The 72,089-nt window shown below is 42.7% G+C and overlaps 1 long non-coding RNA gene across 1 annotated transcript; it reads right to left on the reverse strand.

The window, feature by feature from the left end:
- Nucleotides 1–10,895: 10,895 nt before the first annotated feature.
- On the reverse strand, nt 10,896–19,014 carry LOC116536508. The gene is made up of 2 exons (XR_004262679.1): nt 18,626–19,014; nt 10,896–11,946 (listed from the first exon to the last, which is right to left on the reverse strand). It is a non-coding gene; the product is annotated as an uncharacterized LOC116536508 (long non-coding RNA).
- Nucleotides 19,015–72,089: the final 53,075 nt, after the last annotated feature.

Here is a 72,089-nt window from a genome sequence, read left to right on the forward strand (position 1 = left end):
GTCTCTACTAAAAATACAAAAAATTAGCTGGGTATGGTGGCACATGCCTGTAATCCCAGCTACTCGGGAGGCTGAGGCAGGAGAATCGCTTGAATCCAGGAGGTGGAGTTGCGGCGAGCTGAGATCGCGCCATTTGCACTCCAGCCTGGGCAACAAGAGCAAAACTGTCTCAAAAAAAAGAATCGGTTTTTATTTGCACTGGCCACATTTTAAGGTACAGGCACACTTTGTTTTATTGTGTTTCACTGTATTGTGCTTCACAGATGGTGTATTTTTTTAAGTTGAAGATTTGCGGCAACCCTGCCTCAAGCAAGTCTATCAGCAACATTTTTCCAACAGTATCTGCTCACTTTGTGTCTCTATGTCACATTTTGGTAATTCTAGCTACATTTCAAATGATTTCATTATGATGATCACTCTGTGATCAGTGATCTTTGATATTGCTATTGCTGTTTTCAGGCACCACGAGCTGTACCCATGTAAGATAGTGAATTTAATCAATAAATATTGTGTGTGTTCTGACTGCTCCACCAGCCAGCCATTCCCTATCACTCTCTTTTGCCTGGGCCTCCCTACTCCCTTAGACACAAAAATATTGAAACGAGGCCAGTTAATAAGCCTCCATTGGCCTCTAAGTGGTTCAGTGAAAAGAAAAGTCACAAGTCGCTTGCTGTAAATAAAAAGCTGGAAATGATTAAGCTCAGGGAGGAAGGCATGTCTAAAGCCGAGACAGGCAGAAAGCTAGGCCTCTTTGCCACATAGCCAAGTTGTGAATGCAAAGGAAGTTTCCTTGAAGGAAATGAAAAGTACTACTCCAGTGAACATGAGCGATATGAAGTGAAATAGCTTTATTGCTGATATGAAAGTTTTAGAGATCTGGACAGAAGATCAAACCAACCAGAATATTTCCTTAAACCAAAGCCTAATCCAAAGAAAGGCCCTAACTTGCTTCAACTCTATGAAGACTGAGAGAGGCAAGAAAGCTACAGAACAAAAGTTTGAAGCTAGCAGAGATTAGTTCGTGAGGTTTAAGGAAAGAAGCTGTCCTCACAATGTAAAAGGCTAAGATGCAGCAGCAAGTGCTAGCAGAGAAGCTGCAGCAAGTTCTCCAGAAGATCCAGCTAAGATCATTGATGACGGTAACTAACTAAACAACAGATTTTTGGTGTAGTGGAAATAGCCTTGAAATAGCCTTCTATTGGAAGAAGATGCTATCTAGGACTTTCATAGCTAGAGAGGAGAAGTCAATGCCCAGCTTCAAAGGGCAGGCTGACTCTCTTGTTAGGGGCTACTGTAGCCCGTGATTTCAAGTGAAAGCCAATGCTCATTTACAATTCCAAAAATCCAAGGACCCTTAAGATGATGGCAAATCTGCTCTGCCTGTGCTCTATAAATGGAGCAACAAGGCCCAGATGACAGCACATCTGTTAACAGCATAGTTCAATGAATATTTTAAGCCCATTGTTGAGAACTACTGCTCAGGGGAAAAAAAAAAAAAAAAAAAAAAATTCCTTTCAAAATATTATTGCTTTCACAATGCACCTGGTCACCAGAGGGCTCTGATGATGATGTACAAGATTTGGGTTGTTTTCATGCCTGCCTACACAACAAATATTCTGCAGCCTATGGATCAAGGAATAATTTTGTCTTTCAAGTCTTATTATTAAAGAAATACATTTCATAAAGCTATAGCTGCCATAAAGAGTGATTCCTCTAATGGATCTGGACAGAGTAAATTAGAAGCCTTCAAGAAAGGATTCTCCATTCTAAATGCCATTAAAAACATGCATGATTCATTGGGAGAGGTCAAAATATCAACATGAACAAAAATTTGGAAGAAGTTGATTTCAACCCTCATGAATCACTTTGAGGGGTTCAAGACTTCAGCGGAAAAAGTAACTGCAGATGTAGTAAACATAGCAAGACAACTTGAATTAGAAGTGAAGCCTGAAGATGTGACTCAATTGCTGCAATCTCATGATTAAATTTGAACAGATGAGACGTTCCTTCTTACAGATGAGCAAAGAAAGTAGTTTCTTGAGATGGAATCTACTCCTAGTGAAGATGCTATGAACATTGATGAAATGACACCAAAATATTTAGAATATTGCAGAAACTTGATAAAGCAACAGCAGGGTTTGAGATGATTAAAAGAGGTTCTACAGTGGGTAAAATGCTATCAAACAATATCACATGCTACAGAGAAAACTTTCATTAAAAAAGAGTCAATCCATGTGGTGAACTTTATTTTTGTCTTATTTTAAGAAACTACCAAAGCCATCCCAACCTTCAGCAACCACCAGACTGGTCAGTAGGTATCAACATGGAGGCAAGACCCTCTACCAGCAAAAAAAAAAAAAAAAATTAAGACTTGCTGAAGGCCCAGATGATTGTTTGCAATTTTTAGCAATAAAGTGTTTTTATTTAGGTATATACATTTTTAGGCAATATGCTATTTCACACAGCAGTCTACAGTATACTATAAACATAAATTTTATATGCACTGAGAAACCAAAAAAAATTCACGTGACTCGTTTTCTTGTGGTGGTCCAGAACTGAACCTTCAGTATCTCTGAGGTATGCCTGCACTCATTAGCTACAGAAAGCTAGTGGCTAGATATAAAACATTTCCACTGTCACAGAAAGTTCACCAAATGATACTGTACCACTAGACTACTGAGAAGAAACAACCAATTGCTTTCAAAATGGCTCTGCTGGAAAAAACACCTACGTTTCGAATACTCTACAAACACAGGGGTGTAACTCTCGCCCAGCTCTCTAACAATGCCTTATGCTTATGAAAGGAAACACATAATTTCCAGAATCATTCCTAATAGGTGGAAGCTAGTTGGAGGCTTTTCTCATCTCTTTAGGGTATCATAACACATATTAAAATGTCATGCCTTCCACTCTTCTCATCTCACCCATCCTCCACAGGGACCATCACACTCTAGAGTTAACACCAAGAGCTGGGTAGCCTGTACTGAGAGGTGTATTTCCCGTGCATGCGCATTCTAAAGAATTCCCTAATCGCCACAGAAGCTAAAGAATGGGTTGTGCTGTAGTCCCTGAGAAAAGTATGCCAGACACGCAGAGCTCAGCTGCTGACCAAGTCACTGGCTAGGTGTGCCTGAGAACAGGAAGAACAGCAGGAGGTGGAGGAGCAAGTGGTAACACGACCTACGGATCTGGTGACCTGAATTACTACGTGTCATAGCAATGGGCTCTCCAGATCACCCTGATTCACGGCCCTGGTCCTCAGAAGATTTGTCTGGCCCTAGATAAATGTTGACAGAGCAACTTGACATACAGCTCGAAGAGTTTTCCAGCCAGTCCTGCTGCCCCACAGAGCTTCATTCTGATTGTCACCGCCCCAGTGTGCAGTAAGAATCATAAAGGAAGAAGGAAGTAAACTTAGAAATCATCTATCCCATACCCTGAATCTTATGGATAAGGAAAGCTGAGGCGCAGAAAGGGGACACGAGAGACACAGATTACCCGGGCCAGAGTGTCAGTTTCCACGTCTGTGAACTGGAGATAATATTCGTCTCTACATATAGATGTCATGGTGGCTCTCTCACAGCACACCCATAGTCACCAGCCTTGCGCTCCTCTGCTCTCCTGGCTCCCGATTTCCTACTCCACCCTGCAGTGAGTGGGATCAGCCACCCGAGAGCGTATGAGTGAGAACAGCATTTAACCATTTTCCTATGGGCAGGCTTTTTCCTTCTATACTGCCTATGTCTTAATCAATAAGCACCCCCAACTAGTTGACTCCCAGTCATTCTTTACGGGAAACGGAAGCCTATACCAAGTATAAATCTCTACATGATCAATTCAATTTGAAAAATAAGGATCAAGACCCGCTGTTCCCAAATTATAACACTGATAAAATCACGGTTATCCTAAGCCTTGATTTGCTCCATTCATTCTGCCATTATTCTTTCATTATTTGGTGGCTTAAAACATTTTCCAAGTTTCAGTCATATATATTTTAGATGTGAATCGTTTCATGAGCTATCAATGTCTTAATAAGGATTATGATATAGCTATTCAGATTAAGAAAAAGACACTGGGGCCAGGTGCAGTGGCTCACATTTGTAATCCCAGCACTTTGGGAGGCCAAGGCGGGCGGATCACAAGGTCAGGAGTTCAAAACCAGTCTGTCCAATATGGTGAAACTCTGTTTCTACTGAAAAATACAAAAACTACAGGCGTACACCTGTAGTCCCAGCTACTCGGGAGGCTGAGGCAGGAGAATCGATTGAACCCGGGAGGCGGAGGTTGCAGTGAGCCGAGATTGTGCCACTGCACTGCAACCTCAGTGACACAGTGAGACTTTGTCTCAAAAAAAAAAAAAGAAAAGAAAAGGACACTGGATAAACTCCACAAATTTAGCTGGGAAGATTCTGTAGGGCTGGAAAGAGCCCTACAAGGGCCAATGTTAGGTCCACAGACAAAACTTAACCTACACTGAAATTGTGTAAGACAGGTCTTAGATCTAATGGTGAAAATATAAAGCTTTTTCGATAAGTCTCTGGCTCTTTAATTCACAGTTTTGAAAAATCAGCCACTGAATTAGGTTATGGATCTGTGGGTACAGCACAGTGAAACATTTAATGAGAGAACAGAAAACTTTCTGGAATAAATAAGTCAAATGAATGCCTAGAAGTGGACATGTTAACTAGCGACTAAGTTCATGGTACAGCTGTGTCCAGATGAGTCAGCTCTGGCCCAGCAAGCAAAGTCTGTGAAAGATACAGAAGAATTACACTGTTTTCCCTAAAGTCAAACAGTGGACTTTTGCCATGTCAATTCAGATCTTCTGGGATGAGAGATGAGAAATTAAGAAACCAAAATGGAATGGTTTTTAAATAAATATGTCCTAGGTTATTATGTTGAGATGGGGCTGTATTTTTTTTCTCTTGGCAGAGAAGTGAGTCGACTGTAACGTCTTTCAAGAGAAATGTTTCAGATTTATTTCAGTGACCTTATAGTCTGGGTATGATGGCACCAAAAACACACTGAGTGTATTAGTTAATATCGAATGAGTCACATTTTATTTGTGTTTCAGGTCAATTCACAAGCTCTTGTGCTTCATTTGAGCCAGAAGATACCACTGAACAGATCATGGTTGCAGTGCCTACACCGGTTGTTTTTCATTCAAAGTGTAAAAGTGGTTCCAAAAAACATGCAAAGGATTACTTTTTGCCAAACTAATTATCACAACTATTGAGAAATAGGACAAAGACCTAAAAGTATCAAACACTGTCTAGGTTTGATAGGCTTTGAATAGAAGATAATTTCAACAGAATGTGATTAAAACTGTCAGTAATAATAAAAAAACAAGTATCACATACTGAGACTAACAAATGTTACACAAAATGTTTCAAATGTATTTTATCTTCTATAGTCTATAAAACAGACACTATAATTTTCCCCATTTTATATTTGAGGTTTAGGCCATTTTTAAAGCTTTCCCAGAGTTACCTATCTGATATAGCAGGGCCTTCAGGAGAGACACCGGAATACCTTTGTTGAAAATACAGCTAGACTCCAGTAGTTCTCAGTTTAATTAATTGGGAACAATTTACCAGTAATACAAAACTGTATGTAATAAAATGCTGAATAGTGAAAAGGAGATTTCGAAGTCCTGGAGAGATTCAGCAAAAAAGCAAATCCAAAGCAGAAAGCTTGCAGTGGAAGGTACAATGTGAGCCGAACTTTGAAATGGCTCTGACGATAGACATAGAGGGACAAAGGCAGGGACAGCAGGATGGAAGGGACTGGAAGGTTCAGGGTCAAAGAAGAGGCCAGCAGGAGAAGACAATACAGGAGGGAAATCGTCATCTACTGTCTGGGTTATTCCTCCAATTTTTAAGTTCACAAGGAACTCAGGGAGCATTCAGATCAACTCATGTATCATGCAATGGCACACCTGATAGGCAGGGGGACGGCAGCTTCCCATGAACTACCATGCAGAAAGCCAGTGCTCCGTAATCCTAGTTCAGTATAACATTGACTGAGCAGCTACAATGTACAGATAGAGGGCCAAATATTGTGCATAGAAGGGTGAAGAAGATGCAATTCTGGTCTGTAGGAAGCACGTGTTGAAGTATGTAAGTTCACAGCTATTTGTAAAATGAGTGGGCCTGGGGATAAGTTATGACAATAAAGACACTAAGTGCAAAAGGGACAAAGGAAGTACTCCCTTTCTTGAGGCAGAGAAGACTTCTCAACGGTGACATTAGATATAAGCCTTCCAAGGGGAGCGTGCTATGATGGCTGGAGAAAGAGGAGAATGGAGTCCTAAGCGGGAGCCACTGTGTGTTAATATAAGCATGGAAGGCTTCTACATATGCTGTTCGTAAGGGAGAATCACCCAGCAGAGCTGGAGATGAGATCATCGTCAAAGGCGGTAGCGGAGCAGCACAGCCAGGTGGAGTAGTGTTAGAAGATCACCGAGGTGAGGAATAACATGATGAGAAATTTGAACACAGTGGGGAGCCATGGGAAAACTTGAACATAGCAATGAGATGATTTGATCTCTGATTTAAGATGAAAATATGGCGGTAAAGGGAAGAATGGTGGGGAATGAGCTAAAATGCCCCTTAGCTATTCAAAGAGGATGCCGCCGTAATCACAGCAGCCTGAATTTAGGTGATGGCAACACGCAAGAAGAAAAGAATTCACAAGGCACGATGGCCAAAGATCAGCCAGGGTTAGTAAATAAAATATAATAACAGTTTCTGACTGTAGTGGCTTGCAGATAGTCACGAAATAGGACAGGGTCAAGATCAAAAGCAATCAGGAATAAGTGCTACTTAAACCAGAAAAATACTCATAATGCGGAGCTCATGCTGGTGTAGTCTCGAACAAAACTGGGTGATGCCATTTTCTATAATGACTGTGCAGTCTGCCATGGCGGTGGCCCAGGAAGTGACAGCAAAGGCAGAGGATCTCCAGGTCACCTGTTCAAAGTCACAGTTCTCAGGTGTCTAAAACTTGTTCCCATATCTGACAGCTGCTCAATGACTTATGTGAAAAGAATTAGGGATCTTAGTTTAGGTTCTAGCAAAACAGGTGCTCCTCTTTATAACCAACACCTTTGCTACGATAGAGGAGACTTTTTTGAAAGAAATCAAATCAGCTCTAGTCCTTAGCTTGCCTGCTGAGATGCTTTTGGAATAATCAGAGCCTGTTTTGTTGTTTTTTTTTTTTTCCCCAAGAACGTTCAACTATGGCATAGATGATTTGTTTGAAATGTTTTAAATTTTTTTAAATCAAGGGTAAGAGTTAGCCAAGAGCAATAAGGCAATCATTTAATACAGCTCTTTCTGCTACTTCTATCTTTCATCTTTTGCAGTCCCTTCCAAAAGGTTATCTGCCACATTACAGGTCTGTGTTCATTTTTTTTTTTTTTTTTTTTGAGACAGAGCCTCATTCTGTTGCCAGGCTGGAGTGCAGTGGTGAGATCTCAGCTCACTGCAACCTCCACCTCCTGGATTCAAGCAATTCTCACAAGTAGCTGGGATTACAGGCAAGCGCCACCACACCCGGCTAATTTTTGTATTTTTAGTAGAGACGGGGTTTCACCATGCTGGCCAGGATGATCTTGATCTCTTCACCTCGTGATCTGCCCGCCTCGGCCTCCCAAAGTGCTGGGATTACAGGTGTGAGCCACCACGCCCGGCCCGTTTCTTTATCAATGTATGATCTAAAGAAAACGTTGAGCCTGGAGTGGTGGCTCTTTCTCCCTTTGGAAAATAGTGCAGTGGCACCATAGCTTTATTGTTGTTGTCGTTGTTGTTTGTTATTGTTTTTTGAGACAGAGTCTCACTCTGTTGCCCAGGCTGGAGTGCAGTGGCACCATTTCGGCTCACTGCAACCAACTTCCTTCCCCTGGGTTCAACCGATTCTCCTGCCTCAGCCTCCCAAGTAGCTAAGATTACAGGCGTCCACCACCATGCCCAGCTAATTTTTGTGTTTTTAGTCGTCGGGATTTCACCATGTTGGCCAAACTGGTGTCGAACTCCTGACCTCAGATGATCCACCCACTTCAGCCTCCCAAAGTGCTGGGATTACAGGCATGAGTCACTGTGCCCCGTCGGTTTTTGAATTATATATATTTTAAAATGTTTCCTCCCCTTTAAACCCAAAGTTCGAAGTGGGAGGATATGTGTCTTGCGCATTATGTGGGACACACAGATCGCTCCTAAGTACCGCCACAGCAGTAGACTTCTTGGGCTAGGGGGAAGCCCAGTTTCTCCAGGGACCACATTTGTTTAACTTGTCCTTGCATGTGGACTGGCCTGTGGCAAACCACTGTAAAAGAATGAAGTCTCCTAAGAACTGTGCTTGAGTTTGTACATTCCTTGGTGTCGGCTAAAGCCACAGGAACTTTGGCAGTATTTTGAAGTTACACCCATTCCCTATTGCAATGCAGGTCTGTGAGATAATACCTTAGCTCTGCCAAAAACCACAATGATTATCAACAGCGTAAGTAATCAAGTAAAAGCACTTTTCCACAGCCCAGTAACCAGATTGTCAAGAAAGCAAAAAGTAGTAGCAAAAATTGATTGCCGTTTGCAAAGATAATTTCTATCTGAATTATATTACTATATTGCAACAGTGATGTATGATGTGTGTCCAGCATCTTTGTAATAAACATTTTAGGTTTAATTTAGAAATCTCTGAGTCATTAGAAAAGTTCTTTCTCTTTATGATGAAGGGGCCATGGTGAACTCAGCACTACCACAGTCCTAACAAGGGAAAGAAACAGGCGGACAAGCTACACATGTGAAAAGCAGAATTGCTCCTAGCTGAAATAATAGGAAAACGTTCAAAATATAGATTGCTGCCTGCTATTGAATAATTAATACAAGCATGGCTGTTTTACATTATCAAGCAGCCTGAGTATTTTCAATGTTCCAATACAACGTGATGTGGTCATTGATTTGTTGCTGTTCATTCATTTCTGCGAGGAAAAGGGACTTCGAATTCCAGCAAACAAGGCCAAATAGAGCACCTGAACTAGACCTTCCCGCCCCTCTGCTTCAATTATGGCTGACATTGGTATTCAGTAATTCAGGTTGGCAAGATGGTTTTAGAGCTCCACCCCAGCCCTACACTGCTGGAAAATCTTATTTAAATTGAATTTTTCACTCTTCTGTTGCAGAACAGGAAGAGGCCTGCTGAAAAGCACCAGGCCTTACTGGAAATTAACGCAGCGGAAACACGATACTCTTGAGCCTTAGGCCTCCTCCCAAGATTAGTAGATGTGACTCAGTGGTTCAAAACCAGGTTGCTTATTGGAGTGACCTAAGAGGCTTTTTAAAACTACTGAGAGCTAAGCACAGCCTTCTCCAGGGACCGTTTAATTATAAATCTGACAAGGGTTGGGCCAGGCATCAGTCTGTTTATAAGCCCATCTCCCGACCCCACGACCCATTGAGTCTAATGTCCAACCTGGTTTGAGAATTAGTTTCATGTTCTGGCATGCCTGTGCGGAGACAGAATTTTGTGAATGTTTGCTTAGGAATGTTTGCAACTGTTTATCTAAGAGCCAGTGGGGCTCAAACTTATAGGTCCATTGGAGACACCCAGAAGATTTTAAGATCAATGACACTTGGGTCTTACCCTAGAGAGATTCTGATTTTCTGTGAGTGGGCATCACCCCCAGGTGATTGTACTGTGTAGCCAAGTTTGAGAAACACTGCTCTCAGGCTATGAAATCCATGGGGGCTTTGCCTGTTCATTTACCTCAAAGCCTGAGGAAGTGCATGATGAGTATTTACAAGATAGGACTCCATGAAACCAGTAAACAGCCCACTAAAAAAAACACACAGGAATCCCTCCTGTGTCAGAGCGATCAGATGCTGATGAGTAGACGTGCAGAACTGAGCACGTACATGAGTGCCTATTTTGAGTAATAAGATGAGTAGTATCCATAGAAACAACTGACGAATAATCATCGTGCTAATTAGATAAGTGATTTCCAAAACCTATTTGAATGATAACTAACGTAAAAAACTTCAAACTTCATATTCAGCGACATGTTTTTCCTTACTCCTCTTACTGCTCTGTCAAGGGTTGGCAACCGAGTCAATAAAAGTCATGTTTTTGAACCTCAACGATGTTGATTTACCCTCTCAGAAAGAATTACTGAGTGAAGATTAAAGTAGTGTTCAGCCATGAGCATGGGTTTTGGAGTCACACAGAACAGAATCTGAGCCCTTGCTCTGCTGTTTGCTAAGCAGCCAGCCTCAGGACCGTGGCTGAACCACCCTGCCCTTGTCTTCTCAGTACAAAGCAAGGGATACTGTCCATTTCACAGCATTGCTATAAAGATTAAAGACAATGTCCCTCTTAAAATGCTTTGCACATAGCGATTACTAGAAAAATCACAGTAACTATTGTTAAAATCATTTCCTAAATTTGGGGGCTGTTCAGAGTTAACGTGATATCAGAACTAAATCACTGTGGGCCAGGCACAGTGACTCACTCCTGTAATGCCAGCACTTTGGGAGGCAGAGGTGGGTGGATCACCTGAGGTCGGGAGTTCAAGACCAGCCTGGCCAACATGGAGAAACCCCAACTCTACTAAAAATACAAAATTAGCCGGGTGTGGTGGCACACTCCTGTAGTCCCAGCTACTTGGGAGGCTGAGACAGGAGAATCACTTGAACTTGGGAGGCGGAGGCTGCAGTAAGCCAAGATTGCACCATGGCACTCCAGCCTGGGTAATGGAAGGAGACTCCGTCTCAAAAAATCCGTCTCAAAAAAAAGAACTAAATCGCTGTGTAAAAGATGACCATGTATAGAGGTCACACAACTCCTTCTTATTGCCATCTCACCAGAAAACACAGTAGTGCAGCAACTGGGTTTAGCCACCCTATTTTTCAGCACATTTTGGGTTTTGTTTTGTTTTTGTTCTTGCCAATGAACAAGATATTTGGTGGCTATCTCTGGCGCTGTTATCCTTCCTGCGCCACACTGATTCCTTTCAACTGTTCCTCACGGTGAGGATGACTGGATGATTCTTGATGTTTTTTCATTCCTCTCTCTTCTGTTTCTGCCTCAGTGCAGCTCCCAAATCCACATCTCACAAATAAGTTTTGAAGTTTAATAGAAACAGAGGATGCTGCCATCCAGCTTGTTTGCACAGCTAACCAAACATGCCTGTGTGATGTGCTCAGACCCCTCTGTTCCTCTCCCTGCTCCCAGGAGTCAGTGTCCTGGAGCTTGGAAAAGTCCAAAGTTCACTGCCCTGACTCCCTCATTTTATATGTAGATGCATCATAGCAAGTACCTCAATAGAAAGGTTCTAATTGACAATGTGCTGTTGCACACTCGAGGTACCTCTCAGCAGTTCTGTAAGGGAGATATCATTATAGATAAGCAAACAGAAGCTCAGAAAAGATGTGACCTTCCGGCAGTCACACAGCTGACAGAGCTGGGATGAGAACCAAGGTCTGCTACTCCCTAGTCGAGCATTCTGTTCTTGAGGCAAGTTTGCTGCTTTCTAGTTTTTCTGAGACTCTGTCCATAGCGCCACCATCGTGAAAGCGTCATCTATTTACAGCACAGAAGTGAAGCGATGTTAACTTTTCCCCCTGAGACTTTCTATCAGATAAATGTTTTATGGCCAAATGCATGACTGACAGCACTTAGCCATCCAACGAGGTCTCACACTTTGAAGCAAAATAAAGTAGTCCTAAGAGGTTCCCAAAGCTCCCCACACACTGACACTGCAGATGACATGACACGGGAATTCTGCGAGCTGTGCTATTGCTCTGGTCTCTCTAAGCCTGATGCGCTTGACCTGTGAGCTGGGGAGCCCCGTGCAGCTGTGTGGGTGCCTGCAAGCAGCACACATCGGACACTGGGCTCGGAAAGGAAAATGCAAGAAAAAGACGGCAGGCCTTCTTACGAGCAACCATTTGCCTCGGGACAGATACATCAAAAAGAACAAATGACAACCAGTCAGAGTCCACCAAGGGCAGAAAGATACGACTACTAGTGATGAGAAACCGGTTAACTGCCTGTTACCCCTAGCACCAGAAGCGGTATGCTACAGAACAATAAAAACATATGAACTCTCTACAGATCTCATTGACATGCTAGTAAGAGCATCCAGCAATAATAAGCCCCAAAATCTCGGTTGTTCATGAAGACTATAAAATCATAGAAGAATCTCAGGACTGGCAAGAGTAGAATTATCCACATTATCACTACCCTTAAAGATCGTATAAATCTGTTCCTTCTCTAATGCAGGAATTTCCATCACAATATTCCCACCTAGGGATAACATAGTCAAAGAGACCCCTTTTGACCCAGGCTGAAGAAAGCAGCATAATGTAGTTTCCCAAAGTGCAATACACAGTATTGCAAGTATTTTAGAAAATAAAGGGATCAGGCCAGGCTCAGTGGCTCATGCCTATAATCCCAGCACTATGGGAGGCCAAGACGGGCAGATCACAAGGTCAAGAGATCGAGACCATCCTGGCCAACATGGTGAAACCCCCTCTCTACTAAAAATGCAAAAAAAAAAAAAAAAGAAGAAGAAAATAAAGGGATCAAACTTTATAATTTTTTTTATAACGTACACATTAGATAAAACACAACCAGTACATTAAACGCATAATTTCACATCAATTACTGTTTAGTATTAGGGTAATTTTTTTAACTGAAAAAAATAAGTTGACTTAAAAATATTGAACACAGCCGGGCGCGGTGGCTTAAGCCTGTAATCCCAGCACTTTGGGAGGCCGAGGCGGGTGGATCACGAGGTCAAAAGATCGAGACCATCCTGGTCAACATGGTGAAACCCCGTCTCTACTAAAAATACAAAACATTATCTGGGCATGGTGGCGCATGCCTGTAATCCCAGCTACTCAGGAAGCTGAGGCAGGAGAATTGCCTGAACCCAGGAGGCGGAGGTTGCGGTGAGCCGAGATCGCGCCATTGCACTCCAGCCTGGGTAACAAGAGCGAAACTCCGTCTAAAAAAAGAAAAAAAAAAAATATTGAACACATAAGAGTATGGATGGCATAGATGGTGCATGGTTTTGGTGAAAATAGTGAATATTAAAATGACTAAAACTTGGGAAAATGTTAGCGTTCTGGTTACAGAATGGGCTTTGGTTACATTATGGCTTTGGAAGTAGAGTGACTTGACTTTGAATCCTGGATCTGCTCTGCCATAATCTGGTGAGATTTAAGTCAGTTTCCCAACTATAAAATGACGACAATGACAGCAACCTCAAAGGATATTAGCAAAGATTTAATTAAATGAGGTAAAGGGCCCAGCATACGTGCTGAGTGACTATCCTTATTAATATTATAAATTGAAGTAAACCAAGTCCCATCAAGAAAACGTAGTTTGTGTAATTTACAGAAGCACCACAATTAGACACTTAACGGGAGATCGATCCTGCCTATAGTTGGCTTCTTATCCTGCCCCAACTCCAGGACTATCACAAACCTCCCTAGGGTTTACAGTGTGCTCACAGCTGCCATAGAGTTGAGTTGATCAGCTGCTGGACGCCATGGCTGTCATATAGAGATGCTAAAACCCTCCAGATGTAGGTGCCGACGCTTTGGGAAGCTGTCTTCCTAAACAGCACGTTTGCGTTCCAAGCACACAGCTGACAGCTCTGCTCCCTTGCTAAGCCAGAATGGGGGCAGCCTGCAACCTGACCACAATGGGAAACATGAGCTGTCTCAGTCATGGCTTCCTTGCCTTGCCTCGCCCTTCAAACACTGCAATCCTGTGGGGATTTCTTCAACAGCCTTGTGCTGGCAGAGGACTGCGATGAATTGAAACAGCCATTGCCTTCCCAAGAGAAAGCTTCTTAACAGGTAGACATCAAGCTCAGGACTGTCATCCAGCCGCAAGGCTCAGCTGCAAGGCTGATGTCTCAGAGAGGCAAGAAAGTGCATCCAGTCTCACCTGGCAGATTCAGGAGTCATTGTCATTCTTTGCCTCTCATAAACATCACATGTACTCAGTGAAGAAAATGTAAAAGGTACAAAATATTTTTAAAATAAACTTTCCCAAATGACACGGCCCAAAAAAAACTTACATTTTGATGCTTCCTTCTAGACTTTTCCTATAAATTTTTTTTACAGTTGCAATTGCACTATTTATACATTTAACATTGTGTTGGAATTTCCCCCATATCATTAGGTTTTCAAAATGTTTTTCGTAATAACTAGATTATTGTGTCTTATAGTATATTAATACTAACTATAATGTCCTTGACCAATCCCCTGTTATTAAATGTTTAAATGTTTAATGTTTATATTATGATGAGTAATTCTGAAATAAATATCTTTCTGCATGCATCTTTGTTAACATGTCAAATTAAGTGTGGAATTACTGGATTAAATCATATAAATGTTTTGAGTTTCTTGATATATACCATTTAGTTACTTCCCAGTAAGATTATATTACTCTGCAGCCTTACAACAGTCATAAGAAACTGCCATCTCACCAAATTCTTGCCATAGATTTATCCTTTTAAAATTCTTTGCTAATTTAACAGACAAAAAGAAAATCATGTCTGCATCATTTTTCTCTGCATTTCTCTATTGCATTCCATTTTTTTACATGTTTTTTAGCTTTTGTTTTTTCCTCTTCTGTGAACATTCTGATCATGCCCTTTGCCCCTTTATCTTTTGAGAGTTTTTTTTTTGCTAAGATCTATAATTAAAAGCATTCTCACTTCAGTTTCTCTCAAATCCATTATACCTAATTTTTCTCCCACTGAAAGAACAGTACATTGCATTGTCTTTTGTGTCGGGGTTAAAAATGGTTCCTCTGTCATTTTATTCCTCTGTAATTGAAATATAAAAACTTTCCTTTATGGAACGCAACCTGACACTTAAACTTGTTTAGGAAAATATATAATGGGTTATGCTTATTTTAAATTGCCTTGTGTTTATTACTGTTTGGGAATGTTTTACTTCATGAATTTAATTTCATAGACTAGACAGACTTTTGGTTTAAAGTACATGATTATGGTTTTTATGGAGATATTAAAATAAGAACAGAAATATGGTCAGTTGATTTACTTTCAAAGATTATACCTCTGCATTAACTTCCCCCATAAACAATGCCTGAGATGACCCAGAACAAAATACATTAAACTTTCCTTAGGTTGAATGAAACAAAAACTAACCGCCACAATGTTTATAAAAGCAACATTTCCATACAGGTGACCCAGATAAATTTCTTTCTCCAGGGACCCTCTTCCGAATCACCCAGGCGGAATTCTTCTTTCCCCCAGAATACCCACAACTTACTGTGTGTGCTTCAGAGATGTTAACCATTAAAATCTACCTCATGGCCGGGCGCAGTGGCTCACACCTGCAATCCCAGCACTTTGGGAGGCCAAGGCGGGCGGATGACAAGGTCAGGAGTTTGAGATCAGCCTGGCCAACATGATGAAACCCCGTCTCTGCTAAAAATACAAAAATCAGCCAGGCAAGGTGCCACCCACCGGTAATCCCAGCTATTCTGGAGGCTGAGGCACGAGAATCACCTGAACCCAGGAGACAAAGGTCGTGGTGAGCCAAAATTGTACCACTGCACTCCAGCCTGGGTGACAGAGTAAGATAATGTCTTTAAAAAAAAAAAAAGAAACTACCTCAAACTAGCGATACACATGTGCATATCTGTCCTCCCCCATCAAGGTGATGAATTTCTTTTTTTTTTTTTTTTTTTTAGATGGAGTTTCGCTCTTGTTACCCAGGCTGGAGTGCAATGGCATGATCTCGGCTCACCGCAATCTCTGCCTCCTTGGTTCAGGCAATTCTCCTGCCTCAGCCTCCTGAGTAGCTGGGATTACAGGCATGCGCCACCATGCCCAGCTAATTTTTTGTATTTTTAGTAGAGAGGGGGTTTCACCATGTTGACCAGGATGGTCTTGATCTTTTGACCTCGTGATCCACCCACCTCGGCCTCCCAAAGTGCTGGGATTACAGGTGAGCCACCGCGCCCGGTGATGAATTTCTTAAGGGCAGGAACAATGTTTTATTCATCTGTGTATCCACGTGTGACACCAATACAGAGCTTTTGATGTAGTAGTTGTTCAGTAAACATAGGTTGAGGTGAACTTTGAGAATCTGAGAAGGAGGCAATCTGAAACAGTAAAACCACCATAAGCTGTGGAGTCAGGAGTCAGCTTGGAATCTGCCTCTGACACTTAGCAGCCGCGTGACTCCAAGCCAGTTAACTTAGCCTCCTGAGCAGCTCGGTCTTCTAATGTGGTCATAGCACTGCCTATCGGGCAGGCCCTGTAGGCTGGCCACCCTAATACCCATCCCCAATGCATTTCACCCTTGCCTTCCTCAACCATGAAGACTAGAAGCTAAATCTCCCAGTTTCTCTTCTGCTGGGAAATTTATGGGCCATAGCTCTTGCCAATGACACAAAACCAGATAACAGTTGAGGGGGTCCAGGAAGGCTTTGCTCACACATTCTAGGTAAAGTGAAATGTCACATGATCCCACAGGCAGGTACACCATCCACCTCACAAGCATGAGGCCACAACTCGAAGACAATCCCCAGAGGGCAAAGGAAGATGGACTGACAGCTAAAGTCTGGGGCCTTTAGGGGCATCACTGAGGATGAATTTGACAGCCACCTCCCTCTGGCTTCTTCTTACATGGCAGAAATCATAACCATATTTGTTTAAACCACTGTGAATGGGATATTTCTATAATTTATCCCAAATACATTCTTAAGTGACACCTCTACCTTATAGGATTACTGTAACACTACACATAAGTCACCGATGTCAAGTTTTTAGCGCAGAACCTAATGCATCGTAAGCAGTCGATGGGGGTAGATTTAACAGCACGAGACAGAGTGCCGCATTGCTGGTGGACCACAAGGAATTCTGGAGCATGGGGTGGGTGAGAACTTCAAACAAGACTCTGGAGCTAGCAGCAGGGAATGGAAAAGAAAGGACCCTATAAGCCACATTAAGGATAGGAATACGTCCTGAGGGCAGCAGAAGGGAGTGAGTCAGGAGAGAGAATGAGATGGGGTGTGCTTGATGATCTCCTATTCTCCGAGCTCCTGGAAATGAAATCCCCTTTAGCAACCATCCACACCCCACCCCCACCCCATAGGGCTGGAGACTTTGCAAGAATACGAGGTCTCATGTACACTGTTTCTAAGCCAGGCTCCTTTAAAATTTGTTGTTTTATTCCAGGCTTCTCTTGAGTCTACTCTTACTTTAATGTATCAGCCTCCCACTGTCCAGTGCTCTAGGGCTGGGTGCACACCCCCAAAAACCATCCATCTGTGGCTGGGTCCCCAGTATTAGTCCCAAGTACAATATTGTCTCTGTCTCTACTTCTTCTGGGTACCTGCCTTCGGTACCCTCATTAGTAGCCCAGAGCTTCATAGACAGAGGCTAACAAAACATGGGGCCAACCTGTATTCTCCCCCTTCCAGATCTACTTTCTGAGTTTATATATCCCTGGAATAACATTCCTGTTCATGGAACAAGGGATGCTAATACTCTGGGATATTAGTAAGTACCTCATAACATAAAATCAAATCATAGTCAAATAAGTTGACAAAGTATGAGGCTAAACAGAGTTAACAGATTTTTTTCCTACTTCTCGGAGCTTCTGTGATATTACTGTACATATGTGAATATATAGAAATAAAGATAGTGCAGTGTTTCCCATATTTGTTTGCCTGCAAATCTTTCAGTCCAAGAATATCTCATGGGCTAGTGCTCCATGAGACATATTTGGGGAAATCCTGTGTTAGAAAAGCAGGCTTCTGAATTCCCACCCATAGTGGGACAGCCCTCCCCTGCCCCTAAGTAGTCTCTTCACTCTCCAGATTTTCCCTCATTCCTAGACACACACTGGCCCTTCCTTTTCTTCTCACGCACATCCCCCCACCACCAGCCCCAAACCTACATTCCAGTCCCACTGGTTTTTGCCACTGCGTGGATAAGTCATGGTCCTCCCACCCTCAGGCCTTTGCACAAGTTATGCTCCCTACCTGGAAAGTTTACTCCACTAGGGAAGCTCCTGTTCACATTTCAAGACCTGACTTGAACAGCCTACCCACTGTGAAATTCTCCCCAATTATTCAGGGCCAAGTTAATTACTCCCACCTCTATGGTTTAGGAGAACTTCGCAATGACTCCTACTGCAGCATTTATTACGCTGGTTATGCTGGAAGGTTCATCCTCCTTTCTGAGCAAGCTATTAATCCCCCAAGTCGTGTTTTTCCATAGTCTGCTCCATGTAATCAGCAGATCATGAGTAAGCATAAGTTTAATGAATGAATGAACAAACAGCTACATGGAAGTCCACAGGGACTTCCTTCACTATATCTTTATCAAGGGTGTTATGGATTAAGGTCACACTCATTACCACTGCAAATAATGAGGTCCTACTACAAGCTCAGGGAACCGGATCATGCCAAAATCCCGCAGCCCTCAATTATTTTGCTGCTTAAAGCAGAGAAAAATAAATAAATTTATATTAATGGCTAACAGAATAGAACAAAGCAATTCTAGTTTTAATATTAAACGGTAACATCAATCACCGATCAGTATTTTACATGCCATGTAAGTGATGGAGATGACCTTGTCTCTGGTCATTCTGTACAAGCCATCTCCCAAAAAGGAACGGGTCTCCTGCAAATATCCATGGAAAAGAGCCACTGCTAAGTACGCAAGGCAATCAACTCCAGTCAGTTGCAAGACTTGGACCCCAGCCTCGCCCACACCAATTACCCCAGGGAAAGGACAAACACTTCCCCAGCCATGAACACTGTGGTGGTGAATCATGTCAATAGCTCATCCTATCACACCAACCACAACCTCAAAGCTGAACCCCAGTCCCCAGTCCTGCCAACAAAGGCACTAATGCCTCTACAGTCATAAACACTTGGCTGACAGGATAGGCATGGTGGCAAGGTCCTGCCAGATCAATTCCCAGCGCTTAGGGATGGGTATAGTGGTTCATGCCTGTAATGCCAGTACTTTGGGAGGCTAAGGCAGGAGGATTGCTTGTGGCCAGTAGTTCAAGACCAGCCTAGGCAATATAATAAGACTCTACAAAAAAAAAAGAAAAAATCAAAAGTTAGCTAGGCATGGTGGTATGCACCTACAGTCCCAGGTACTTGGGAGGATGAGGTGGGAGAATTTCTTGAACCCAGAAGATCAAGGCTACGTTGAGTTACAATTGTACCACTGTACTCCAGCCTGGGCAACAGAGTGAGGCCCTGTCACAAAAAAGTAAGAAGAAATAAAATAAAATCCCAACCCCTGATCTTGCTAGAAGATGGGCTGCTGCTCCCAGAATCTGGTTCTCCCCCCAGAGACAGATCCCCAACATTGCTAAATGGAAGCGTGCTGCCCTGGAATTCCATGGATAGCAGACACCTGCTACGGGACCTGGCAACGATCTCTCTGGCCATTTGCCCTGACATAGCCAACAAAATGTTCCAACAATTTACTGTGTATTTGGTGACGAGGAAAATTGAGTTTGTCTGGTTGGCTATTTCCCTCTCTTCTTTGGTGAGAGAAGTGCAAGGTACACTAAGGAACTGGTATCCTCCTCTCCCCCGACAAAAGTGTGAAAGCTGGTGTAGAGGCAATGCCACACAAGCAGCCACTGCCACCTTAAGGGTTAGGAAACCCAGCCAGGAGCAGTGGCTCACATCTGTAATCCCAGCACTTTGGGGGGCTGAGGCGGGTGGATCACGAGGTCAGGAGATTGAGACCATCCTGGCCAACATAGTGAAACCCCATCTCTACTAAAATACAAAAAATTAGCCAGGCATGGTGGCGGGTGCCTGTAGTCCCAGCTACTCAGGAGGCTGAGGCAGGAGAATCACTTGAACTCAGGAGGCAAAGACTGCAGTGAGCCGTGATCGCACCACGGCACTCCAGCCCCGCAACAAAAAAAAAAGAGTTAGGAACCGCATTCACCATCTCCACTTCACATTCAATTTATTCATGCTAGCATTCACTGTCATTCACAACCACCAGCACAGCACATCACACCCATGCAGAGCTGGACTGGACTCTCCCTGAGAAACCCAGCAGCCCTCTGAATATGTAACAGGGAAGGAGTTGCCCCAGGCTGACTGGGCTTGCAGACTCTGTACTCCTACTGACAAATAGAGTTGATCTTTTGCACTCTCAATCGCTCTGGAGGTTAATTTGCGCCTCAGACTGTGAAGCTGGACTCTGAATGTCACATATTGAATCCCCAAGCAATATGATATTGCAAAGGGAATGTAGCTAGCAAAATAATAATAAAGACAATTATTTATCTGGCACCTTCCATGTTCCAGGTCCTGCACTTAGCATTATTAAATGTTACTCATTTTATCCCAAAATAGCACTTGCGTATTTCTCTTCTGTTCTATGAATGGAGAAAATGAAGCTCAAGGAAGTTACTAGCTCAAAGTAAAAACAGCAGTGAGTGGCCAGGTGCGGTGGCTCACGCCTGTAATCCCAGCGCTTTGGGAGGCCAAGCGGGGCGCGGATCACGAGGTCAGGAGATCGAGACCATCCTGGCCAACATGGTGAAACCTCGTCTCTACTAAAAATACAAAAAAAAATTAGCTGGGCGTGGTGGCACGCGCGTGTAGTCCCAGCTACTCAGGAGGCTGAGGCTTGAACCTGGGAGGAGGAGGTTGCAATAAGCCGAGATCACACCACTGCACTCCATCCTGGGCAACACAGTGAGACACCATCTCAAAAGAAAAGCAAAAAAAAAAAACCAACCATGAGTTAAAAATAAAATGCACACCTCTCTGAATCCAAAATTCTTGAGCCTTCCTAAAATCATAGCTGCTGGTATTAAAATCGTCACACTAAACTTACTAGAATATGAGTTTGGGGGTGTTTTTGCCATAAAATTCAAATAACTGAATACCAGAGGCAAAACCTGAACTTTACCATTTTCTAACTGACTTTTTCACACGCCAGACTGTTATACGTCATTTCCATGCATTGGATTTACATGAATCTGTGAACCAAACCGCCTCCTTACGTGTCTTTTTCAGGATGATAGCTTAATCAATGTGATCTTTTCCTTTTTCCTTGTTGAAATCCAGCTGATAGCACACATCTAAATAGGAACAGCAGACATGAAGGAAGGGAAACAGGAAGAGCAACAGCAAAGTCAACCAGAGATCTAAAAATGGGAAAAACTGGTCTTCACAAACATGTAAAATATGTAATTAGAAATGCATGAAAACTTCTGAGATAGAGAAAATATCTCTGCTGATGTTAATTTAGCTGATGACTCATGTTGAAATAACAGCTGTTTACAACTCAGTGCTCTTGTCCGGGCCGTATTCTTTGCATCTTTCTCTAATTCAAGTCATTCTTAACACATCCTTCAAGACATAGGGTATCACTTACCAGGTTTCTAGGATGGGCTACTTCCATGGTTCTGTCACCACCATGACTGATGAGGTTTCTGACCTTCCTGGAACTGTGAGCTCCCAGAGGGCAGGCCCTTTGTTGTATCTTTCTTTCCTCGCCTGCAACGGACACACAATGAAAGACTGTGCAGTTGCAGGTAGCAATAGCCAGCAACAAAACACCGGAAAGGCCTAACTCCATATTGTGTAAATTATGGCCACTTACACGGAACCAACTATCTCTCAAATGCCTGACCAAGGGAAAGTTGATTCTGTTGCCTTTCTTATGTCATCAAACAAAAATTTTTAAGTCCCACAAGTTTCTCAAATTATGTCAGAGGCTTAGTGTCATTCAGCACTTGCTGAGCACACTCTCCTTAGTTTTAAATGTCCCTAAATAATTCTAACCTCACCATTTTCTAACTGGTCTTTCTCTTTCCAGATTCTCCTGAAATACGTTTTTCAGATCTGGGACTTTCTCCTGGAGCCGTGTGACCTGAAGCAACCATTTAGCATCACCAACTCTCAGCTCTCTCTGTTTGAACATCTATAAACTCTGCTTTCATGTGAGAATGCACAGAACTCAAGACCATGCCAAGACACAGGTTGGCAGGACTTGCGCTGGGCTGATCCAGGCAGCAGCAATCCAGCTTTGGAGATTCCAAATATGAGTCCTGTAGACCAGAGGATATTTTATTCTTGAATAACAAGTTAAGTCCTTACGGGATGGTTGAAAATCTTGTACATCAAATGTGAGCCCATCCTAAAAGATCCAATTTCCTATGAAGAAAAATTGGTAGAGGGATAAATATAAAGAAGAGAACCTATTCTAAATCTTGCTTAAGTTCTGGGGTGCACTAACAACCGTGAGTAAGCCTAGAAAGCAGAGGGGAGACCAAGCACAAGGAAATTACTCCCAGAACCTTGGGGAGCAAGGAAACGTACTGGGATCCTTTGGGAAGTCTTGTTTTGCTGAGTCAGTATTAGTTACTCCTGAGAACGTCCTAGAAGACTTTTTTTCCCATTAGTTCAATTTTTTTCCCCAATGCTACAGAAGAATGTCAAAACACAGGAAAGTATTCAAAGGTCTGAAAGTCTCAACAGATGTTACTGCCACAACCCTTCTCTTGAAACATGAATTTCATAACACCATTCCCTTTTCCAGGACTTTTGGCATCTCCCCCTACGCTCACATCAATCAATCAGTTAATGCTCCGCAGCATCCTGTTTGGTGCGCAGCCCTCTGCTACACACAGGAAAAACCCAGTCATTCGTTTTTGTTTTGTTTTTTGAGACGGAGTTTCGCTCTTGTTGCCCAGGCTGGAGTGCAATGGCGCGATCTCGGCTCACCGCAACCTCTGCCTCCTGGGTTCAGGCAATTCTCCTGCCTCAGCCTCCTGAGTAGCTGGGATTACAGGCACGCGCCACCATGCCCAGCTGATTTTTTGTATTTTTAGTAGAGATGGAGTTTCACCATGTTGACCAGGATGGTCTCGATCTCTTGACCTCGTGATCCACCCGCCTCGGCCTCCCAAAGTGCTGGGATTACAGGCGTGAGCCACCGCGCCCGGCCCCTCGTTTTTTATTCATTCAAAAAATGTTTATTGAGCACCTACTAGGTGACGGAAGCCACACTGGGCACTGGAGGGAGCATAGATGGATGAGGCTGGCCCCTGCCCTAGAGAAACTCAAACTTTCCTGGGGTTGGCACACAGGTAGACAACAATTACAAAACACTATGATAAGTCAACAGTAAAAACATGTTCACAGAATCCTGCAAGGCCCTAGAGAAGGCATAGCAGAGAAGAAAACACATCAGCTGGGGTTTGAGGGATGAGCAGGTATTCACCAGAAGGCAGAGCAGGAAAAAGGTACCCCAGAGGGAGGGAACAGCGACCTGCTGTGTTGACCTAAGTCAAACACAGGAAATAATGAGAAAATCAGACTATTACTATTCAACATTCGGTGATTAGTTATGTGATAGAGATTACATAAAAGTTTTAGGATAGTAGAAATCAAGAAGTCAGAACTTGGGGTAATAAGAGAAAAACCTCAGTCTTTCTCCAAGTTTTTTGACGGCTCTCCCCAGGTAGAATGGTGAGGGGGCAAAGCACACAGATCTGAGAGAGATCTGAGTCAGAATCACAGCGCCACTAAAAAGTAGGTCAAGCAGGTTCTAACGAAATTAATAATGCAGGAATTTTCACAGCCTCCCCCAACTCACTCATTAAAACAGCTTCTTGCCTGTCTTCTCTCCCCTTAGATCCAAGTAAAGTCTTTCTCTCTGAGACCAGTAGTTTCCGGCTTTGGAATGCAGAGTTGCCTTGGGGCCCCCGGAGATGCAAACAAAGGCCCTCAAGCTAGGGCTGGGGCTGAGATGCTTGGAGCTCCAGCCAGCGCAGGGTGAGAGAAGTGCGGGAGATCACAAAAAGGAGAGGATTCCTCTTTCAGGCGTTCTGGAAACCAAAGGAAAAATTCAATTATTCTGAAAATCTTTTTTGGTTATAGATGAATGTGTGGTTTTGTTGCTGTTGTTTACTTTGTTCTTTTTTGATTTTTTTTTTTTTTTTTTTTTTTTTTTTTTTTTTTTTTGAGACAGAATCTGGCTATGTCGCCAGGCGCCAGGCTGGAGCGCAGTGGCGCGATCTCGGCTCACCGCAACCTCCGCCTCCCAGGTTCAAACAATTCTCCTGCCTCAGCCTCCCGAGCAGCCGTCGCCACAGGCGCGCGCCACCACGCCCGGCTAATTTTTGTATTTTTAGTAGAGACGGGGTTTCACCGCGTTGGTCAGGATGGTCTCAATCTCTTGAACTCGTGATCCGCCCGCCGCGGCCTCCCAGAGTACTGGGATGACAGGCATGAGCCACCGCGCCCGGCCTGTTCTGTTTTGATTTTTAACCAAAACACTATCCGAGACTGGACCTCACAGATCCCGGCTTTACAGGCGCGCATCCCGTTTAGCTGTGTAACGGCGGGTGTTAACTCTTCCTCTCCACTTTGCTTATCCGCAAAATGGGACCCTACGTATGGGAGGTTTCATGGAGATTAAAAGAAAGAATTGATGTAGACTTCTAGCAACCAAGAAAGATACTTTCTTTTCCACTGCCCTTTCATTCATTTATTTATTCAATTCGTACATTTTGATCACCTGCTACACCCTATGCTAAATTCTTTTTTTGCCTATAGAAATGCCGGCCGGGCGCGGTGGCTCACGCCTATGATCCCAGCACTTTGGGAGGCAGAGGCGAGTGGATCACGAGGTCAAGAGATCAAGACCATCCTGGTCAACATGGTGAAACCCCGTCTCTACTAAAAATACAAAAATTAGCTGGGCATGGTGGCGCGCGCCTGTAATCCCAGCTACTCGGGAGGCTGAGGCAGGAGAATTGCTTGAACCTGGGAGGCAGATGTTGTGGTGAGCTGAGATAGCGCCACTGCACTCCAGCCTGGGTAACAAGAGTGACACTCCGTCTCAAAAACAAACAAAAGAAATGCTGCCCATATTAAGCATTCATGGGTTTTTTTTTTTGTTTTTTTTTCTTTGTGTCCAGCACCCTTTTCCCTCCTCTTAAGGAAACATCCCCATCCTGGGGTTGCCACAGCCGGCTCATCATGGTGTTTCTGCGGGACCCAATACCTGTTCCGTGTGGTGGGCCCATCCCCCAGACGGGCCAACCAGAGTGATCCCTTAGGCTTTTTCAAACTGGAGCCGAGAGAATGACTTTTTTCCCTCTGGACTTAAGACTTTAAAGGTAGGAGCCTTAATTCCAACCACAGCTTAGAAAATTCCAAGACAATGAAGAAAACAGAAGACACACAAAAAAAGGAAGGAAAGCAAGCTCCCGCTTCAGTCATGCCCTGCTCCAGCCCCGGCCTCCCTAGGGTCTGATTACACAAGTCAATAAACGTAGCCCTCTTTGCTAAGTTAATTTGAGGCGGTTTTCTCTAGGTGCTAATCAAAGAGTTCCAACACAGTATCTTCCCAGACCTCATGTCCTCATTCTATAGGCAAGTCAGACTTCCCTGGAGCGCGACTGCCGACACTATACAGCTTGCCTCTGACAATGTACGCTTACCATTGCTACCTACTCTTTTCCCCAGACATTGCCACAGGCCTCATTACTAATCATGTAGTAGAAACTCAAGCGTGTTGAGATAAAACGAACACCAACTTCAACTGTAAGAGCTGGAAAGAGTCTTAGAGAATCAGTTTAAAATTCTCTGGAAACTCACAAACATATGGTGATATTTTTTCTTTCTCTAACAACATTTCCTGGGAGGAAGCAGAAAGATGGCCGCATAAATGTGTACTGCAATTCTTCCTGAGTTACCGTAAAATAGCATCATATCAAAACAGTTCACAGATAAACGTGTATGTGTAGAAATGCACCCAGCCATATCTTATTATAAGGGAGTATCACACTCAAGATTCCTGACTCCGAATGTAATTAATTGCCTCCAGAGACACAAAAGCATAACATATAATTTAAACTTTATGTGAATTTAGCAACAGATATTAAATCCTTAAGAAACACGCATACCTTTTAAACCAGCAATTCTGTTTCTGGCAATTTGCCCTAAGACAAGAATTTGGAAATGTTTCGAGATTTCGCCACATTAGTTTTTATTCAAACATTGTGAAAAATTGCAAGACATTGAAAAATACCGAGTTAATCATTCATAGGGAATTAATTAGAGAAATTAATAACCTATTCATATAATGGGATTCCATTTGAAAAAAAAATCATATTAGAGAATAACGCCTGCACTATTTTTAAGTGAAAAAAACTAGGTTGCAAAATGACATATATATAGAATGGTCCAATTTTGTATGTGTCTATGTAAATGCATATAGGTATATCCATGAATGAACCGGAAGAACAATGTAATGTTAATAGTGTGTATTTCTGGGTTGTAGCATTATACGTGAGTTTCACTTAGTCTTTTTTGCATATTTTTATTTTGGGAGTTCTCCACCATAAACATATATTTATGCAATTAGAAGGAAACAAGGATTATTTTTTAAATATACAGGAAAGTGTTCTAAGAAAACATCTAATCCCAATTCCTCATGTTGCAGAGGAAGAAACTGGGGCTCAGGGCAGTTCTATAGCTTGTCCAAGGTCCCACAGTTAGCAAATGACAAAATTGCCACCCTATGCCCAGGGCAGGGTTCTTTCCACCAGACCATTCGATCCCCACCATGGGTATTGCATTTTTCAAGTCCAGCTAGCCAGGCGCGGTGGTTCACGCCTGTAATCCTAGCACTCTGGGAGGACTCGGGTGGATCACCTAAGGTCAAGAGTTTGAGATCAGCCTGGCCAACATAGAGAAACCCTATCTGTACTAAAACTACACAAAATTACCTGGGCTTGGTGGCAGGCACCTGTAATCCTAGCTGTTCAGGAGGCTGAGGCAGGAGAATCGCTTGAACCTGGGAGGCGGAGATTGTGGTGAGCCGAGATCACGCCATTGCACTCCAGCCTGGGCAACAAGAGCGAAACTCCATCTCAAAAAACAAAGTCCAGCTAACTGCATTTAACTCTGCATTTGGAAAGGATCATTTTACGGCAGCACACTCATATACAGAAATGATAGCAAACAGAAATACACCCTTGAATTTCATCTCATGCTTGGGTTTCAGTGCTTTACAGAAATAGTGCTGGCATTACCTCCTGGCATTGTATTATAGGATGGGATTTATTATGAAGCTGGGACCAAATTCTTCAGTTTGGAACAATTAATAGGCATAACATAGGTTTAGAATTAGTGAAGTCATATTTTTGCAGCTGCTCTCGTTCTCAATTCTTCCACAGCTTAATTTGCTACTTTTGTGATTTTAACAAATGGAAAGATGTGTGTTCATTTGTAATAATTGGCTATAGGCTTCCACTAACTTAAAAAATTTGATGACTTTCAGGAATCATAACAGACCATGACCTGGAAATTCAATTTCCAATGGTAAAAATCCCCTGACCAGAGTGAATGTTGATGATGAACTAATAATGTGTTCTGTAACAATCTGTTTTGAGCACCGAATTGACCTGTAAGTGTTCCAGATACTGCCTGATAAAAATGGGTTTTATTATTTTCCATTAGCAGCTGCAGCAGCAAAGTGAACTGCCACGCCACGAGGGAAATAAGTGTTTCCCTCTTCTCAGTAGCCTCCGCTGTACACGTAAACAAAACAACCCTCTTCTTGCTTCCCCTCCTCCCACCTCTGAAATCTCTACATTCAAGGACCGTGGCTAGCGAATCCTGCCTGAGTGCCTGGCATCTGATTAAAGTACAATGGGCCACCTACTATGCGCTCAGCGTTTTGCTGATGTGGTGCAAGGGCGAATGGACAGCTCGCATGGGTAAGGAAATCACTGGAAAACGTGGTCCCTGCCTTCACAAATGTCATTAGACTTTCCAATCGGGTCTTTTTCATTAAAATGACAATAATAGTTCCATTAACGATAGACTGGACAAAGAAAATGTGGCACATAGACACCGTGGAATAGTATGCAGCCATAAAAAAACAATGAGTTTGTGTCCTTTGTAGGGACATGGATGAACCTGGAAACCATCATTCTCAGCAAACTGACACAAGAACAGAACATCAAACACCGCATGTTCTCACTCATAGGCGGGTGTTGAATGATGAGAACACATGGACATAGGGAGGGGAGCATCACACACTGGGGTCCGTTGGGGGGTGCTACGGGAGGGACAGTGGGAGGGAGGGATAACGTGGGGAGAAATGTCAGGTATAGGTGATGGGGAGGTGGTGGTAACAAACTACCTTGCCATGAATGTACCTATGCAACAATCTTGCATGATCTGTACATGTACCCCAGAATCTAAAGTACAATTAAAAAAAGATAATAATAGTTTGCCATTGTAGTGGTCTGCTTTATCCTTGTTTCTAGCATTTATAAAAAGTTATTCAGTGCCAAGTTTTCTTCTGCACAAGTCTTCTCTCCACTTTTGGCATTTGCATCCTGTAAAATTATGCTCTTTTTGGCAAATACATACACGCATATAGCGAGGTCCACAACCATTTAAAGAAATTATTTCTCCAAGGAATTTTTCTTTTTCCTCCCAGAGAGACAGAGAAAAAAATCTCACCAAGGCGTCACACAAAACAAACAAACAAAAACCCCTCCGCATGCCCCTCCTCTTCTGGCGTTTTTCTTGCTGCCTGCTAAATGACGGCTTGACCCGATGTCCCTTTCCCTGCCCTCTTCTCTCTCACTACCATCTACGGTCTCCCTGGATGATCTCATGTAATTCCACAGCTTCAACACTCACACAGTACATGTGATTCCTAAATCCCTCTCGTCACGACCTCTTTTCTCAGCGCCTAGTCTGCATTCCCAGCTGTCTGCCAATCCTCTCCACCCAGACGAATCCAGGATACAAGCCGAGAAGTGCAAAGCCAAAACCTGTGTGCCCATCTATGTTCCCTGTTTCTGTTCACGGGACCACGATCTTCCCAGTCCGGATCAGACAGGCAGACATCTTTATCTCTCCGTTCTCTCCTGCCCTTGACTCAAATCTATCAATTCTCTCTACTACGTCACTGATATCTATTCCTTTCTTTCCATCTTCTTTCTCACTGTCCTAAAGTCTATTATAGCTCGTTTGAACTTTTACCACAACGTCCTAACTTCACTATTTTAAGTCTTTCTCTGTTCTAATTCACTTTATACATCACTGACAGATTAGCACGAATTCCAAAGTGTAGGTCTGACCATGCCCTCCCACCACTCACAAACTGTCCACAGCCACTGCTTACTTACAAAAGAAAGTATGCACTTAGAGAGGGCTTTCCATGGTTTGGTTGCTACTGACTTTGTTAGCCTTATGGCCCACTATGCGTTGCAACATTCCCACATTTCGTTTATTTATTTATTTTTATGTTTTGAGAAGGAGTCTTGCACTGTCGACCAGGCTGGAGTGCAATGGCAGGATCTCGGCTCACTGCAACCTCTGCCTCCTGGGTTCACATGATTCTCCTGCCTCCGCCTCCCGAGTAGCTGGGATTACAGGTGCACACCACCACACCCAGCTAACTTTTTGTATTTTTAGTAGAGACGGGGTTTCACTATGTTGGCCAGACTGGTCTCAAACTCCTGACCTTCTGATCTGCCCGCCTCGGCCTCCCAAAGTGCTGGGATTACAGGCATGAGCCACTGCGCCCGGCCACATTCCCATATTTCAACTAAGCAAGGCTATTCACCATGAACAACACAGGCTCTTTATTCTGCTTCTTTCATTAATTTTCTTTCACATTCTTCCCTCACCTTGAAGGCCCTTCTTCCTTCACAGTGACATTTTAAAATTCACTTAACACGTTCAGACCAGCTCACATATCATTTGATGCCTGTGACTGCTTCTCCCTTACTTGTCCAGTTTTTGAACTTTAATACTGCACCAGTGAATTAAATCTGACTTCAAGTGATACTATTCGCTTCACATAAAGTAGAAGGACCTGCCTCTGGTACATCTACCTCCGTTGCATCCTTCCCAACCTTTGTCCTATTTTGTCATACATTTGACAAAATACACATTATAATTCCCACAGTACATGATTATTAATTTGGCTGTAAGCATCTCAATCATCGGTTAAAGACACCAAAATAAGAAAAAACAATTCTTTACATTTGCTCACAGTCTTAGTCTGTTTTGTGTGGCTAGAATAGAATACCTGTGAAGGAGTAGTTTATAAGTAAAAGAGGTTTATTTAGCTCCAGGTTCTGTAGGCTGGGGAGTTGAAGGGCATGGCCCTGGCTTCTGGCAAGGTCTTTTATTCTGGATACTAACATGGCAGAGGAGGTCAAAGGAGAAGCGAACACGTGGGAAGAGATAAAACCGGAGGGGTGGCCTGGCTTTATAACAACCCACTCTCATGGGAAACTGATCCATTTCCATGAGAGCCAATCCAGTCTTGTCAGAGCCAAAGCTCACTCCCTAGCATGAGAATGGAACCAAGCCGTTCCCAAGGAATCCACACACGTCCCACTGGGTCCCACTTCCCAGCGCCACCACGTGGGGATCAAATTTCAACATGAGTTTCACTGGGGACAAACCACAGCCAAACCATAGCACTCACATATTTCAATTTCTAATGCATTTAATCTGCACTAATTTTTCACCACCACGGAGGCAAATCCCTCCAAATACTCTACCAAAAGCCCCATGAATTATGAGGCTTTCCATAATTGTCTGGCCAACAGGAGCAGGAATAATATCAGCCTTGTGAGAACTCTGAAGATGGTTTCTTCTGCTTCTTTCAGGGAGTTCTTTCCCCAGGCTGAGAATGTATTTCTCACAAGCATGCATGGATTGGTATTCAGCTGAAGACTCAAGGAGGACCCTTGGCAGGGCTCCAGAGTCCCCTCTCTGTACAGTGCCCTCCTTTACAGCAACCTATCTGCAAATTCTAGTTGCGTTGGCCTCCTCAACTCATGGTAACTGCCAGGCTCTGCCTAGGTTCCCTCTCCCCTCTCACGGTCTGGAAATTCTCTACCGGGAGTAAGTCGGGATAATCACAGAGCTCGGTCACCTCTTTGGTTGTCCATCTCTCAGGGATCACTGAGGACTAAAGTCTTGAAAACTGATTTTTTTTCACATATTTGATCCATCTTTTCAGTTGTTTCAAGCAATAGGGTAAATTCAATTCCTGTTTTTCCCTCCTGGCTAGCAGGTGATGTTGTGTAGAATCACAAATTTCACGATTCCTTTCAACTGTTACTTGGAGGACGTTTCTGAAAAAGTTGGATCCAATTGACAATTTCAAAGAAGATGCAGGTGCCAGAAACAAGTAGCATACCTCATAGACAGTGCCTAAACGAGGTCTAATCTTATCTGGGGACTCCGCAGTTGTCAGTGGCAATTTCTCTCCAAAAAAAAAAAAATAGTACACAACTGAAAGTAAAGAACTTTTGGAGACATACCCAGGTAGAGCTTTGAGCACTCAAATCTATGAGATTCTTTTGTATGATCTGAGAACTTGAAGATTCATCTCTTTCATTACAATGAACATTTACATACTAACTAGTTTTCTCAAATCACTCTTTCAAACATGTATATAAGAGGCTATCATACCTGTGATACATCTATTTTCCAATAAACCAGAACCCAGAAAAAAATGAGATTCTGTATATAGGTTCTATGCAATGAAAGAAACCCTTCCTTCATTCCTTTACTAACTCTTTTACTTTCCTCTTTTTATCTTTACACTGTAGTTCCCTTTCTTGTTCAAAAATTCTAACTCCCAGGCCAGGCGCGGTGGCTCAAGCCTGTAATCCCAGCACTTTGGGAGGCCGAGGCGGGTGGATCACGAGGTCAAGAGATCGAGACCATCCTGGTCAACATGGTGAAACCCCGTCTCTACTAAAAACACAAAACATTATCTGGGCATGGTGGCGCATGCCTGTAATCCCAGCTACTCAGGAAGCTGAGGCAGGAGAATTGCCTGAACCCAGGAGGCGGAGGTTGCGGTGAGCCGAGATCGCGCCATTGCACTCCAGCCTGGATAACAAGAGCGAAACTCCGTCCCAAAAAAAAAAAAAAAAATTCTAACTCCCTAACTGTTTCCCCAAGCATTCACAAATACGCCCTCTCAGATTCTATCCCCATCTCTCTGCACTTATCCCTCACCAAGCCAGCTTTGTAGCCATCAAAAGATATATTCTTCAGTGAATGAATCAAGGAAAGAAAGAACTAAATTTTTTATTTCTGCTTAAATGGAAGGGGTAAATTCACCTGAACTGGGGGGAGGCTTATCTGTAGCAATCTTCTAATCTTTTCCAAACATAGATGCAGAACAAAGAGAAAATGTAGGCCAGCTTTACATTAGAATGGAGCATTCGTGGGAAAATTGGGGCTGAGAAAAAGACATCTGACATATTTCCATTTTGAGTTTTATAAAAGTAAACTGAAACTATATCTGATAAATGATAGTAGATCCCCAATTGATCACTTACTTAAGTTGAGGTCTACAACATTACGGCCCCAGTACTTCTGGCACACAGATGTGAATTAGAGAAATTATCATATAGCATTAAATAACACTGGATTACATGGTGAGATAGTTACTCCTTTTTAATTCTCTATTATCTGATTACATCAAGATGAGACAATTGCTTGTTGTTAGTATATCTTAACTTCTCCAACACTTGCTGGTGTAGAGCATTAGGCAGAAAAAAATTCAGCTAGAGTGTTAAGGTTTTATTAATATTCTTTGGATTTATTTTATAATTTTTTTTTTTTAGACAGAGCCTCACTCTTTCCCCCAGGGTGAAGTATAGTGGCATGATCTCGGCTCACTACAATCTCCACCTCCCAGTTGTGATTCTCCTGCCTCAGTTTCCAGTGATTCTCCTGCCTCAGCCTCCCAAGTAGATGAAATCACAGGCATGTGCCGCCGCACCTGGCTAATTTTTGTATTTTTTTTTTTTGAGACAGAGTTTCGCTCTTGTTACCCAGGCTGGAGTGCAATGGCGCGATCTCGGCTCACCGCAACCTCCGCCTCCTGGGTTCAGGCAATTCTCCTGCCCCAGCCTCCTGAGTCGCTGGGATTACAGGCACACGCCACCATGCCCAGCTAATTTTTTTTTGTATTTTTAGTAGAGACGGGGTTTCACCATGTTGACCAAGATGGTCTCGATCTCTTGACCTCGTGATCCACCCGCCTCGGCCTCCCAAAGTGCTGGGATTACAGGCTTGAGCCACCGGGCCCGGCCTGTATTTTTTTTTTTCAGTAGAGATGGTGCTTCACCATGTTAACCAGACTGGTCTCAAACTCCTGACCGCAAGTGATTCGCCCACCTCGGCCTCCCAAAGTGCTGGGATTATAGGCATGAGCCACACACCTGTCCCATTTTATAATTATTTTCTATTTATGGCAAGTGATATTCCTTTTTCAACCCTTTATATTTGATGACATGAAGACTTTTTATTCATATTTATAAAATGTGTTAATTTGGAGAAAATTATCTCAATTAAAAACCTTTCCTGAAATGCCAATATACTGTGTAGTTTCAATCAATTAATGTTACAGGTGGGCTTCCCTGGAGGCAGACACTGAGACAGAGCTGAGGGGTCAGGAAGTTCATTAAGGATTAACACCCATGAAGGGAAGGAGGAGGAAGGAAGCTGGACGAGAGTCTGGCAGAACTGAGGGAGCGCTGGAAAAAGTATTACCATCAAACTCAAAATTCTGTTCCATCAAACTGTCCCACAGTGGGCTCTGTGGCCAGGCCCTTCCACCCCTGGCTCATCGGGTCCATAGATGCTGGCTACCTCAGGAAGGGAGAGACCTCAGTCACAGCAGCTCTGCAGCAGGGGCAGAGCCTGAAGATGGTGACAGCTGGCAGTGAGGCTGCCCGCGCTCCCCGCAGCTGAACTGAAAGTCCTTCCTTGAAAGGCTTTCTGGGCAGCATGTGTACGTGTCCCCCACAGTTGATCAACCAAACATCTTTGTTCAAATCATTCTTTGGTTCTCAATTTCCTCATCTGTAAATGGAGCTGGTCTGGATTTGTAGATCTCAATCTGTGTTTCAAAAAAGAGACTTTGTCCTCCAGAAACACTGGATTATGGCTTCTCCTTCTACTATAATTTTTAACTCTTAAAACTCTAACATATTGGCCAGGCACAGTGGCTCATGCCTGTAATCACAGCACTTTGGGAGGCCAAGGCGGGCATATCCCATGAAGCCAGGAGTTCAAGTCCAGCCTGGCCAACATGGTGAAAACCTGTCTCTACTAAAAATACAAAAATTCGCCAGGCATGGTGATGCCCACCTGTAGTCACAGCTACTCAGGAGGCTGAGGCAGGAGAATCGCTTGAACCCAGGAGGCTGGAGGCTGAGGCAGGAGAATCACTTGAACCCAGGAGGCTGGAGGCTGAGGCAGGAGAATCACTTGAACCCAGGAGGCAGAGGTTGCAGTGAGCCAAGATCATACCACTGCCCTACAGCCTGGGCGACAGAGTGAGACTCTGTCTTAAAATAAACAAAACTATAACATATCACTGATACATCAAATGTACTATATACCAAATTCTAAGGCATTGGAGAAAATCAACACATTACTTTAGTACCTCATTAATCAACTGATAAAGCAAGTGGATGCCATCCAAATAACATGCAATTTTTAATTAATTTGACAGGTTTCAAACCCAATTGAAAACTCCTGAAAACCACTCTCTCTCATCTACTGCTTTCATGCTGTGAATCCAGGAAAAAAAGAACCATAGCAGAGACTTCAAGTGCACAAAGCCACAGGCTCCAGCCATCTTAGTGAGAAGGCGAGGGATGAATGTTCAGAAAGATTAATAGCAAGAAAAGAAGGCCCGTGGAGGAGGGCTAATTATAACTCCCTTATGGCTTCAGAAAAGGGATGAAGGGCTTTACAGAGGAGGCACTTGAAACTGGAAAAAGCTGAGTAACCTGCCCAAAGTTAACATATGCCAAGTGTTAAAATTCAGATTCTAGCCCAGTTCTCTTGCTTGCCGGAACTTATACACCAGACCATCCCCAGACTCCTTACTCTTGGGTGTGCAGTGCCAGATGGTTTCAACTTTTAGACTCTCCAAATATTTACAAACGACAGTTGTGTGGACTACACAGTTCAAGTGGCCCAATATTGATGCACCGAGAAATTTTAAATGTTTTGTCTGAGTTTTGGGTGGTGACGGCAGTGATGTTCTTTTGATGTTCCTAACGTGTGGGTTTAGGTGTGAGCCTGATTGTGGAGGGATCATATTCTGGGTAAAGTACATTCATTCAAAGAACTCCTTTCTTTACCCAACTGCTTAATGACACGTCTTGAATAACAGCATTACCTGGGGACTGAAATGACATCACCCCAGGCCTAGCAGGCTCTTCTGAGTCATGAATGAAGGTCTGAGAACTAGGAGTGAAGGGAACAAGTCTCCACTGGAAGCCACTGCAGTGGGTGTGCCTTTAAACTAACCTGATTAGTGCCACATTTCTGTTTGCTACTACTTTGCCGAGAATTTCCAGGCAAAATCACAGAGCCTTTAGAAAAAGAGAGAGACAGAAAGAAGAGAAAGGAAGGAAGGAAGGTGGGAGGGAGGAAGGGAGAGAAAGAAGGAGGGAAAAGGAAAGAAAAGGAAAATGGGAGAACAGATAAAGTCCTATTCAAGGTTTCAGAGTAAAAGGGAAAATCCCTAGGATCACAGCCAGTTGTCATGGGAGAAATTTTTCTTCCTGATCTATTTTTGGCAGTCAGTTCAACTTCATGCATCATTGTTTTACTTATGGCATGTACAGTAGCCAGAGAGAAACCCATAATATCTTTTCTGTCTGGTGGAAATCTTGTATTCCTATGCACAGTGACAAATGGCTTGATTACAGCGACTTTTTTTTCCCTCTGGGTATCGCAGTGTTTTAAATATCTTTAAATCCGTGGAACATATTTAAAAAGAATAAGACTCTTACAACATACCAAACACAGTCACCATGGTACAAATTAGCGCAGAGCACTGAACAGTTGGGCTAGCACCATTTTTACAGAGACTGTCAATGAAGACACAGCCATGAAGTACGAGCTGTGAACGAACAAAAGATATCCAGGCTGGAGAAGCATCCATTTTGAGGAATTTTTTTCCTCAAAGAAAGAATAATAAGAATCATGTTCAAATATTTAAGTAACAGCAGAAAATTAGATTTAATCGTGGGAAAAATAATTGCAAATAGCGTAAGTCAGCTTAAGATTTTCACCGCTTTCGCCTTTATTTTCATCTTAACCTCCTAGAAAAGGCCACGATTCGTGGCAGTGGCATTTCAATCACACCCATTCACTGCTTCAGTTGTTTTTATCCTTTAGTGGAGATTTTTCAAAAACATGAACTCTTCACAGGAAAATATCTGTGACATTAGAAACTGACTCACGTTTCCTAGCTTTTCATGAAACAATGACATTTTTTCCCTTTGATGCTCCCATCTAACTCCACGGGAAATTTTACTACCGAGCTGCTTTCATCTCTCCTGGTTTGAAGATAAATGATCCTTGGTCTCCTTTAGACCCTCATAAATCACAAAGCAATCCACTAAGAGATGCCTGTGGCAAGTAGCTTCAACTAGAATCAAAAGGACAGTCAGAAATATCCATACTGCTTACACAAGGAGTCACCAAGGCACACGAATCCAAACACTGCATCCTCTTTTCTTATACATACAAAGCCTGGCACACCGGGGCTGTTGAGAAACACGAATTCACGCATCTCTGACCTAAAGCCTCAGCACCATAAGCATCTGCTACATGAAACTCAAAGTTCAAAGTCCTCTGCCCTTCCTCAGAAGAAAGTGGCTTACTAGAAACCAAATTCTTACAAGAAGTACATCAAAGAAGGAAAGGTTACCACCTGTAATCCTGGCATGCTACGAATATTTCTTTTATTTTTTTTTTTTGAGATGGAATTTCAGTCACCCAGGCTGGAGTGCAATGGTGCAATCTCAGCTCACTGCAACCTCTGCCTCCCGGGTTCAAGTGATTCCCCTGTCTCAGCCTCTCAGGTAGCTGGGATTACAGGCATGCACCACCAAGTCCGGCTAATTTTTGTAGTTTTAGTGCTGATGGGGTTTCACCATGTTGGCCAGGCTGGTTTCAAACTCTGAGCTCAGGTGATCCACCTGCCTCGGCCTCCCAAAGTGCTGGCATTACAGGCATGAGCCACCGCGCCCAGCCGCAATGAGTATTTCTATTTGCCTGTGAGCATGCATTATTTTTCCAAAAATAAAATGGCACCACGTGATTATGTCAAAATGTATTTAACTTTTCATCCTGTTGGACCACGAGACTTTTAAAGACCGTATAGGCCAGGCACAGTGGCTCACATCTGTAATCCCAGCACTTTGGGAGGCCAATGCGGGAGGGTTGCTTCAGATCAGAAGTTTGAGATCAAGCAACATGGTGAAACCCCATCTCTACAAAAAATACAAAAATTAGCCTGGCGTGGTGGCGCATGTCTGTGGCCCCAGTTCCATGGGAGGTTGAGGCCAGACGATCATTTGAACCCAGGAGGTCAGGGCTGCAGTGAGCCATGACGGCGCCACTGCACTCCAACCTCGGTGACAGAGTTCAACCTTCATTTCAGAATAAATAGATAGTCCAGGCTCTGCAATCAGACTGGGTCTGAATCCAGGTTCTGCCATTACCAGTCCAGGAAACAGGTTGGTTATCTGTGTCTCTGGGCCTCCATTTTATCTGTATATAAAAATGGGAACCATGCTGGCACTCCCTTCAAAGGGTTATTGTGAGAAGTAAATGAGGCAGTGCATGAAAAATCCTTAGTGTCATACCTCGGTCATCATAACCACTCAATAGACGTTGAGTGTTTTATTATTTATAATACATTCATTTTTAGCTAATACCGTTATGCAAGAAGATAAAAGGAAACCCTTCCATTTCCCGAACAGGGGTGAGATCTGACCTACAATCTTCTCATAGTTACGCAACTTCCCCACCCATCTCTTCATAGCCACAGCAGGGGATGGGGCAAGGCCCTGGGCTCTGATCTTGCATAAGAGAAACAGGGTCTGCTATTGGCCTAGTCACCCAGAACCACAGCATTGAGAGAGCAAACTTAGACATCAGCTATGCCCAACTGCCACATTGAGTTAAAAAGAAACTGAGGCCTTGAGAAAGGAAGAGATTTGCCTGAGGCAAGGGCTCAACCAGAGTCTCCCAACCCATTTGCCTTTATTCATTGCTTGGGTGCCATTGCAAGTCTGGCCTTGTTTACAGCACCTTGCGGCTTTCTACAGGAATTCATCCCATTAACTTCACTTCCCAGCCCTGAAGCCTTCCGAGGTCTCCCTGCTTCTGTGCTTCTGTGGTGAGGTCACCTTTTCTGCAAATCCCTGTGATTTCTTTCCACAGCCCTCAGCCATGCATGCGGCAATGAGGTCAGCAGAGCCGAAACCAATGATGATGCGTTCCGTAGAAATAAGTAAAATCTTAGACTGAGCTCAGACAAAACCACATTCAAATCTCAAATGTCATTTTCTTATTCTTCAAAAATAAAACGTTGGGACCATAAGGCTCTTCTCTATTACTCTCTCCTTTGTCTTTGAGTTGCATTCTGTATCCGAGTGCATTTAATTGTGCATTCTTTTCTTCTGGCACTAGAAGGACACACATTTTTCTAACAGATCATTTCACAACAGTTACAATTTGACCTAAAACAGGAAGTACTCAGTATTTCATAGTAAGGAAATCTATTCTCAAGAAGAAATCATCACATATCAAGATGTTTTATTAAAGCGTGAATGAGCATTTGAATTTCAGTTTATCTACAAATCTATCACTATCGTCAATCAAAACAAAACATGTTTTTGATAAAACATTGTCATGTGAAGTAACCTTTACAAAAGCTTGAAAAATGGACTGGCCTCAGCCCAGTTGACCAGCTTTGCTCTATAGATGTCTGTAGCTTCGCTTTACACATCAGTGTGTTCAAGTAATGTGCTTTAGGCTCTGTTCGTTTTTGACAGAAGGGCCCCAAGCTGTGTGAATGTACCTTTTTTTAGGATTTTAAAGAAAACTAGCTTCAGAGGCTCCTGATGTCCTGCGTCCACTAACTCAAATTATCTTAGTTGGGTGTTGCCAAGTAGAAGGAAATTAATAAAAACGATGTGCAATTAACCCAGCTTTACTAAGAAAATAAGTGCTTCAAAGACAGCACAAAATGCTTGGTTGTCTTGAAGAGGCTGACAGTACACTAGAACTCAACCACTGCACGTTTCCACAGGTATCAAATGAGTGTCTGTTAATGTTGCCTGGGTTTGCCTTTGTTCTTTTTATAACAGTATTGGGTTTGTAGGAAACTCTTATTTCTCATGCTCACTCTTAGGAAGACTCATTCCTTCTTTCCTCTCCACGTGCCTCATATTTTCTACCATGCAGACTCATCTATTACCATTCCCAACTCACAGCCAGGGGAATGAAGCTCTGCCCTGCACAGTATACGTAAAATCAATACATATCCACCACACAATCACTGTGTGCCCAATAGAATACAAGTTGCTATGAGGATGGAAAAAACCTGTGCCTGACCCTGGGACTCACCATCTACGTATTTCCTTGTGACCCAGGTGAATCCAGCCCAAGTAATGAGCTCAGTGGGGAGTAGGGGAGAAGGCCTGCCTAAAACAACAGTGGGCTCTTTGCCAGGCTTTTCTGTCTTCCAGGGAGCTGGGGCAGGTCAGGGCGGGTTCCAAGTCTTACACGGGAGCACCTCCCGGTTGTAGCTGCCGTTCACCGCCCTCTTGCTTTGGGCCAAGCTGAGACATTCCATTTTTTTGCAACAATCTTATCATGTAGGTATTATGATTCCCATTTTACAGATGTGAAAACTCTAGCACAGACAGGTTAAATTGTTCAAGGTTAAATAGCTTTAAAAAGTGGCAAACTCGGAATTTGAATTCAGGGCTAATTCCGATACCAAAAATTCCAAATCAGATTCTAGTCACCTGCTTTGCCCGTATCCTTACCTCCACCCTCATTCATGCCTGCAAAATCCTTCCCATCCAGGAACATCAGACTTAATGTAAAGAAGCAGAAAGCAAAAGCTTCAAGCCAGAAGGTAAACCTCAGTTATAGCCATCAAGAACCTCTCTTTTACTATTATTATTGCCCCAAGCTATATAACATGAAATGTTGTTGCCCAGAGTTGCACTAAAGATATATTGACTAAATATAAAACTAGCCCATTAACTTTTGAGAATTTTCTTCTCCAAATTCTGTACAGGATGTGCAAATTAATTAAGCCCTGGTGCTATAAACTGGAAATAATCAGTCTTAATCAGCTGAAGAGCCACTATGTCACCCAGTAGTCAGAAACTACCAAACAATTAAGCACATTTCTGATATTAAAAAGCACATAAATGTTTGATTATAAACGAACAGTACTTTTAGCCAAACGACTAAATAAAGGTTGCTGCCTGATTCTCAATATTTTTTAACTCCGTATTAGGTCTGAAATTGATATTAGGTTTCCAGAGTCCGTCAGTTCCTCTGCTCCTGACTTAGCTGGTGAAAATGTCAGGGGAAAAACACTGTTCGCCTGATTTTCAAATGGATAATTCCTAGAAGATAATATATAATAGCAGTTATGCTACTCTAATTTGTTGGGTCACAAAGAGGATGATTTTGCTGTCCAGCAAACCTAGGTTTGTATGTGAGCAAATGTTTTAATTTCTCCAAACTCCGTCTGTAAAATGGGGCTAATAAGGACTCTTCAGAGAGTCTTTGCAAAATTCACTTAGGGTACTGCACATGGCACATCATCTAGTGCACAGTGAAGGCTCTTCAGTAAACAGTAGCTAATATTACATGGTGTTTACGGACAAGAGGAAAAACGGTAGTGGGGGTTTTGAAGTTCGGGTTCCTCGGAAGGGCGTGGTATTCTCATCTTTCGTTTTTTTTTTCAGGGGGACTTGTATTCAGTATGTCATTCATCACAACCCCATGCCCATGGCGTAGGCCATGCACACATATGGTTCCGGCTCTGGTACGCCAATGGGGATAAATGACTCAATAGGAATTGCTGGGTTTTTATGTTTTAAGTGCTATCTTTCCCTGAGGCTTTCAGCATGTGGCTCTATTTCAAAAACAAGTGGCTTACGTGTCTGGAAAACCATGTGCTGAGGATCACTGTCAGAGATTCTGTTTATTCACAAAAAGGTCATTAACTTGGAGAGAACCTTATTTTGACTCCAGGCTGCTGTGCATAACTCTGAAGAGTTTGGGTGCTTAATGGTGCTAACTGCCAAGCTGTCCTGAGGTCAGCGATCCTTTCACAGCTCATTCATGAGATTGATGGACATTATTGCGATATGTTGTGTAAGAAAACCCTGTCAGTTCCCTAAGTAAATTACATTCATGTAGTGCCATAGGACATGTACAGCGAAACGCTGAGGAAAAATTGGTTTTGTTATTCCTTCAGGAAAGACTTGTGACTTGGCTTTTTGGTCTCTAGATTGCTATTATCAAGGCCGGCTCCTGCTTTGTCGTCCGGAGTCTGCCCAAGCTAATTGTTGCATTGAATAACAACTCACTGAGGAACTCCCAGCCTGGGCAATAAGGAATCACGGCTTCTCTACCTGGCCTGTGCCACTGCCCACTGTGTGACCTACACAAGGTACCCAAGCGCTCTCTGCCTCTATTTTCCTATCCAAAATAACAACAATGTCATCTTTCAGATACTGTATCCCAGCTCTACAACCCTACAATTCTCCACCTATCCTCTTCAAATATCTCTTTGTTATGTATTTTGTTTCTCTAGTGATGACTAGTATAGAATAAATAATTGCTACCTAGAAGATGTAATTAAGTTCATATATTATTTTCTACAACTAATACGTGACAGATTTTAATTTTATTCATAATTACTAACTTCAGGCTTAAAAAATCTGTGTATGAAATGGGAATATTGCACCATTTTTATAACCTCTTCTTCTCATGTTAATAAAATAACATAATAAAACACCACCCACACAGATGATAAGCCTCACTCTATCACCAGGAAGCGTAATCAGCAAATTAAAGCACTGGACTTGCATTTATACTTAAAATCCCAACGTTTTGTTTCATTCAAAGCCTGTGGCCTAAATCACAGTGATTATAATATGGTACTAAGTAAATAACAGTCTGTCTGCCTTTCACAATTATGTTTTAATTTCCCATTTTACATTTTCCAGCATGCAAGCTAGGTTTTGTTTACATTTTGATTTGACTTACTAAAGAGCTTTCTCCCATAGAATCTTCTGAAAACAGACGTGCAAGCGTACATATGACATGGATTTTTGCCTCCTGGATTAGCTTGTGTCCAGTCTCTGCTGGTAGCGTACACATTGAAATACCAGTGTTTTCAGTTGGGAGAATTTTTAACTTTCTCTACTATCTTCAGAAAACATTCTCTGAAAGAAAGGTTATTATGTTTAGTCTGGTTTCTTCACATGTCTCTGGAACAGCAGGATATAAAAATCCATTTTTGTGGCAGACCTCCAGAAAACACTGGCAATTCTGCAATGAGAGGAGGCACAACTTCCTAATGAAAGTGTTCCCTCAAATCTAAAGGTCATCTGAACATGTTCATATATACACAATACAATGCATGTATTGTGGTCAAGTAGATGCAATAGAGGAGGCAGACCGAAGTTCAAATCCCACCTCTGCCACTTACTAGTTGTGTGACATTGAAATCACTTACCTAATCTTTACAAGTCTCCGTTTCTTCATTTGTAAAATCAGTGAAATATTGCCTACCTCATAAGATTCATCCAAAAATTAAATAAGATAATGTGCATAACATGTTGGCACATAATCACTGAGAAATGGTGGCAGTTATTTTTAATCATTGCTGTTTCTATTATTATTTTAGTATAATTATTGGAATCAGAAAGAATGTGACCCTGGGGGGGTGTGCACACCATGGTTTTGACCATGACCTTCAGTCAGCAACATTAGTTCTCTCAGAGGGCTCTGCTGTGCCCCGGATAAGGGAATTGGAGCTCAATGACATGCAGAAAACTGACAGCATTGAAGACCTCTAAAGGATGCTCAAAACATGCTTCCCAGCGCTGCCTGAGGCTGCATTACTGCCTACCAGACTTGTTTCTGCTCTAGGGCACTTACTCCGTTCCTCTGTTTTCATGCCAGCCTTCCCAGCTGACTTGGTGTCCCTTCTGCTTTAGTCATTGTGACACCCCAGTTCGGTGACAGATAAGGTGGATGAGTCCCATTTGGTCCCTGCTCCTACAGTTGGAAGAAGAAAGGAATTAAGAAATGGACTCAAGCAGAGGCTAGGGTTAAACCCAGCAAGCCACGGACTCAAGCAGAGGTTAAGGGTTAAACCCAGCAAGACACACACACACACGCACACACAAAATTAGGTGATTGTAAAACCAATTTAGTTAATTAGTGACCAGAAGTAGTTTTCATGAAATAGAATAGAAAATATCAATATAACCCCATGCAGTAAGCAAAGTTTATTTCATTAAACTTTTATTTCAGTTGCATGTGTGTGTGTGTGAATATTTGTTTGTGTTGGTGGGTAGATGTGTGTGGATTTTGCGATATAAAATGTATTTCTGTTTTCCTGTGGACTAGAAGACCGTAAAGGTCTTTTTTAACTAGAAATAGTTGATAATTCTCCAAACTCTGTAGAACTGGATTCAAAATGGCAGTAGTTGCCAATGTTTTGGTTTTATTGGGTTGGTCTATAAATTAGGAATTTTCTTCATCAGTAAATAAAAGTGTTAAAAGAATAAAACTAGAATCTACACTCAATCAATCACCCAGGAAGATGAGAGGTCTGCTGGGACCGAGATTATAGAGTGAAATGAACGCAGACATCAGAGCTTGAAGGCAGCTGTGGAGGCCAGGGCCAGTGGCCTACTTCTGCACACAGCATCCATCCATGGGAACTGAGTCAGCTCCTGAGGATCAACAGAGAGCCGGGACACTGTCGCAGAGGAGGACATGGGGGGTTCTCTCCCAGCATGCACACACGCATGAGCTCCCACACTCACATAAACGCACATGGAGAAGCCAGAAGATGTTGTAAGATGTGTCTGTGTGTCTCTCAGGCTTCCATGGGCTATGAGAGCATGTTAGGGATAGAGAAAGTGATAGAGCAGGCCTGAGTTTCCAGCCTTCCGAAGTCTGTTTTTCACTCTGTGTCTCCTTGGCACAGAAAAAGTCCTTTCATTCTCCCCTCTACCCAGTGAGTTAATTTACATTGAGAACTATAACTGCCAAGTGGATGAACACGCCAAATATCGGTCAGTGCAGATTCGACCTATTTGAAAACTTACATAGGAAACTTTCGTAGTTAGAAAGTGCTTCGCAAACATGAACTCAGAACACGGGGAACTATCAGAGGATCTTATCTTTCGGTTCTCCAAGTGGTCACAACCTAACATTGCCAAACGGTTCCAAATGCTCATGTTGAGGTCCAGGCTCTCTCTCCATCTTCAATCTCCTCAGTTCACCAGACTCCCATTAAAACACTGCCTGCTTCTCAGATAATGAAATGTGGACAGCTAAGTTTAAGCCACCAGATTCCATTGTGCTACACTGAGACCATGCCCAGTCCACTTCGGTCTTCCTCGCAAGTTTCCAAATCATAACCATATATGCATAAAACGGCCAGTCTCTTCCATGGCTACTAAAGATTGTTAGTCTCCATCACTGGAAAACTTTCCATCTCAGCCCCCAGAGGGGTACCGTAATACAAAGTTCTAAGCATACCTCACCATGTGTGAGCACAAAGCTAAGAAGAGGATCCCATCTTCTTTTTATCCCAGTTGGTCTTGTGCCATAAGTTGCTACTAAGGCATCTATTTGCTTTCAGTTTCGTTGTTTTTCTAGGTTATTTTCCATATAAATAATATATTAATCATTTGAACATGTGCCCTAGGAGAGTTTTGCAATTGGAACAATTCTTGAATCAAAGAAATAAATACAATAAACAAAGCAGTTTTTCAATTTGCTTTCCAAGGCTTCTTGCAATTAATCACAGGCTTAAGAACACTACTCCATTACCATTCTATCAAATGTAAGTCACATGGGCTTTGTGGCCATCATCTCGGATAAACACGTCTCACTCTCCTTTGTAAGTCTTCAGTATAGACAAAGGCCTCTGCTTCAGGAATTTTCATTAGCAATATGTCAATCATAATTTCCAAATGAAAAATCTAGACACAGTTTCAAGATTAAATTTGGCCTAATGTTGTGAATTCTTATAAAATGTCTCATCCAATCAAATTTTAGCAATTGTTCTGCATTTATCTAGATGTTAAAATAAAATTAAATTAAAATTTTAAGGAAAATAATTCTGACCCTCTGAAACAATTTCAAACCTATTTTAAATTTCCCAAGTGCATTCAGTAGCAAGGAGGAATAGTTACAGCTTCTCACCCCCATTACAGTACATCACCTCTGCACTGCCCCTAATTTGGCAAGATTTTAAAAGTATAACATTCCTCACCTTTACAGCTAAACCACAGCACATTCACACACATAATCATATCAAACGTGAGCTAGCATGCACACGTGTCCTCGTTAATCCCTGAATTCCTCAGCCTGTGACTCATTTTTTTGTGTGTAACACAGGTTTTTATTGTATTACTGACCCAAATCATTCAGTTACTACATATCAAATACTGGACTTCTCTGCTACTTCACTGATTTATGGAAACAATGGGTCAAAATATTTGAAGCTGAGGCTGTCTCAGAAAAAGAGACATATGGTGCGCAAAAGAAGCAGGCGTCCCTCCACAGGAGTGAAGGTACAACAGAAGGCAGGCCCTGGGCACCGGGTCCTGAGCATCAGGGAAGGCCCAGCGCAGCTGTCAATCAAAGGAGGGAGATTCCAGTGATCCTCGGCACCATCCTTACATTTGTTGAGTACTTTTGCATGAAAGTATCATGCCAAGTACTGTCCATGCACAATCTCATTCAACACTGTACAAGTCCTTTGACAGAGAAGCCTTTACTAACCCTGTAAGAGAGATGAGGAAACGAGCCAGGAGAGGCCACTTAGAACGGTTAGAATCTGGACCCAAACCCAAGTCTGTCTGACTTCAGAAACAGTGCTCTGGGTTTTCAACCTGTTCCCAGAAAAAACATAATCCCCACCTGACCCTCAGGAAGCTTCACACCTTCCTTGGCATCGATTTTTACAACACTTACACATGTCCCAGAATGAAGCATGCCTTGTGGGTACGAAAACTAGGAAAATGTCTGCAGTGGTACGGGCAGTCCAGAGACATCTCTACATTTTTCTCCTGTAAATAATTGTCATAACTAATGCAATTTACCATTCCCGACTCCTCACATTTCCCCCCAACGTGTTCTTTTTTGATTATTTATTATTAACATAATTAACATTTTTGGACACATCACTGTGCAAAATATGGAGGAAGACAGACTCCCCCACCCTTTTGGCTTATGATCCAAATATTTAGATCATAAACACAATGTTTTTGGCAGGTTAACTCTGTATTAAGAAATAGAGCATTTGCAGGAAATGTCAGATGCTTATTTTACGATCAGAGTAAGGAGCAATTTACCCCACACAAAGATTTGGACTTGGCAGGCAAACCCCTGTCCACCTACCCACATGCGATGAAGGAAGGAACAGTTTTGCTTCCTCACCGCAATTGCCAGGCAATGGACATTTTTAACCCTCAGTAAAAAGCAGTAGCAAGAAGGAGCAGGACTGGTGGTGGCTGCTGGCCATCAGGGCAGCTGGGCAGAGACTAGAAGTAGAAGAAGGCGTGGTAAGTCTTTGCTTACCACTGCTTAGAGGAACGGATAGATCCAGACCAGCTCTTCTGTGCTCAATGACTTTTAAGAAATGCAAGAAAAGTGACATACTTAGTCAGCTTATCCCTTTTCCAAAGTGTGCATAATGAGGCTGGCAGTACAGGAAGGAGATCAACAACTCACTCCACTACACTTGCTTCAAAACTTTCTGCCCATGTAGCATTTCTCCTTCAGAGGCACGGTCTAAAGCCCAGACATTTAATGTTTCCCACTTAAGAAACAGTGCCAATTTCATGTGACATGATATGGAAGATTATCAGATGGAAGAGAACACTGAATACCTGACACATTTTTTTAGCTAATAGCGCCCATCCACAAGAAATATAGATCTTGTGAAGGTAAAGCAAGTCACGTCTCTGGGGTGACATTGCATAACAATCAGAAATCTCCACTGGCAGGAGACTATACCCCTTCACAATTCAGAAAACTGGAAGGTTTTATTAATTATCTCTGAGCAGGCATGAGTGTGAAGCTTAAATGAACCGTGGAGCAAAAGAGAATTTTCATCCAATTCCTTCATTCTACAGTTAAGTGGGATAGCATGTGTATTATCCACAGTCATGCAGCTGGCAAGTAGCAGAGTTGGGACATGAAAGCAAATGTTTTCGGTCATTTCATCCAGAGTTCTTACTAACATCCATGCCATTCATGCTTTTTTAACCCATAATGCAAAAATATGCAGAAATGAACATGCAACTGTGGGGCAATTCCCAGATTCGGAATCATCTGCGCATCCTCCCAACCTTGGTGGGTTCAGAGATGAAGACCCCCAAATCCCAAGATGTCTTAGCAGAAGGCCTGGCAAGGCTTACATTCTGCCTACAGGTAAAACATGCCGGCCAGGATCCAATTCGATTGGTCATTTTGTATCTTACTTGCTATTAAACAGTTTTAGTATCTCCCCTGCTTTTTGGGAGAGCCTGAAGGTTCCAGGGCATCCAAATTTATACACAACATCCACTCCAATTGTATTTGCAGGAGTCAACATTCCTAGCTTGTTAAGGGCAAATTATTCAGGGAATATGGAGAAAATGTTAACATTACTCTGAAGAAAGAAACAGACCCACCCCCTTGTAGCTGCCTTAATTTTGTTTTGCCATAACTATAAATTCTGGTCACCTAAGCACACGAAATCTGGCAAAGGTAGCCCTTTAAATGTTTGCTTTATGATCTCAAGTAACTATCAAAACCACTATTGGAAACCACCAAAAGGGCATGCTCTTTCCATCCTGTTCATCACATCATTCTGGCACCCTGTTTAGTGCACTAACTGGAGGAATAAAAGAACAGCCCACTGGCTTATTCCAAACCTGATATAGAATTCCATTATTGCAGACCAGTTATTCAATTGAAAAAAATCATCTAATCTCTCAGCCTATTGATGAAATAACAAACTCCTGCTGCTGTGTAATAAATATTGTATGTGTCAACTGCATTATGAGAGCCTGGAATTTTGCCCCTTGGAATCTGGCATAGCCCATCAGACTTAAGTTGCCCCATCTCACTTTGCTGTAGCAAACTGCAATGTTGAAATCTAAGAGCTGACAGTTTTTAATTAGCCTCTAAGAATACACCCATGATATTGGCAAATGCCTTTCGCGGCAGGGGCCTTTCGAGATGATGTCACATTTTGCATAGTGAAAAATTGGTTTCTGCTGTGACAGTTAGATAATTTTTTTAATGGCTACTACATACGTTTAGCAATTATGACTTTTATCATGTCTTATGCTTTGAACACCAAGTTCGCTTTTTCTTTATTCCTTGGAGTTTCATTGCTATTTTTTAATGACATGTTATTAAGTGATTATTTTTAGTTGCTTAATAAACGTAGTATCTTCTTGTTATAATATGTGAGTGAGCTGGAAATGACCTGTCCCCTCTGCATCAGCCACCACGTGGCCTTGGAAGAGACCGGATGACCCTGCTCAAGGCTGAAACATGTAACTTCCCTAAGAGGTAGCCTAGCTTTTCATACCAGAGCATTCTCTGATACTAAAGTTATAAATGTTTCTTTTCAATCAGTAAATTCTATTTGCAAACTTACTGCATGTGTGAGTTTGCCTGCTAAAAGATATAATGACACTTCAGATTTTTAATCTATCTTCTATTTAAATCAGTAGCATTGTTCTTTTTTTCCACATAATTATCAAAGCAATCCTTAAGAGAATATCCCAAGAAAAGACTATCTAAAATGCATTTGAGAAAGGCTAAATGTTGGATCTCAATGCTCCCTCCATGATTTGGGAAGGTGGGGCATCACAGCTAACTCTCTGAGCAGAACACTTCACAACTTGTGTGGGTTATTTTCTAGCTGAATATTAGGCCAATTTCACCAAGCAGTTCAGTTCTATAGACCTGATTCAGCCCCAAAGAGTAGCCTACATAGATTCCCTAGGTAAGAAAAAAGAAGAAAAAGAAAGCAAGAAAACGTGATCAGTTTAAATTTTCTTAAAGTAAATGTTAATGTTCTCTAGTAAAAGGCTATTTATAATGTGTTAAAGGAAATTTTTAAAAAGTTGAGTGATGTCAACACAAAGCAATGGGGGTGTGGCATATTGGCAGGAGAGCTCCTTTAAGAGTCCAGTGGTCTGGTCTCAGCCCTTCCATTAACTAGCTCCGGGATGTTGGGCAAATAACTTCCCTTTCTGGGGCTCAATCTTCTCCTCTGTAAAATGATGGAGCTGGCCTTGGATCCCTAAGGTCCTATTCAATGCCAACGCTTTTGAGGCTGAGTCTATAAAAGCCTTGAGATGGCTAAAATAGGAGCAGGAGGCAGATGGTATATTGGGCTCAAGAGCCGTGACCAGGAAGAGCTCTGACTGCTTCTTAAGGGTGATATGGATCAAGAAGTGGAAAAAGAAATGCAACTTTGTATCCATAATGAAAGACACATGTTACTATACATTTGTCAAAATCCACAGAATGAATACCAAGAGTGAACCTTAATGTAAACTATGGACTTTGATTAATAATGTATTAAAGTTAGTTTGATTGCAATGTCTATTTTCTTTTCTTTTCTTTCTTTTCTTTTTTTTTTTTTTGAGTTGGGAGTCTCATTCTACTGCCCAGGCTGGAGTGCAATGGTGCTATCTCAGCTCATTACAACCTCCATCTTCCAGGCTCAAGTGATTCTCCTGCCTCAGCCTCTTGAGTAACAGGGACACCACCACACCCCGTTAATTTTTAGTATTTTTAGCGGAGATCGGATTTTGCCATGTTGGCCATGCTGGTCTTGAACTCCTGATACTATTTTCTTTTCTTTTTTCTCTTTCTTTCTTTCTTTTTTTTTTTTTTTTGAGACAGAGTCTTGCTTTGTCACCCAGCTGGAGTGCAGTGGTACAATCTTGGCTCATTGCAACCTCCGCTCCCCCAGGTTCAAGCGATTCTCCTGCCTCAACCTCCCAAGTAGCTAGGATTACAGGAACATGCTACCACGTGTTATAAATAAACCTTTGGAGTCATAAGGAAAACAAGCACTTAGACAAAGTGGTTTTAGCAAAGCAAATTTAATTCTGTGCAGAGGGTTGCCCCTTATATCGCCAGGAGAGCAGCACATAGAACAAAGGAGGGAGCATGTTTTTATTCCTGATGCAAATCCTGCCCCTCTCCCTTTCCCCATTGGCTGGGGTCAGACTGCACAATCTGAACTAGACTTGATTGGCTAAACATTTATTTATTTATTTATTTATTTATTTATTTATTTATTTTACAGACAGAGCTTCGCTCTTGTTACCCAGGCTGGAGTACAATGGCACGATCTCGGCTCACCGCAACCTCCGCCTCCTGGGTTCAAGCAATTCTCCTGCCTCAGCCTCCTGAGTAGCTGGGACTACAGGCATGCACCACCTAAAGATTAGCTAAAGATTTAAACCTTTTTCAGATAAAGTGGGCACCTGAGGGAGAGAGGGGAGCGGGAGAAGGGGCCATCTGCAGTGAGCGAGAGGGCCAGTTTCTTCTTAAATAAGGAAAGGACTGTGAGCTGGTACTGATAACACCACGGTGCTGTGGCCTGCTTGGGTTGGGCATGTAGTAAAAGCAGAAAGAAGGAAAGAAAAAGAAAGTGGGGGGTACTGGGTATTAAAGAATCAGGCTGTTTGAAGAGAAGCCTTGCCATATCTCACAAATGCCCAGCTAACTTTTTGTTTTTTTAGTAGAGACAGGGTTTTGCCATGTTGGCCAGGCCAGTCTCAAACCCCTGACCTCAAGTGATCCACCCTCCTCGGCCTCGCAAAGTGTCGAGACTACAGGCGTGAGCCACTACACCCGGCCACTACTCCCTTCATACAACACATCAATAAGCTTCTGGGGATGGGGCAGGAAAGTCATGACAAAGGTATGATAAGAGATGTTATCTTAAAAGATATTAAAGATGCATGAATATATTAATAAAAAATAATAATGAAAGACCAAAACTAATACTAAGACTAAATTAAGCTTCCAACCTTAGATGGCTTCTTGTTGAGATTCACTCCACAAATTTGATTTCATGACTTCTAGAAGTCCAGGGACCCAGGTAAGTGCAAGAAAAGGTGTTTCTTTTAGTGGGCATTTAAGCAATCAGTAAGCAGTAGGCTCTTGGCCTACAGGGCCATGAGCAGGACAGCCACAAAACAGCTGACAGTTCCATCTAGTGGGTCATAAGGACATTTTATAGCTTGCATTTATGGAAGTATTTTATGTGCCAGGCTCTGTGTGAATTTTTTGGAGTATTTTTTATTTAGTTCTTACTATAACTTTGCAGGTATATACTACCATTACTTTATTTTACACGTAGGGAAATTGAGACACAGAAAACTGAAACAAATGACCCAATATCACAAGGCAAGTAAGAGACAGAGCCAAAACTCAAATGTGAGCCATATGATCCTGGAATCTCTTGGCTTTTTCTTTGACACTAATGTCTTTAATAATAATTAATAAAAATTAAAATAATAAGCACATGGCCGGGCATGGTGGCTCACACCTGTTAATCCCAGCACTTTGGGAGGCAGAGGTGGGTGGATCACCTGAGGTCAGGAGTTCAAGACCAGCCTGGCCACATGGCGAAACCCCGTCTCTACTAAAAATAAAAAAGTTAGCTGGGCACAGCGGCACATGCCTGTAATCTCAGCTACTTGGGAGACTGAGGCAGGAAAATGGCTTGAACCTGGGAAGCGGAGGTTACAGTGAGCCAAGATGAAGCCACTGCACTCTAGGCTAGGTGACAGAGCGAGACTCTGTCTCTAGGTAATAGTAATAATAATAATAATAATCATAAGCACAGCAGAGAAAAGTCACCTGTCTTAGAGAGTAAAGGAAGGCCTCCCCGAGGAAGGGACCAGAAGAGGAGCAAAAGTTAAGCTGTACAAAAGGGTGAAAAGACTGAGGTGAGAAAGCTGCTTTAGGTTATTATCAAATAATTACACTTTAATGTATTCACAAAAGCCATTGTACTGTTACCACACACATATGCCTAAAATAGCATTAAGTAAAGGCCACCTATCCATTATTACACACATTTGCAAAAAGTAGCTTTAAGTGCACAGTTCTGAAACATTATTTTAGAAATTGCAATGGAGTACAAAATTATCTTTTTATGTAAATTCAAGATTAAACGATTATTTCCATCTAGGCTGTGCTACAGAGGTGTTCTCTCAGAATCATTTCTGGATGGCAGTTCCAGAAACCTGGTGATTCTGGTAATTAAACCTTTGCTTCCAAATGACAGGAGTTGGGGGGAGCCAGGGAGATGGAGTTTTTGAGGTGCCCAGTTTAGTATAGTGAGAATCCAAGTCCTCCTATAAATGAATGAGAAACCACCACCTCCTCTAGCCTCCTCCACAACCACTAGCTGGGTGCTTGCTAAGAAAGTGGGGGGCAGGTAGGCTTCTCAGCCCTGGTTAAGGAGGAGCTCTGTAAATCAGGATGGAGCCATTCTTGGTCACAGAGGAGCAAAGGAAGCAGATGAGGTGGTCGGCCTGGGCCCTGCTCATGGCGGAGCAGCCTGCAGCAGGTTATGACCGATGGGAGCCTCGATGTGCCTGGGCGCACATGGCTGTGCTGAACCTGAATTGATAAGCCTGGGAGTTTTGTGCGTGAAGGGACAAAATGGTACTCTGTTTGTGTCAGGGCTGATATGTAAAGCTAGCTCTAGAGCCAATTCTAACACACATTAGACAACTCTTGAGTGCAGGACTGTTTTTACACATCACACTCTTTCTTCCAGAAACTATCCTCCTATTCCTCAAAGAGAGGGAAAAGGTCAAGTCCAGAATTCTAGTCTTAGGTTTCTTTCTTAAAAGTTTAAATGACTGTCTTAGCCCAAGCATTCCTAGAACACTTTGGAAGTTACAACTTCCATTCCCAACGAAGAGTCTAGCAGGGACCCGCACAGCCTCATCTGACGACGCTACAATACCCCAGGACTCTACACATACTTTCCTCTCGCCTACCCTAGAGAAATCATCTGAGGTTGCAATATCTACTTGGGAATGGAACGGACAGGAACTTTATTTATTGAAGCCCGCTTTGAAACCCACACTTTCACATAGAGGATTGAACCCTCACAATGACCCCATCTCTCAGAGCCCCCATTTTACAAAAAAGAAAAAACACCATGGCTCAGCGGACCTCTATCTTGACATGATTGCCTGTTGCTAAGTAATTTTAACACCTGTGCATTAAAGCAGGAAGAGAGCATCAAGGAATTCCACCTACTCTTTTTCTTTTTTTTTGAGATGGAGTCTCTGTTGCCCAGGCTGGAGAGCAATAGTGCCATGGAGGCTCACCGCAACCTCTGCCTTCTGGATTCAAGCGAATCTCCGGCCTCAGCCTCCTGAGTAGCTGGAATTACAGGCACGCGCCACCACACCCAGCTAATTTTGTATTTTTAGTAGAGACGGGGTTTATCCATGTTGGTCTGGCTGGTCTCGAACTCCCGGACTCAGGTGATCCGCCTGCCTCGCCCTCCCAAAGTGCTGGGATTACAGGCGTGAGCCACCGTGCCTGGCCTACACCAGCTTTTTCATGTGCTCAGCACAAATTGGTAGATGCTTCTAACGAAGTTACCAGAAGCAATGCAGATGCGTGTACGAAGCCCGCCCTCCCTGGCCCAGCACAGGCTGCTGACTATATTGTGAAATGTTTGAGGATACAAAGGCCTCTGGGAAACCCCAGCAGTCTAGCTTTCAAAGTACAGATGTTCGTCTACTTACCATGGGGTTCCGTCCTGATAAACCCACCCTAAGTCGAAAATATTGTGAAGTTGAACCATTTTAAGTCTGGGACTGTCTGTAGTATCATCTGTGTATCCTTCACCACTGAGCAACCGGACTTGAAACTAGGAGGAAGGGCCAGGCGCTGTGGCTCAGGCCTGTAATCCCAGCACACTGGGAAGCCAAGACGGATGGATTGCCTGAGTTCGAGACCAGCCTGGGCAACATGGTGAAACCCAGTCCCTACTAAAATATAAAAAATTAACCAGGTGTGGTAGTACATGCATAGTCCCAGCTACGCGGGAGGCTGAAACACGAGAATTGCTTCAACCTGGGAGGCGAAGGTTGCAGTGAGTCAAGATTGTACAACGGCACTCCAGCCTGGGCAACAGAGCAAGACCTTATCTCAAAAAAGAAGGAAAGAAAGAAATGAGGAGGAGAGAAAGGTGGATGGAGGTGCCGGATGTGACAGGATAGCCAAGGAAGTTAATGAAGAGGCATGGGGGCACATGGCAAGGGTGAGGAGGGGGAACTCTTCTGCAATGAGGCAAGTTGGGGAAAAGTTTGATGGAGTCAAGGTGGGAAAACATCTATAAATGCAGGGCTCTGCCTCTCCCAAAGGAAACTGCAGGGTGGATGATAATTGTCCTGTTAATTAATAATGAGAAAATTTACTTATTTGTTTCACTTCCCAAAGTTAAATAAATCAGTAAATGGCCCAACCAACCCTGTGGAGCTGAACTTGGCCTCGTATTCCCCTGTGTCCCTAGATCCAGCCTTTTATGTCCTTTTCCACCAACTTTGATATTTCAGTTATTAAAATATAACCCAAATAAAGCCCTAAACAGCAATGATTCTTAATTCGGACTACTTAAGTGTATTCATATGCAACATTTGTCTTACTTTAACATTTTGTTTCTTTCCAGTGAAGAAAGCAGCTTTTTTTCCTTTAAGAAGAAACTCACACACATTCCAAAAGGCTGTGCCTATTTCTTGTCTCCTTGAGCATGAGTGTAGTGCAAACAATAGAAATCAGTATGAGAACACGTGATTCCCCTCTTCAATGGGGTCATAAATATGTTACAAGTAAATGCTGAAATAATGACTTTCTTTGGACATCTTTTTTAATTAGAGCTGAAAGAGTTTAGAAAAAATAATAACCACCTGGCAAGCCAGCTCCTCTTTGAAAGCTGAATTAAAATCAAATGAGAGAAATAATTAGGACAGCTGGAAATAATAAAAACAATAGGTACCAGACATGTCTTTGACAAAACACAACAAACCAGAGAGACATTACAATGCAAAATCTTAATTGTGTCATAGCTCACTAAGTCTCTCTCTTTTCCCTCCTCAGTCCTTGATCACAATGGAAAAAAAAGAATACTGTATTTCAAGATGTAAAGCCAACACTCTTATAACCTGAATGAGCATGACAATAAACAGAGGTAGTTGTTTTAGAATATTGTACCTAAATAGATACAATGCCACAGTTGGACTGAATTATTGTTTCTCCTTTTTTGTTTCCCTGTAGAAGGTGCTAATTCTTACTTCTTGCAAATTCTGGATTAATATCTATTTTTTGATATATGTGTAGTCTTAAATTTGGTTTTTCAAATATGAGGTGTTTTTGGATTCTGTTGTCCAGATTCAGAATTACTCCTGAGTAATTGCTAGCCTGAAAAAAAAAAAAAAAAAACCTCACCTGAGATGAATTCTGCCACTTCTCTAGAATGCAGATGCTTCTTTTTTTTAATTGCATTTTGGGGTACATGTGAAGGACATGCAAGATTGTTGCATAGGTACACACATGGCAGTGTGATTTGCTGCCTTCCTCCCCATCACCTATATCTGGGATTTCCACCCATGCTATCCCAACTCCCCACCCCAAACTGACCCTCCCTATTTCCCCCCAACAGACCCCAGTGTGTGATGCTCCTTCCCTGTGTCCATGTGTTCTCATTGTTCAACACCCACCTATGAGTGAGAATGTGCGGTGTTTGATTTTCTGCTCTTGTGTCAGTTTGCTGAGAATGATGGTTTCCAGGTTCATCCATGTCCCTACAAAGGACACTAACTCATCATTTTTTATGGCTGCATAGTATTCCATGGTGGATATGTGCCATATTTTCCCTGTCCAGTCTATAGTCAATGGGCATTTGGGTTGGCTCCAGCTCTTTAATGCAGACGCTTCTTTAGTCACTGCTGTTCTAAATAGCATTTTTTTTTCTTTCTATTTTACAGGCTAGGAAAAGGCTAGATGCCAAAGTGCTAATAGCGGTTTGCTTTGGGAAATGGGGTTACTGATGCTTTTTCTTTGTGTTTATGGTTTTTTCTGCATTCACTAAATTTCTCATAACTTAAAGCCAAACATAGTTTTGCGTTAATTCTTCAATCCTATAAATGCATTCAAGAGGGGGAAATGGCCCAGAAACATATTAACAACATTTAGCAATGGGAATGGAACACAGAGGAATGAAGTTCACCGACTTTGCAACGACACTAAAGTGCAAATCGCTTGCCCTGTAACTCAACTGGAAGGTAGGGAAAGGTCCCACAGTAAATCAAGAGCCTCACCGACAGCAGCGAGTGGAGCAGAGAGCTCAGCGTGGATCTGGAAATCAGGTTATCTAGGTATTCCGTGAAGGACATCCTACAGGGTGGTGTGAAAGCCACTTAATCTCCTCAGTCTCCTTGCCGTCAAACTATCTTCTTTTCCACAGGCAAAACTTCCGTTTAAAGTTAATGGAAACTGAGAGAATTGGGACACTTCTGCCTTTACTTTCTCTCTCTGTCAAATGAAGATAAAGGTTTTATTCAAGCTTTTTTATCTGAAGAGGAGCAGCACCTGAATGAAGTATGGTCATGATCAGAAATCTTAAGAATTAGGAAATTTCCAGACACTCACATAAACGATACAATGCCTTAAAGAATGAAGGAGGAACTTATTCTGCACAAAAACCGCTCTATAAGCAATCTTCCTTGAAATAAAAAGGGTCTCCACATATATGCATTTATATAAGTAGTGTTAACCAAAGATTTAAAAGTTTTTAAAAAAAAAATTTAAAGATTTAACTTAATCAAAATGATTCAGGCTTTTATATTGCAGGACGTTAGCAAATGCAAGTTCTTTACATCTGAATGATTACAGAGAGTTGAACATTTTTTTCTGGGGGTTTAGTTGGGATCTGCTCCCTTTTTTTAAAAGCCTTGCTCTAGTATGTTTAATAATTGGGTTTAATCTCCCCAAATCTGTCCAATTTGAAAGGCATAGTAGAAAGATTACTAATTTTTTGCCCAATTCTGCAATTAATGAACAAAAATTAACTAGTAATCTTAAATAAGTTATTAAATATCTAGGAACCACAGAGTGGTACTCACCACATATTTGTCTAATGAATGAATGGTCAAATACAGCTCAGTTTTTTCATCTTGTCACTCAAGGACTTACTCTAACCTTCTGCGGCCTGTGTGTCCCTCCTTATGAACTGCAGAAACAGTTCCCACACACGAGTCGGCCACCCAGCAGCAACTGACATCAGGCTGTGATGAAATTTTTAACAGTTTGCATGGAGTGAGAGGAAGTAAATAAGGACAATATAGTTGGTTTGTCATAAGGCTAAATCCTTTTAATTTAGATAACTATTCTATAGTCTGTATGTCCTTTGTATTTCTTTGGAAATTTTTTTGTTTTATGAAATGATAAAAGAAGATAGTAATTGATAAAAGAAGATATTTACTTGGCAAAATATAAAATCCATAACCTATATTAGTCCCTGACTTTTTTCTATTTCTACTACTCCACGAGCTCTCAAAGTCTGCGAACTACTGACTTAGAAAATGTGCATGACTTTCAGTACAAGAAAAAAGGCGCTTTCTCTTTTCCCCCTCCCCAGATTTGTATCCCCTAGGAGAATAGACTGACTGTCTGTGGTCTGTTGGCCCCTCTGCATCGAACTTCACACTCTTCCGTTCCCCACTCTTGTCCTCCTAAATGCAAAGAGGTAGCCGGATAACCACTTTCATTCTACACACTCACCATGTATTATACAATGAAATGATTTCCCAAATGCAATTTTATTGACTGTCTCTCTCATAGCTCCTTCTAAAAAACTGCCATGTAACCAGTTTTAGGACATGTAAGTCAGAGCCAGCCCATTTGCTTTCTAAACACTGACCAATAAGATCCTCTTTCTTCAAATCTGAGCAAACAGGACATAGAGATAGGCTGTGGTGGGTACTGAGCCTGAGGGGCTATGATGCAAACCTGGGGCCAATAGAGTCATGAAAGATGGGCAAGCAGGGAGAGCACATCAAGAAAAACACCAGAGAGAACTTAAAGAAAGAAACAAACTCCTCAGAGACAGCGAAAGTAACCGCATTTCTGATATCTAGTTCCCAGTTCCAGTTGGATTCTTTGAGTTTCTTTAACCCCCATCCTCCACCAACTGCCTTTCTGTACCTGAGCTCATGGATTTCTGTTCCTTGTCATTAAAAAAAAAAAAAAGTCTCAGCCAGGATCACGCCTGTAATCCCAGCACTTTGGGAAGCTGAGGCAGGCAGATTGCCTGAGGTCTGGAGTTCAAGACCAGCCTGGCCAGTATAGTGAAACCCTATCTCTACTAAAAATACAAAAATTAGCTAGGGTGGTAGCGGAGACCTGTCATCCCAGCTACTCAGGCAGGAGGCTGAGGCAGGAGAATCGCTTGAACCCAGGAGGCGGAGGTTGCAGTGAGTCAAGATCACACCACTGCACTCCAGCCTGCTCGACAGAGTAAGACTCCATCTCAAAACAAACAAAAAAATTGTCTCAAATTGAAAACATGGATTAACATTCATGTATTCGCAGAAAAGAGATTTACCAGTGTTTTTTTATCTAGGATTGTTCTTACTAGAGAATTTCCCTTCCTTATTTCTGCAACACCAAAAATATGCAAACCATCAATCAGACTTCTTTCTTACGTTCCCTTTAAGCGCTGTGCAAAAAATATTTTTCAGGCATAAGGAAAAGCCCATTGCTCAGCCCCACTTTTCACCCTGCCTCTGCCAATCCCCATCATCACCATAGAGTAGGTTTGATCACGTGTCCATCCGCAGCCCAGCCCCCTGCACAGACTGCATAAGCTGCTTGCTAAGGCACAGCTCAGAACACCAGTGCCTGGTTCCCAAAGAGAGCACATCAGTGACCCCAATGGATGGAAGCACCTGTCATTGCCATTTTCCCATTGAGATACAATCCAGAAAAGTGAAGGGATGATTTAATATCCTACAGGGAACAAGCAAAGGAAAGTAACATTTTATTTAACCTTCAACCAGCCTAAAAGGTAAAGTATTATCCTAAAAGATAAAATATACAAACACGCTGAACCTCACAAGGCTTGCCTATGCTTTACCAAAGGTCATACATCCAGTAAGAGGTGAGGCTTGGCTTTGAGTGAAACTTATTAAACTCTAAAGTCTATACTCATTTAATAATACATCCTTCTGCCTCCAAGTTTTTAGTGGTCAAATCACATTTAAACCTATATCACACGACTCCTGATGCCTAAACAAGGGCTCTCTCCAGTCATTATTCTGGCGTTCTCCAGGAACAGCCCAAAGAAAAAGGTGTGGAGATGTAGCACTGGGTAGAAGATGAGAAGAAAGGCAGCTGAGGACCCTGTTGCTGCGTCAGCCCTCTCTCCTCTTTTTCTCTAACATTTCATCAAATGAGGGCATGATTTATAAGCCACCTCCAGGTTGTGGCCCCAAGTCACTGTCCCTACCCAGTCCAGTCGTGGGGGAGCCTCTAAGATAGCCATCAGGCCGGGTGCGGTGGCTCACGCCTGTAATCCCAGCACTTTGAGAGGCCGAGGCGGGCAGATCACAAGGTCAAGAGATTAAGACCACCCTGGCCAACATGGTGAAACCCCGTCTCCACTAAAAATACAAAAAAATTAGCTGGGCATGGTGGCACACACCTGTGGTCCCAGCTACTTGAGAGGCTGAAGCAGAAGAATCGCTTGAACCCACGAGGCAGAGGTTGCAGTGAGCTGAGATTGTACCACTGCATGCCAGCCTGGTGACAGAGCAAGACTCCGTCTCAAAAAAAAAAAAAAAAATAGCCATCAATGACCCCCCTGCCTGCAGGATTCATACCCTGGTGTCATATGCTCACTGTACCTGGTTGGTCTGGATAACCAACAGCGTGTGACAGCAAGACTGACAGTGGGTTAGTAAAAGCATGCAACTACAGACTTGGGTACTCTTTCTTTCTTTCTGTTTCTGTCTTGGATCACTCGCTCTGGGGAAAGCCAGCTACCATGTCATAAAGTTGCTTAGGCCACTTCAGAGAGGCACACATGACAAGTGAGGAACTCATGTCTCCAGCCAACAGCAAGCAAGAAACTAAAGCCTGTTGGCAACCATGTGCGTGAATTAGAAAAGGATCACTCCCAACTTGAGTGTTCACGTGAGACCACAACCCTGGCAACAGCTTCAGAGCAACCTCACAGAGACCTTAAACCAGAACAGCCAGCTAAACTGCTCCCAGGCTCCTGATCCACAGAAAAAAATGTTTGTTGCCTTAAGCTGCTAAGTTTGGATGTATTTTGTTACGTAGGAATGGACAACAAATTCAGGTCCTGGGAATTTCCTCCAAATACTAAACATTTCTCCTGCCTTGGCTTACTCAGATTATTCCTGTTGAAGTAAGTCACTTTCCTCTGTCTCCATAAACACATCATTGATGTTAATACACTGACTCCCCTTTCTGGCTGGGGAATAAACTCTGTAGCTTTCTCACAAATATTTCACTTGAAATATGCATATGGTTCTGGATGGTGAAATCTTCAGAAAGCCACTACTGTCTGCTTCCTTGACTTTGCCATTTCTATAATCCCTTTAGTTTTCTGAGTCTTTCCCTCACAATAAGTCAGTCAATAGAAACCACGGGATTCTAAGGACGAGTTTGACTCCTCTCCTGGACAGAATATTTAAATCATACGTTATTGTTTGTTTTCACGTCAACCAGTACAATTATGCAACATAAATTCTTTTAAAGCATCTGGGACTTCAGTTCAATTTAAGATCCTGTGGGCTTTATTACCAGAATGAATGATTATAAAATATATGCATGCAAATGAAGAGATAAAAAAAAATTAAAGGGCATATGAAATTTAATGGCTGCTACTTGTAATTCCATGCCAAAATTGTTGCAAAAGACAGTCGCTATGCAATACCATGTAAAACTGTGGTTTGTGGTATTTACAACTTGAGAATGTGGTTTTAATATTCTATTGCCATGGATATATATTACAAAACAGAGTAGAGAATTAAGTTTCTGGTATTAACACTTGGGGGAGGGGGAGAACGTTTACCCAAGGCTGTCACAGATTTTACTGCCAAAATAAAGAACTTGTTTTGACTAAGGTGATTCACTCCAACAGCACACCACAGTGAAAACTTTGTGAAAAATGGAGATTCTTTTTATTTTTGAGTGTTTTTATTCTAAGAGCTCAGTTGGGACTAATCTAATTCAGTCAATATTTATTAACTGCCAAAAATGTGAAAGCTAATATATTCGCAGATCTGGGGTCTGGGAGTGGAGGGGGTTAAAACTGAAGCTCACAATCTCCACTGTTGAGAGAATCACAATCTAGAGAAAGCAGTGGGCAGGCGTGTGGGTACAGAATCTGAACCTGGGTTGTGTAAATTGTCGGAGGAGTCACGTAACAGGCTCCCACCTCCGGACTGCTCTCCTCTAATCCAGCATCCACATTGCTGCCTGAATTTTACCCAAAATAGAGAAACTTTTCTCCATAAAGTTCTCCATTGCTTATAAAATACAGTCCAGGCCAGGCATGGTGGCTCACGCCTGTAATCCCAGCACTTTGGGAGGCTGAGGCAGGTGGATCACCTGAGGTCAGGAGTTTGAGACCAGCCTGACCAACAAGGTGAAACCCCATCTCTACTGCAAAAAAAAAAAAAAAACAATAATTAGCTGGGCATGGTGGCAGGTGCCTGTGGTCCCAGCTACTCAGGAGGCTGAGACAGGAGACTTGCTTGAACCCAGGAGGTGGAGGTTTCAGTGAGCCGAGAGCGTGCCACCGCACTCCAGCCTGGGCAACACAGCGAGACTCAGTCTCAATAAAAAAACAAAAACAGTCCAGATTCCTTAGAACCAGCTCTTCAACATTTGGTCTAAAATTACCTTTTCCTATTCAAACAACACTCTAAAGAGAAACGCTTAGAGAAAAAATGACTCAGCTTGAAAAAACTAAGGCTTGCAGTACAGTTCTTCAAATAATGTATGACCATCCACTGTTTCTACAGGACTCATCTCTTTCGAATTTTTGCTTCCAATCAGAACAAACTTCTAAAGAATGGAGTCATGAGGCAACCAAGAAGCGGCTGGGACATTTTCTCGCAGGGACTGGTACAGAGGAAGGAAATAAAAGGGTGTGTTATTATGAAATAAATTAACTGATATTAGCCCCTCCTTTTCCTAGGCCTTCCCACTCCAGTCCCAGACCCCCAAAGAGGAGAGTGTTGTATTTCTAAATGTCTCAGGTCTTTGGATACTTCACCCAGAAAGAGAAATTTCTCTGGGATCACCCATGAATAGAGAAGGGTTGGTGAGATTTGGAGACAGAGAAAACTGCCTTATTCATTAAGCTGAGACAGCAAGATCAAACACAGTGGAGACAAAAGTTGAGGAGCTTTAGGATGGGAAGCCTTTTGTTTGGATTTGAGTTTTCTTAGTGGGTGGAAAGCTCCCCCATGATACAGACACAGGTTCTTCTTCCATGCTTCACCCCCGAATCCACAGGATCCCTGTAGAAGGGAACGCTGACAGCACAAGAGGAGGTGAGGTCACAGCAGTCAACGGGGAGCAAATGTCTGCCTCAACTCCCCGTGTCACCAGGCGACCAGCCCCAACACCAGCATCAGTAGAAAGAGCAAGAGTGGAGCAGTTGCTACCCAGCTAGCTCTGAAATGTACCGCTTTTGGTCAAAATACACACTTCAGCTAATGCCTTCTTCCAGCGGGTTGTCTTCCTGCCTGTCCTGCATCGTAAAATGGGGGTCCCTGACTGCATTATCAAGGGGAAGGCAAGACTGGGACATCTAGCCCACAGGAAGACCTGCACCATGGTCACCTTCATACAAGTTAACTCGGAAGACAAAGGCGCTTTGGCTAAGCTGGTGGAAGCAACCAGGACCAATTACAATGACAGATAGGATGAGATCCACTGTCACTGGGGAGGCAATGTCCTGGGTCCCAGGTCTGTGGCTCGCATCGCCAAGTTCCAAAAGGCAAAGGCTAAAGAACTTGCTATGAAACTGGGTTAAATGTACACTGTTGAGTTTTCTGTATATAAAAATAATTAAAACAATACAAATTTTCCTTTAAAAAAAAAAAAAAAAGAGCAAGAGCCAGGACAAGAGGCAGCACCACAGCCTAGAAACAGCTTCTCCATGGTGCCCTGTAAGTACCAGACAAACCCGATTTCTTATGTAATCCCAAAAAGAAAGAGCAATCAGAGATTGAGCTTTCTACCAGTCGCATTAGCATGGGCTCAGAGCAAGTTAGATTTGATTTAGAGATACAAAGGAATGTACCCGGGATCATCTTCTAAAACCTTTACTAAACATAGTTCAGAAGCTGTTTCCAGATAAGAATGCTCAGCCCATGTGTTTCCAGATTCCCAGAGACACTTTGGCATGCTAACGCCCATACACGTGGGTCTATAGAGAACATTCCATCACACTTTAAGGAAAAAAAATGTCCCCATTTCTTCTTCCTTGTCTCTTTTAAAGGCACTCTAACAGGGTTTACAGGCTCGACACAGGCTAACTCAGCCCGCTGACTGTGTACAGCTTGTGAGCTAACAGTGGTTTTCACGTTTCAAATGATTGAAGGGTCACAAGAATATTTTGTGACACATGAAAACTGCATGAAATTCAAATGTCCACTGTCCCTAAATAAGGTTTTATGGGCACACCCGTGACCATCTCTTCATGTGTCATCTATCGTTGCTTTCACTACAATGGCAGAGTCAAGTCATTGTGACAGAGACCATCCGGCCCTTTGCAGAAAAAGTTTGCTTCATCCATGTCAAGAAAGAGATGATTTCCAAGACTCAAGAAGGAGGGTCCTGTTTTGTATTAGTAAACCCAGTGCCCAACTGAGATGAGGGAAGCAGACTGTAGGCCTAGTCCAGAGCTTTCTCCTTTGCCCTGTGCCAAGTGGGGAAAGAGCAACAGCCCCCAACTTTGAAGAGCTGAAGAGCTCTGTCTCCTATGTAAGGACCTAGAAATGAGTAGGCAACAGAACAGAAGGGACAACATTTGCAAGGAAACCAGAGAGGGACTAGCCCATCCCCAAACCTGCAGCCCTACCCGCTTCACGGTGACAACCAACCGAGCAGCCAGCCTCAGAGGGGAGGAGGCCAGCGAGCCAGGCTGCAAAGGAAGGCCACAGCTGCCAGCCCCTTAAAGCCCACCTCTCTCCTCACCACGGAGGCGTGCAGATGAAGAAGGAGGACAGTTTCAGACGGACAAAATGACATTTTAACTGAAAAACAGGGGAGGATGGCAGTGGGAGGGCAGCCTCCTCCCCAGGCTTCAGAGAGTGCTTTTCAGAACTGAAATAAAACCAGGGACAAGAGTTCTAACGGAACATGCCCTCCCAGCTGAGCAGAGCAGAGCTTGCTGCTGTTCCTCCATAACTCCATTCCACTGAGACCACAGCTAGTGTAAACATCTGGGGCAGAGGGAGAAGGAAAATGATTTGGCAATTACAGTGTATACCTCAAGAAACTGTTTCAAAACATGTTTTAAGCCTTGCCTTTTAACTGAAAATATTAGAAATTGATGTGAATTCACACTAACGTCACTTTCCATGTGCCTCTTCCGGTCATCTTTTGTTTTAAATTGAATTAGGCAAGCTGGTGAAACAGAACCACACCTAACTGCTTTTTCTACCCCTTTCACTCTACCAACATTTATTAAGCGCTTACTATTTGCAAGGCGCTGTGCCAAGTACAAGCAGGGAAAAAACAAAATGAATAATCCCAGCCCCAGAGAGTTGCAGTTCCCTAGGAGAGATATAAAGTATGATTTAAAAGCACAAATATTTAATACTGTGTAGAAACGATATGCGTAGGTGTGCATCTGAAGTGTAAAGCATCAGAGATACTGGAGTTGTGAAATGTGAACAGTTGAGCCTGAATAATTCAAACAAAATGAACCTTCCCCTCGACTGTCGGTATGCGCTGGTAGAAGGTTTTGGAGACAGTTGCCTAGGTCAAGATTTTTCAAAGCCTGCTGGAGGAGCTCCTCCATCAGAATAACCTGGGAAATTTGCTAAACGGCAACAAGTCAGTCCGGCCAAATCTCAATCACCAAGACAGGACCCAGGATTCTGCCCAATCAACAAGCTCTCACAGGCGGCCCCTAAGACACTTTCAAGTTTGCGACAGAGGGCTGGATGACTGGCTCTTAAACTTTTCTACTCATTATCATCACCTGGACCCTAAACCAATTCAGAGTATCTGGGGTGAGACTCAGGCATCAGTAGCTTGTGACATTCTCCAGGTGATCCCAAGGTGCTACCAAGTTGAGAACCACAGTGCTAATATCATTGCTCCATAACTTTACACAAAGAATAGTAGGCTCCATTTCAAGAGGAAAAAAAAGGGTCATACTTTTCTTTTTCATTTATCTAAGTAGACATCATCATTTAACTTAGAGTAACCCACTTTTTGCTTCTGTTTCATACAACCTCTGAGATCTTGGGCTTTATAACGCAAACCAGGTCCACTCATGTAGCAGTCGCTGCAAGTGTGTATGTGGACATGCGCTTGTGTGTGTGTAGGCATGTGTACATGTGGATGCGTGTACATGCACGCATGCGTCACGCACCACGTGAAGAGCTAGAGGAGAAGAGATAAAAAATACAGGCCAACAAGGTCCCTAGGAAAGCAATAATGTGAAAGTGCTAACATTCGGTGCCCTGGGGCTCTGGGGGCACAGAAGTGTAACCAGCCAGGAACTGGAGGTGACAGGGGTAGTCTGGGTGGGAAGGTCATTGCAAAGGCCTCTTAAAGAAGGGGATGCCCATTGAGGAATGAATAGAAGTGAGCCTCACAGAGAAGGGTTATCCAATTATAAAGATACAGCCACATGCAAGTTGGGAATATCTGGAGTAGGATGTGGCTGTGGAGTGCCTCCGTCCTGTAGAAAGCACGTGGGCCATGCTACCAGTCTCTTCAGGGCCAAGAAAAGCCATTTTTCTGGCCTAGTGATTCTCAGTCCCAGCACAGATTAGAATCATGTGAGATATTTTAAATACTAACGAAGTCCAGGCCTCACCCCAGAGATTCTGATTTAATGAGGCTTGGGCAACTCTATTTTAACAAGCTTCCACGTGATTGGAGGGGGCGGGTCTAAGAGTCACATCTGTAGTCTTAGTAAACACGAGGCTTGGCCTTGCCCGCTGGCTATATGGATTCTCCTGGTTGGGCTGCAGCAAGCTGGGACTGGAATCTGCAGGCTGCCTGCACCATTCCTCTTCCTTCCTGCCTAGGCATGTGGCCACTTTATTGCCTTCAGAGGGAAGAAATCCAGGCTGCAGAGTTTTCAGGCTGGCTGCTCACCTGGTACAAAGGTGGTTGAGTGACGTCTGGCCACTCCCAGGTGCTCAAGCTGCTGCTCCAGCATCTGTGCATTCCTGCACGGCTGTGTGCATTTCTGCGAGCGCAAGCACATCCTCATGGGGGGAGCAGGGGATCCGGATTATTGGTAGTAAAGGGGAGCCATGTGGTACATACCCTAGGTGTATCCACAGGAATACAAGTCAGTACTTGTCAAAAGCCTAGATTCATGAAATTGATCATAGTATGTAATAGAATTTCTCCCATTAAACGCAGTGAAATGAACTAAATGTACTTAGATGTACATTTAAGTACTTAAATGTACTTAGATGCATAATGAAAATAACAGAATATGTAAGAAGAAATCAAAATAGTGAATTTGCATGGCAGGGCTGCTGGGCAGTCAGCTTAGTGTACACTAGCTAAGTGTCTCCCGGGCCACTGCAGCCAGACAGCATGTGATTCAAATCTCTGCTGGAGCAGAGGAGCAAATTGCTCCATGTCATAAATCTTCTGGGTCATCTGCAAATAGTGGAAACCAGGAATGTTAAATCTGTGAATGCCAAGGGTGCGTTCATACATCAAAATAAACATTTGTACAGACAACACAAGTCCAAGTGGGAGAAATGTATAGTTGCTTTTATGCATAAAAGGAATAGCTAAGAATCTATACACTGAATCTTTGAAACGATATTTCTATATCCCCTCCCATATTTCCGAGCCAGCTGTAGGTATAATAAACAGATTTTTCTGAGTCAAAATCAGGACACGTGAGTGGAGAAAATACTTTTTTCTGAGTTGTAAATGTATTTACAAAGAAATATTGCCTTAGGCTCCTAGGAGGACAAAAAAAGCAGTGCTGAGAGACAATGCTAAGACTGGGACAAGTGCCATGTGGCAGAATAAGGCGGGAGGTTCCCTTCACACAGCAGCAGATGAGGTTGTATCTGAGCAGGTTTCTCACCCCCGGGAGCCCTGGGAAGCCCATCACTGTCCTACAGACTGTCCAGGTGGCCATCAGAGAAGGTGTCTGGAGTGGCAGGGCAGCAAAAGTCCAAGACAAGTCACGAGGAGGCAGACAGTGACCTCCCCTGAGGACAGTGAGGCAGTTGCATAAACACCTAAGAGATTAGCATATACGCCAGGAAGGTGGGGGAGGAAGACTAAAAAGATCAGAGGGGAATTTTAACATGAATGTGACTGAATTATAAACCTGAACTTGCATAGAAAATTCTGAACTAGATTGAGTTTACTTGGAAATGACTAAAATCAAAACTTTCTGCAGAGTCAGAAATTACATTTACTATAAGAAAATAAAGATTACAGTTCTGTATATCTGAATGTGAGACTGAAAAGGACAAAGCCATGCCATATGCTTTCCTTTATTCGCTCCTCCTCACGTGGGCAGGGTCCCTTCTTTCGTGGAGGCCTGGGCAGGAACGTGGCCACTCCCTCAGACCCCCTTCCTGAGCCACTGCTGTAGCAGGTGGTGAGGCTGAGGCCATTAGCAGAGGCAGGTGTATCTAACCATTTCTTCATTCACTTCTTCAAATGCTATTTTCTTTAATTTCCACTCCCTAAGGCCTTGGAATTCTGGGTCAGGAAGCCAAGGGGAAGTTTGGGTAGCCAACAGCAGTAACGCCAGACTCTCCTCTATAGGAATAGCTCCCTTTAAAAACATGCCTTGACAAGAGTTTTTTGTTGTTGCTGTTTTGGGGTTTTTTCTTTATTTTTTTTAATTAGAATACCGGGGATTGGTACCGGCCCCAGAAAATGAGCACGTGCACCCACCCCACACTGGGTGCAGAGCATAAACCTGATGAGACGTTTTTCTGGCAGGCAACTGGATATTGTGTTTCAAACAGCCTTTAAAATGTGCATACTCTTTTAACCAGAAATTCCAGTTCTAGGAATCTGCTTCAGGAAGTAATTTAAAGATCAATGTGGAGCAGTGGTTAAGAGCCAGTCCTTGATGTCAACAGAATCTGGGTTCAGGTCCTGATGTCACTCAATGAAACTTTGAGCAAATTACAGAATGTAAGCTTTAATGCCCTGGTATGTGAAATAGGGGTAACGGTCATGCCCAACTCACAAGGCTGTCATGGGGTTGCAATGAGTTCAAACATGTAAATGCTCAGCACTATACCCAGCAAGGTATGAGAGTCTGACAAATATCACTGCTGGTCTTGATCTATATTGATAGTACTGAGAGGGGAGACCTCCTCCCCTGTCTGTTCCTGCTCGAGCTGTAGATGAATGAGCAAATTAATGAACATTGTAAGGTCAGATGTCCAGCCAATGGACAATGACATAGTTTCACCTCAGTTTCCCCTTTAGCGTTGTAAGCCCATAAAAGGGGAAAGAAGCTGCTTCTCAGGGAGCTCGGTGAATGAGGCCGTAGCCCCCTACAGCTCCCAGCCAAATAAAAAGCCACTTCCTTCCTCAGTTCGGTGTTTGAGAGGTTTGGGTCTCGCTTTTCCTGCTTCAGTACAAGGATGGTCATCACACCCAAGTGTGCAAAAAGGACAAGTGAAAATGCAACCAAAATATCTAGTAAGTGATTCATTTAACAAATGATGACATTCATAGAATAACCATTAGGCCATCCTTTAAAGTGATGTTACGGAAATGTATCTATTGCTATAAAAAGATGTTCGCAATGTATCGTTAAGTGAAAGAAGCAGGTTTTCAAAGTAGCATGCATGGCATGATCTGCTTTTTGTTAATACATGCATAGAGATGCATAGAAAAATACATGGAAAAATAGATGCTAAGATGTTAAGATGATTGTCTCTGGGTGAGATTATAGGTTTTTTATTTTATTTTTTTTTTTTCTTTTTTTTGGAGACGGAGTTTCGCTCTTGTTACCCAGGCTGGAGTGCAATGGCGCGATCTCGGCTCACCGCAACCTCCGCCTCCTGGGTTCAGGCAATTCTCCTGCCTCAGCCTTCCAAGTAGCTGGGATTACAGGCACGCGCCACCATGCCCAGCTGATTTTTTGTAGTTTTAGTAGAGACGGGGTTTCACCATGTTGACCAGGATGGTCTTGATCTCTTGACCTCGTGATCCACCCGCCTCGGCCTCCCAAAGTGCCGGGATTACAGGCGTGAGCCACCGCGCCCGGCCCTATAGGTTTTTTTAAACCCCACTATCTTTGGCTTTTTGTTTTTATTGAATTTGTATTTCATTTGTAATAAGAAAAAAAGTATCTTCATGGAAATGTCACAATTAAAGTATAAATGCTCCTTGGGAAGTCACAGGTAAATGTTATCAGGTAATTCTCAAAAATCAAGATTGTCCCTTCCAGAAGAATTCCAATTCTGTAAGAAGGGGAAAAGGGAACAGAAAATCACTGTCAGAACAGCTCTGGGATAATCACCACCGCGGAAGAGCTCCACCAATGGATGCTGAAATTCATGGATGAAAGTTGTAGGAGCAATAGAACATTTGAACAGTCTCAAGGCACCTCTCCCAAGGTAGTTATTAATTATTAAGGGGAAAATAGTAACTTTGCATTGAAGGACTCTGGCAGTCAGCCACTTAATTTAGTGGTCAAGGTTAACGTCACCAGCAAGGAAAAACATCAACATCACAAACCCCTGATATGATGCTCAGCGTGAGAAACACACAGAACTTTAATCTCACCAGAAGAAAACAAACTCAAATTGACAGTCTCCAAAATACCTGGCCAGTGTTCTTCAAGAGTGTCAAGGACATGAAAGACCACAAAAGACCAAGGAACCATCACAGATAGGAAGTAACTAAGGAGACATGATAACTAAGTGTAACACTGGGATCCCGGATTGGCTCCTAGAATGACTAAAGAACGCTTATAGAGAAACTGGGAAAATCCAAGTAAAGTCAGTGGTTTGGTAAGAATAGTATTGTCCTAATATTAATTCCTAGTTTCTGCACTTGTTATATGGCTACTAAGATATTAATGTGAGGGCAAAGCTGGGTTAAAGGAATATGGGAACTGTATTATTTTGGCAATGTTTCTATAAATTTAAAATTATTTCAAAATAGAAAGTTTAAAATACAAACAAGACTGGACGAGCCTAGGTACTGTGGATTAGGCATCACTGGGAAAGTCCCGAAAAGGGCCCAGGCAGGAAAAGTCACAGCCCTCATCTCCTCATATTTGAATAGAAAATGTTACTTTTACAACTTGTTAGGCTAAAATTAGATTCGCACAAACATAGGGGAAGGCAGCATCTCAGTTTTCAGCACAAACCACAGAGAATATTCACAGATACTGTCAAAGCACAACGTTTCTCTTTTGAATTGTCACTCTTCATAATTTCCCCATTCCAGTTCATTGGTTCAATTCTTTTTTAATCTCAAAGTATCTCTTTTTTTCATGTCATACCTGTAAATCAACAACAAATCAAAAACATCAGTGATCTTTGAGTTTTAAATATCCCAAAAGGTGTTTTATTATTGCCCATTTCTTTTGTTTGCCCTCTCAAAATCGATTATGAAATCTTTGTGTTGGCCAGACACGGTGGCTCACACTTGTCATGCCAGCACTTTGGAAAGCTGAGGCAGTCGGATCACCTGAGGTTAGGAGTTCGAGACCAGTCTGGCCAAATGGTGGTACCCCGTTTCTACTAAAATACAAAAATTAGCTGGGCATGGTGGCAGGCACCTGTAATCCTAGCTATTTGGGAGGCTGAGGCAGGAGCATTGCTTGAACCTGGGAGGTGGAGGTTGTGGTGAGCTAAGACCACACCACTGCACTCCAGCCTGGGCAACAAGAGCAAAACTCTGTCTCAAAAAAAAAAAAGAAAAAAGAAGAAATGTTTGTGTCTTTAGTGCCTACTAAATTGGTATGGGATACAGGAAGGCTGGTAGACCTAATGCCTCCTGAGAGAGCAGATGTTTAATCTCCCATTCCAAGCCTCTTGGTAATTAAAACAAATAGCAACTACAAACACAATGAAACTTATTGGAGTTTACTATGTATTTACTCACATTATCGCATTCATTCCCACAACAATGTTCATCCTCATTTTACAGTTGACAAAACGGAGGCCTAAGGAAATGAATTCTTTTTAAGGACATAGAATAAGTGGCAGAAGCAGGTAGGTCCCAGATGCCAGATACTCTATGATTTATTGAGTATTTTCAAAAATTGTGAATATTCATTGATGAATACCACTGGAATTAGAGGTCTGCCTAGAAACTTCTGGAAATCTAAAACTATGGGTTGAGGAAAGGATGCCTATCGCATGAGAGGACCTGCTGGGAGAGATCACCCTTTCTACCTCGTATAGGGTAACTAAAAATATGTAGATCTGATGACAACAGGGGAAACAGAAACTGCGTCATGCAAATCAACTCAAGGACAAGCAGGAGCTTACTAATCTAGGATTTCTCCTTAGCTATGCAGGGACTCCTTTCACAGTTTAATATGCAAAATTTCAGTGGACTTAGGATGAAGACTTGATTTGCTGATCGCTGTAATTCCACAGGCGGAGACTTTT

Source organism: Sapajus apella, unplaced genomic scaffold (assembly GCF_009761245.1).
Source record: "Sapajus apella isolate SASKATOON/1434 unplaced genomic scaffold, GSC_monkey_1.0 scaffold101, whole genome shotgun sequence".
Classification (NCBI taxonomy): Eukaryota; Metazoa; Chordata; class Mammalia; order Primates; family Cebidae; genus Sapajus; species Sapajus apella.